The 72,089-nt window shown below is 38.9% G+C and overlaps 2 protein-coding genes across 4 annotated transcripts in view; one reads left to right on the top strand and one right to left on the bottom strand.

Moving 5' to 3' along the window:
* The first annotated feature begins 24,099 nt into the window (after window positions 1–24,099).
* Window positions 24,100–55,788, top strand: TSPAN13 (tetraspanin 13). Its single transcript, XM_058724904.1, has 6 exons — window positions 24,100–24,359; window positions 46,551–46,718; window positions 47,426–47,506; window positions 48,141–48,254; window positions 49,477–49,590; window positions 54,710–55,788. Exons 1-6 carry the CDS (start codon window positions 24,297–24,299, stop codon window positions 54,782–54,784), a joined length of 615 nt encoding a protein of 204 aa, XP_058580887.1. The 5' UTR covers window positions 24,100–24,296; the 3' UTR covers window positions 54,785–55,788.
* Window positions 55,789–60,531: 4,743 nt separating this feature from the next.
* The window catches only part of AGR2 (anterior gradient 2, protein disulphide isomerase family member), an 11,594-nt gene continuing 36 nt past the window's right edge, over window positions 60,532–72,089 (bottom strand). The window contains exons 1-9 of one of the 3 annotated variants that reach the window (XM_058724905.1): window positions 72,019–72,067; window positions 71,391–71,553; window positions 69,066–69,211; window positions 68,766–68,829; window positions 68,595–68,647; window positions 68,063–68,136; window positions 65,751–65,814; window positions 63,281–63,364; window positions 60,532–62,092 (exon numbers count right to left, since the gene is read on the bottom strand). In XM_058724905.1, coding sequence (XP_058580888.1) covers window positions 62,043–62,092; window positions 63,281–63,364; window positions 65,751–65,814; window positions 68,063–68,136; window positions 68,595–68,647; window positions 68,766–68,829; window positions 69,066–69,204 — 528 coding nt within the window. In that variant the 5' untranslated portion in view covers window positions 69,205–69,211; window positions 71,391–71,553; window positions 72,019–72,067 and the 3' untranslated portion in view covers window positions 60,532–62,042. Of the gene's footprint in view, window positions 62,093–63,280; window positions 63,365–65,750; window positions 65,815–68,062; window positions 68,137–68,594; window positions 68,648–68,765; window positions 68,830–69,065; window positions 69,212–71,390; window positions 71,554–71,802; window positions 71,902–72,018 lie in introns of those variants that run through there. The other 2 variants (XM_058724906.1, XM_058724907.1) reach the window with 2 other exon arrangements.

Here is a 72,089-nt window from a genome sequence, read left to right as displayed (position 1 = left end):
GAATTTTATTTCAATTGCCTATACTTCTCAAAGAAGAGAAGACATCAAATGAGAAAACAGAGACCACATAATATATTAAATAATATTTTATCTTAATGTGAAAAACTAATATGGCCTACGAATACATGGGAACTAAATAAGGTTTCCTATCCTTGTCTAAGTTTTATACTTTTAGAGGTAACTAGGTGTTATGGATTGAATTGTAGCCCCCATTCGTATGTTGGTGTCCTAGCCCCTAATACCTTACAATGTGAATCTATGCAGAAGTAGGACCACCGCAGATGTATTTAGTTAAGATGAGGTTATTCTGGAGCAGGGTCGGCTCCTAACCCAATGACTGGTGTCCTTATGGCCTGGGGAGAATTGGACACAGGGACACGCAGGGAGAACATTGTGTGAAGATGAGGGCAGAGATCAGCAGAAGCCAGGGAATGCCAGAGCTTGCCAGCAAACTAGCAGCGGCCAAGAAAGTGGCATGGAAGAGGTTCTCCTGCATAACTCTGAGCAGGAACCAGCCCTACTGATATTGATTTTAGACTCTCAGCCTCCACACCTGGAAGACAATAAGTTTCTACTGTTTATACCACCCAGTTTGCCATACTTTGTCATGACAGCCCTAGAAATGTTATGGACTGAGTGTTTTCATCCTTCAAAATTCATACGGTGAAGTCCTAACTCCCCATGTGATGGTACTTGAAAGTAGGGTTTTTAGGGGTTAAATGAGGTTTAGATGAGATCGTGCTGGTAGGTTCTCCATAATTATATTAGTGTTCTTATAAAAAGAGACAATCGGAGAGCATGCACTGTGTATCTCTCTGCCCTGTGAAGACACAGTGAAAAGGTGGCCATCTGCAAGCCAAGAAGAGAGCTCTCACCAGAATCCAAGCATGCTAGCATGGTATTCTGATCTTGAACTTCCCAGCCTCAGAACTGTGAAAAATAAATGTGTGTCATGTCAGCCACCCGGTCTATGGTGGTTTGTTAGAGCAAGCAGCCTAAGCCGACCAAGACACCAACTAATACACGAGGTGATGTGTGCGGAACTCTGAGATGCAGCACCAGTAGGTCTGCTGGCTGTCCCAAATCAAGCTGACATAAAATTTCTTCTAAAGTATTAGATGTAATTATGATCAAAAGCCAAATTTTCAAGCATCCTAACATCGATCAGAAATTGCTTTTAGAAACAGACGAATATAACAAATATCATTAAATATGCAGTATAATACCATTTTCTAAAATTCTTCAACATTGGGAATTTTATCACCCAGAGCTAATTTAAACATTTGCTAAATTAAAACATATGGAAACCAAACACGGTTTCCATAAATGTGACTAAGGCAAATAAAATGTTCATTTCAGTGATTATACTTCATTTCCTAAGGCCAAATAATTATATTATCTTTTAATCTTCTAAGCAGCACTGTAGGATAAAGCTAGTATTAATCTGACTGTACAGTTGATGAACCAGCTTAGCAAAGCAAAGTTACTCATCCAAATGTTTACAGAAAACAAGTCATGGAAATCTGATTTTACTTTCTTTGACTTAGTTTTGCCTTCCCACACATGTTCCTCCAAGCCTCCCTTTATTAATGTTATTATAGTCCCTATGAAAAAGTTTATTAACTCCTCATAGGGTCACAGCTGAATGAGATGAAAGTTATTTCATAGTACAATATCTCATATATAAAGAGTATATATCTCATATATAAAGTTATTCAAGTTACTTAGCCTCTAATTGTAGTCACAATTAGGTGAAATAATACATATGATATGCTTAGCACGTTGTCAGGCCCCCAGTAGGCACTGACTACATATCACCTGTTAATAGCAACAAAATTCTTTTAATAATGGATAAAGAGGTTTATGTTACAATAATGGGTCATTATTATATTATATGTATACATATACACTGATAATAAAAGAATGGTGAAAAAGGGAAATAAATCTTTTGCCTATGCTCAATAAACTTAAAACTATGTAATTTTTTGTCTTTTCTTTATACCTGTACACCTTTGTACTTTTACCTGTTTATCTGTAGGGATGACCCAGAAAGTTGAACAAAGAGACCCAGATTGCTCATGGGGGCCTGGACTGCTGTTGTACTCGGTCTCTACAGGTGTTTTATGACTTGTCTCATTCATTCTCCAGGGCTCCCCTGAGACCAGAAAACAGGTCTCCAAGCCGTGGATGACTCTATTAGTTGACTGCCCTGAGACTGCTTCCCATTATTTGCTGTCAGGAGGTGCTCAATATATTGAAATTTGTAGCTCCTCATGAAGATGACTGAGCTCATGATATCAGATATCTGGAAGGATGAAGGTTATGCATGCTGCATTCTTCCGGTGGGTAATACTTTCAGGAGTTCCAGCAATTTCTTAGTTCCAGAACCTGGTTAACTCTGTCATTGTCAAGTAGCTGAAGCCAGATGTATAGGTAATTATGTCTGTGCTATCTTCTTACATAGTTCTAGGTACCAGAGTCTTTCTTTCTTTACACTTACTATTTGCCAAATGTATAAGTAATTATATCTTACAGAATTCTAGATACTACAATCTCACTTATTTTTTACACTTATTATTTTCTGTAAAAAAGTAGATTGTTTTTCCATTGGTGATTAAATTATTAGATGACTGACAAAAAAGAATAGATTACTCTTCGATTGTTTTAATGCCGCTGGGCCAGAACAAAATTTGCATAAGCATTTTATATTTCTGTGAGTAGCTTCTGAAATAGAAATGATTCAACCAATCTTATTGGATAGAAACTCTAGTTACATAGCTGATATAATAGTGGAGGAACTTTAGAAATGTCCATGTGGTAAAAGGTTAAGGATGATTCTAGACTGTATAGCTCCTCAAGAAGAGATACATTAATAATGTCGCTGGAGCAGGGGATGGAATCACTAAAGTATGTTAATGGTTGGAAATCTCTTGTTCCCCTGGTGTCCCCGGGTGATTCGAGTGGTATTCCTAGCTATCATACCTCCCCCACAGCTCATGTTTTATGAGCTACATCACATCTTGCCTGACAGATCTCTGCTTTAAAATAATACTCAACAGTAATCCACCAGGACCCTTTGGGCAAACAGGCACATGGTTTTATCCAGGAAGATAGTCTTTCAAGCCATAGACTGGCTTTAAAGAGCACAGATTACGAGGAAGCTTCAGTGTTAGGATCCAGTTAGGATCGTAAAGTCTCTTACAATCTTGATTTCCTCATCTTCAGCTCCTCCCTGTGAGAGCCAACCTAGGAATAATGAGTACTCCTCAATCTTCCAGTCAAGAGAATCCCATGGATATTGATACCACGAAAAGAGGAAGCTCCAATTTTAATCATTTGTTTAACAAATATTTAGTGTTTGAGGACTAGGAGACCCGTACGGTGATCCTTCGTGGGCACTTAGCACCAATGAGACAGAACTAGTCTATGACTTCGTGGAACACAAGTTTTCCTGGGAAAGGAAAATATATAAACACAAAAATAAATGCTTAATTGCGATTATTGGAAATGCTTTGAAGGAAGAATACAAGGTGTTAGTACATTTATTAAGTGGACCTGATTTAGAATGAGGGTAACATTTAACTTGAGAAACCCAAGGTGCCCAGAATTGGGTCAGGCCAGCATGACAGGGAAGTGGTATGGGGAACAGGGATGTGGGACTGGGGAGAAAAGATGTGAGGACGGGTGCTTCAGGCAAAATGAACAATGATCCCGTATGAAGGCCGCACAGGAGACCAGATTTGATGCGGCCTAGAAAGAAAAAAAGAAAAAAAAGTCGGTGAAGACATAGAAACAGGGTGAGTTAGGGGTGGGGGTTGAGAAATTAGCCTGTAAAAGTGGACTGGGCCAAGTAGGTCAAATTAAACAAGTTGAATTTTATTCTTAGAGCAAAATAAATATCTTTTTTATTCTGGGTTTATTGAGATATAATTGACATATAATGTTGTGTAGGTTTACAATGTATAACCTATTGACATGATGCATTTATATATCGCAAGAGAATTACCACTGTAGCATTAGTCAACACCTCCGTCCTATCACATGATTGCCATTTTGTTTTTGTGGCGAGGACATTTAAGTTCTACTCTCTTGGCAACTTTAAATATATAATACAGTAATGTTAGCTATAATCACAATGCTGCACAAAGAGCCCCAGAACTTGCTAATGTTATAACTGCAAATTTGTACCCTTAGACCAGTACCTCCCTACTTCCTCCATCTCAACCCTGGTAATCATCAGTCTGAGAAAGATCTTGAATGATCTTCAGCAAGAGTGAGTCATAACCAAATGTATGTGGAGGATGAATTGTAGGAAAACAAGAGTAGAAGAGAAGCTGGTTCAAAGATGATCCTAGTAACCCAGGTGCATGTGAGTGGGGACTGGAGCCCTCTGAACACAGGAGAGACACGGGGAAATAGGTAGATTTTCCAAAAGTAAAGTCAGCAGGACTTGATGACTGAATGTGGGGGGTGTGAGGTACAGCAAGATGTCAGGTGGTTTTTCCCACCAGTCAGGGGTGATGATGCTTGTTTGAAGTGATAAAGATACCTGGGAGGAGAGGGCAGACACAAGAAGAATGAAGTTGAATTTTGGGGAGATGTGTATAAAAATCAAGAGTTAAGTTTGGAGTAAAACAACACGTGTGGTTACAAGGGTAACTATGGTCACATGGATAGTAGTCATTATAGCAGGAGGCTAGCAGATCACCTAGGGCAGAGGTACTCAATTCTGGATTTTCATTAAGATCACCTGGAGGGGTGTGTGTGTGTGTGTGTGTGTGTGTGTGTGTGTTTAGTATGGATGTCCAAGACCCACTCTGAAGGAATTGGATCAAAATACATGGAACTGAAGCCAAGAAACCAGTATGTTTAAAAGCTTCCTCGGGCAATTCTTGTAGGTCACCAAAAAGAAGAATTACTGGCTAAGATGAGGGAAAAGCTAACATTAAGTTGCTTCTCACCTCATGTTCAAATTTTCTTATATTCTTGTGCATCTTAGGACTAACATCACCTAACTGATGATAACCTCATTTGCTCACACGTCAGTCATTTCTTTTGCGTCTACTATCACCCTGGACCTGGGTTCTTGCTCTTCCCTATTGCCTGGATTAAATCTCCTGGGTCTAACAAGAACAACACAATTTTACAGTGGACAAAATCAAAAGCGGAGACATCGTCCATGGGACAATTTGAAGGTTTAAGGATCTTCTGAATAATTAATATTTGGAGGTCTCCTTAGAGAGTGAATGCCTGTGGATGACATTGCCACACACAAAGAATCCAGAGGCAAACCACAATGCTCTTGCCAAGCTGTGTAACATCTCTTTTCAAATGCAAACATCTCAGAAGCTGGGGTATCTTTTACTCATTTTAAAGAAAAGGTGGATACCCTCAGACCTCGGCAGGACTTCACCCCATCAGCTCAGCTCTTCAGTCACTGTCAGTGCAACTAAAAGAATAATTTCCTGCCTGGTGAGCTGCTGTGGCTTGAAAATTTAAGTATAAATAACAAGTGTCAGAAAGTCTTTAATCAGTGAATTAGCATTTCAAAGATCAAAGATAATAGACCTTGAAGTCTCTGCCTGCTCTATAGAGCTGTCACTAGGCTAATAGTTTAGACACTCCTGTCTCCTTCCTTCCTGTCTCTTTATAGCCCTTCTGTGGCCTAGAGTGTGGCACCCCCCCTCCAGTTTCAAGAATGTGCTGGTCACTCCTTTTCCCTTTGTGGTTTTTCTATGAATGTCTTTTTCTATTTCCTGTGCTTGTCCAGCTCTTCTTCCGCCTGTATCTTTCATTACACAAATACTTACTGAGTTTTCAGTTAGTTTTATGCTCTGTGCTAAATTCTGGATAGTTAACTAAAAAATAAAACAAATATGATCCTTGCCCACATATGCATATTTCCTGTTTGCCTTTTCCTTTTCCTTCAGTTTGTCTACTTCGTTCTTTTTCTTTCTACTTTGTTAAGAAGAAAACCACAGACCCCAAATGGCATCATTTAGGTTAAAGGCCCCAAAATCAGTAAACCAAGACTTAATACCTAACCTAACTGCAGTTTCAACCCCCTAGAAATAGAACCTTTAACCGGAGGACATGGGAATTTCCTGGTCAGCACTAGGAAATTTATGATAGTCCCCTTCTTTTTTCCCCAGAAGGGTGACCTTGCCTAAAACAATGGATTCTTTGCTAATGATTTCCTTTTTTTCACTCCCTCTCTACCTTTAGAAACCTTTCCTTTTCTGTAGTCCTTTGGAGCTCCCCTCTGCTTACTAAGTGGGACGCTGCCTGCCTGATTCATGAATCAATTAATAAAGCCAGTTAGATATTTAAAATTTACTCCGTTGAACTTCTGTTATTTAACGTCTTACATCTCCATTAACTGGCTATAACGTGGAATTAAGTTTTTTAGAAATGCAATTTATGCGTATTGAATCTAATCCCCTTCTTTTCACTGTGTCATGTTTTAATGCTTTTTTCCTTCAAAAATTAAAGTAAAACAGTCACTAAAGCTAACTGAGCAGAGTCTGGGATATTATCTGGTATTCAAGCACATTAGTAATTCTCAGTAAAATGTATTAAAACTATTCACACCAAGTGGAATAAATAAAAGACTGTGCTTAGTCTCATGTCATTTTAGGTCAAGTTTTGCTAAAAAAAAAAAAAACAAAAAAAAACAAAAAAAGAATTTCTGTGCCAAACTTATAAAAACTTTATAATTTTCAGAGCCTTTTAGATTTTAGAATAAGGATGAAGATTTTGGACTTGATTAGCACATGCCTGCCCGCAGTAGGTGTCCTTAGAAATATGTGTTCAATTTGCATTGCATCCACGTTATTGTCTGGGACACTAAAATAAAATAAAAATACATGCATAATGCAAGGATAAATATAAATTAAAAATAAGAGAGACTTGATCTCTCTGTTGAAAATAAAAGATTTTCCTCCCTTTGTTTTTTCAGAAAAGTTGTAATTGGAAGTACTTTCTCCTCCCTTTGAAATGTATATAAATCCTTTTGAGGACTAGATTGGCAGTTGGTCAGTGATAGGACAGAGAATGTGCTTCTCAAGGACCTGATAACCGTCTCTTTGAACCATCTCTTTGAACGTAAGGGAGATAGGACCCTTGTTTCCCAGTTTCTGGGGTGAGGGAGGGGGAGATAATGGCGGCCTAATTTGGTGGGCACCTTGCTCCAAGTTGCAAAACTACTTTCTGTCATAAAGATATGAGAAGTTTGTTTTTCATCATGATAAAGCCAGTTAGCTAACATAGGTGGTCACCCAATTGCCAGGTAAAGTTAGGATGAACTATGTGTGACAAATGGTGTTGTCACATCTTCTTACTTGAGGAGTAGTTATCATTTATCTTGCAAGCATGTATATTACGGGTTGTATCTTCTTGGCTATCTAAAGGGGTGTGAGTCCTTTCTGTTTTTGCAGTCACTTAGAGTGTTGCCTGTGATACGTATGACATCTTGGTTTAATGCTTAATTAGTTAAAAATTTTTTTTTTCTAGGGGAGCCTGGATGGGTTAGTTGGTTGGGCGTACGACTTTGACTCAGGTCATGATCTTCCCGTCCTTGGGTTGGAGCCCTGCCTCAGGCTCTGTGCTGACAGTTTGGAGCTCAGAGGCTGGAGCCTGCTTCAGACTCTGTCTCCCTCTGTCTCTGCACCTGCCCGCTCGCACTCTGTCTCTCTCAGAAATAAATAAACATTAAAACAATTTTTTTTAAGTGTTTCTCAACTACCTTTGTGGAGAGGATTTCTGGGTTGGAAGAAGATCTTGTTTTTAATTTTACTTCCCTAACAATTTATACCATGATATAGTAGCCACATTTTAAAGATCGTGTTCAGCTAATTTTAATTCCTTCCTACCAAAACTTTTGCTTGCTAATTAATGATAAATATCAGTTAATGTTAAATTAACTCCTTGCATAAAGTATGGGCAGTTGGCAGGTACCACTTGTAAAAGTAATATGTGTACCTCTTAAATATTGCTGCATAAGTCAGACTGTTGGGACAGTGGGAAAGGGATGATATTTGAGTGAAATGAAAGAAAAGATAAGGAAATTTTCTAAAGTCTGTCACAAAAGGTAAAGAGAGGAGAGAAAAGGATCAGGGCTGAGCTAGTCTGAGAGATTATTTTATTCAATGAGTGTGAGGGTTAATTTTATGTGTCAACTTGACTGAGTTATGGGATGCCCAGAGATATGGTAAAACACCATTTCCTGGTGTGTCCCTGAGGGGGTTTTCAGAAGAGATTAGCATACCCTCACCCATGCCAGTGGGTGTCATCCAATTGTTTGAGGCCCTGAATAGAACAAAAAGACAGAGGAAGCTCAAATTTACTCCTTTTGCTTGAGGTCAGACATCCAGCTTCTCATGGCCTTGAACAGCAGCACTTTGGATTCTCCAGTTTTCAGACTCAGACCTAGACTTATACCATTGTCCCCTTTCCGATATTGGGGCCTTAGTACTCAGACTTACACCATTGGCTCCCTTGGTTCTCAGGCCTTCAGACTGAAACTGAATTACACAAGTGCTTTTTCTGCTTTTCCAGCCTTTAGACAGTAAATCATGGGACTTCTCGGCCTCCACAGTTGGATAAGCCAATTCCTATAAATCAATCTCCTTCTCTCTCCCTCTCTCTCTCCTATTGGTTCTGTTTATTTCTGGACAACTGTGACAAATACAATGAGGCTCATTACAGTGTTCCTGTAGAGTTACCAATTTTTAACTCAATTAGGATCCCAAACACATGCGCTGTCATGTAAACTTAGTTTATTGGTCAGCTCACTGCATGTATTTGGACTTACTGTAAATATTGTAGACATGCAGATATTTTCAGAATTTAGGTGTTAAATCTGTTATAATATCTTTGGCTGCACAGAGAATACCTGACTCAACGGCCTTTGAAGATTTACGCTAACTCCTTTGACTGCAAGTTTAGAGGAAGGGCAGGACTTCATCATCGACTAAATCCAGGGCTTCAGACTCCATTTCTTTTTTGTTCTACTGGTTGTGATTTTCCGTTAGCATGATCTTCAGACTTTATCATGGTATGTTCCATGCTTTACATCTGCCTACCATGTAAGGAAACTGTTGACCAACTATTTCAAGCAAGACTACTGAGATTCTCCTTAATCACACCACTTAATTGACATCTCTACATCTGGATGAGAGCTTCTGGACAAAGGAAGGCCATTCATCAAACCATGTAAGATCCATCCTTTAGATAGAGTGAAATTACCTTCCTCTGTTACATGTACTGCTTGGGAAATTAGTGTGTACTTTCATCAAGGAAGAAGGTAGTTGGAATAAATGGACACTGGGGAGATACCCAAGTGTCCCAATACATCAAGTATTGTATAGGCCAACACGTGTCTGTTACATCGAATTGTACAATGTACCATCTACCAAGGAACATATGAGTTTGCTTTACTAGGTTCTAGAGGAGACTCAGGGTGTATCTGCTTTGTGTATCTTTTCATGCCAGTAATATACTAGCAATAAGTCATTACCATGTGACATGCCTGTGGGTAAGATGAACAGTGCTGACTACATTTGGCTTTCTGAACAACACCATAGTCTTTTGCAGTAGTTATTTTAGAAAATGAGCTCTACGGAGTATCTGGGCCATAAGTTCCTTATGCCAGTTTAAGCCTGCCGTGCTCCCTCTTCCTGCGCTATGACAACCTTAGAAGCCTCATGTTGAGATATTCACATCACTAGGTGATAGAGCCTCCATTAACCCAAACTGGGTGATAATATAGAGCAAAAGGCTCTGCTATCTCTGATGAGACAGGATAGGCCAGAAATAAACCTTACTTCTGTTAATCCATGAGATTTCCAGGTCATATGACCACAACATAACCTAGTCTATCTTGATTAGATATTATGTCATTATTATATCATATATGGGATTATCTGAGCATTATTATAACTTTCAAGTGTTTTTATCTCATATTTATAAGGTAATATTTATATTAGCAGGTATTGACTGTGGGCTTATTGAAACATTTTCTCCTTATGGTCCATCTTTGTCTCTTTTAGGACTATACATTAGTATATAAAACATGTTTTCCTTACCCAACCTTCTCATTGCACCTATAGTTTAACAACAAAAGTATGTCACTTTTAGGAGTAAAAATTTTAAGCTTTGAAGTATGAATTTCATGGTTAAGGATTCAAGTAACTACTATACAAGAGTCCACTTAAGAGCACAATTGAGCTACATTGAAAATGCTGCTTTGTTGCCACTAAGTTGAGAATATACAATAATGTTTACATTATAATGCTTTCATGTTTTCAAACATTTTTTTTAGTATGGTTTCTCTCTTTTTCTCTTCACTGTGATTCAATGAGGTATTACAAGAAGAGTATAATTACAGGTTATAGATGAGTACACTGAAGGTCAGATTTAACCAAGGTCTAATCCATGGCTAAAACAAGATTTATAGACTCTCAAATCAGTGGTATTTATATGATGCCACATGTCAAAACCGCTTCTCTAAATAAATGTAATAGTCATATTTCCTATGATTTTCTGAAAAGATGAGGCAATAATTAGTCTTACTTTTAGCAGTATAAACTAATTTACTGCATTTTGCCTTAAGCTAATTGGTTAGAACTGGAAGTTTACTTTATGCTTGCCAACTAACACAACAATGATTGAAAATTCTCTTATTTAATGCTATTTAGTAAGTAAGCTCCAAGTGTAAAACTATGTATCTCTGAAAATTAGCATTGGCACGTTTTATTATACAAGAGTTAATTATAAAAAGCACTTATTTTCCAACTGGGATCCTAGCCACTAGAAGGAGTCAGAAAGGCTGTTATATGCATGTTGGAGTTTATTATTTATCCAGTGAGAGGATACAGATTAAAATCAGCAAAGGAAAAAGGTGCATGGGGAGAGGCCCAGGAGTCATCAGGTTCAAGTTTTCAGGCGTTCCCTCCAAGTGGGGTCTCAAGGGGACACGCTTATTCTCCCAGCAATGATGCATGACAACACGTACAAAGTGTCGTGAACTATGGAAGCTCACTTAAGCCTTGACATCCAGGGTTTTTGTTGGGGGTCTGTCATGTAGATGTGCAGCCCAGTGACTGACCACAACTCAGACTCCTGTCCTTCCCCTGCTCCCATCCCCTGCTGGAACAAAACAGACATTCACTATAAAAACAGCATACCCCAAGGCCTCGGGCATACAAACACACTTAGGTAAGCTATTCCAAGGGCTCTGGCCTTCTCTCAGGAACTGGTCCAGGGCAGTCCTAAAGACTGGCTTTTCTTTGGAATGCTCAGGATTTGAGCAACGCAGGCCTGCACGAAATAGTGAATGTTTTTTTTTTCCCTAGATATAGAATGGGACTTGAAATTAGAACAAAGGAAGTCTGCCATATGACCAATAATGAATCCTTTGTGATCCCTAAACCTCAACTTTGTGATCTCTAAAATGGAGTAAGTAACATAAAAAATCATAATGATCTCACTGGAGTATAATAAAAGCCAAGTAAAGGAATAGACGTAAGTAAGTTTTATAACATACTTTATTCAGGTGATTATGGGGCTAGACATCTTGTAAATACATGATAGCATCAATATTTTGTGCATTTATTTATTCATTCAGTAAACACAAATTGAATGCCTAGAATTTGCTGAGACTAGGAGAGAAAAAAAATATTAAACCATACTAACATGTTTGTTCTCTCACAAAATGTATCATATACTAATAAAAGGTAGAGAGAGAAGTGAAAAGACCTGGGAACATTGTGATAAAGATGGTGATGGGTCTGGTAGGAGCTATGATGGGGGTAGCTTAGATGAATAATGTGACTAAGTTAGTGGTGTTCACCAATTACTACAGTAATTTGATACATTCTAGTCAAGCAGAAAGTGTATGGAGGCCTTAATAGCAGGTCTCTGTTCTCCAGGCTCTCGGGTCACTGCATGGAGGACAGCCCTTCTGATTTCGACTTCTTCATGTGGGAGGAATAAATGTCTGTATTGCTAGGATTATGAAATTTAATGGTCAAACTGTTATTGCAGCTCAGTCTACCTTAGTTGGCTGATAGGGTACCCAACCCAGACCTAGGAGTGAAGAAGACCCAGAGTGAAAGAATACCAGGGAATTAAAATAATTTAATGTGATTGAATTAAAGAGTGCTTGAAGGGCAGTAAGGAGTACTAAGATGAAATGTAGTTATGGTCCAAGCTTTGAAAAGGCTTGTAAGCCATGTTAAGGAATTGGACAAATGGCAAAGAACCACTGAAAATTTTAAGCTAGGGGCACCTGTGTGGCTTAGTCATTTTGACAGCCCTGATTTCTTGATTTAGGCTCAGGTCTTGATCTCACAGTCATGAGATTGAATCCCATGTTGGGCTCCATGCTGAGCATGGAGCCTGCTTTGGATTCATTCGCTCGCTCTCCTTCTCTCTCTCTGCCCCTCTCCCCCCTCAAAATAAAGAAACAAACATCTAAAAAGAAAAGTTTAGGCTATCATGACAATCAGGTCACATTTATGTTTTAGAATGATTACTCTTGTTGCAGGATAGAGAATAGATTTAAGTAGGCCAAAATCTGAGGTAAGGAGGCTCATTATAGAGGCTAGCGAAGAAAGCCCCAGGAAAGGTATCCTGAATTGATGACGAGACCAGGGTGAAGGGTGGGGTGGGGTGGAGAAGAATATAAATAAATCTTTCACAGGCTTTGGGAGGGATTCTAGCAATGTGTTCAAATAATTCAATGTTTTTGTAAAATTTGCAAACATAAGATATTTTAACGCTAATCAGGTGACTCTCTCTACTCCAACTTGCCCTCTGTTAATCTTCTCCGTCTAGTTGAATGGCTTTGTAGAGACTGTGAACATACTTGGGTTCAGTGAGGGGAAGTTGAGTTGGGAACACATTTAGTTTGGGTTTAGTGTGATATAATTATGTAGCCTGCAGCCACTTCCATATGTAGTTAGTTATTCCATATGTATATTGCATTCCATATGTATAGTTTAGCTAGTCCCGTATAGGAATGGCTTCCAGGAAAATTCATATTGACACTGTGTCAATTCACCCTATGAAACAAGGTGCAGTGCCAGAAGTCATAATGTGTTATGGATTTATCCTATGGAACCCAGCACAAAAAGAATATGAAAAAGAAAGTTTTGTGATTTATAGGGCCAGAAGGAAGTCTGTAGAATTTTTTTTTCAATCATTAGATATGTAAAATTGTAAATGGAAGATTCCATTTCAATCACACCTCATCAAAATGGAAGTTTTCTCATAGCAGATAGAATTACATCAAACTCATAATATTTCACTGCACATGGACATTCATGCAAACTTACTGGGTGTTGTCAATTCAAGAGTATTTAGGATTATGAAATGCCTTGAATTGGAAGAAATTTGTTAAGTGGTGGCAGCTAGCACCAAAGATAGCCCCAAATGCCTCCTGGCGGCTATGCCCTTGTATATAGTCTCCTCCCCTTAAATCTGGGTTGACCATATCAGGCTTTGACAAATAAAATATGGTAGAAGTAGTATAGGGGAGTTCTGAAGCTAAGTTCCAAGAAGTCTTTCGGCTTCTGCCTGGATCTCTTGGAACACGTACTCCAGGAGCAGCAATACATTGTGTAAGAAGTCCAGTTACCCTGAAATTGCCATGTGAGGAAGCTCATGCTACTCTTGCGAAAAGCCTGCATCCTCCACCTGCTTCAGCCATCCCAGCTGAGGCTCCAGACGTGTGGTGAGGAAGCCATCTTGAATATCTGGCCATTTTGAGCCTTCCGATCACTTTAACAGTCTCCAACTGATAGCAACAGAATGAGAAATCTGAAGTGAGAAATGCCGAGCTGAATACACAAAAGACACAGAATCATAAGAGTTGATGACAAATTGTTGTTTAAAAAATTTTTTTTAATGTTTATTTATTTTTGATACAGAGAGAGTGAGAGCGAGCAGGGGAGGGGCAGAGAGAAAGGGAGACACAGAATCCAAAGCAGGCTCCAGGCTCTGAGCTGTCAGCACAGAGCCTGACCCGGGCTGAAACTCATGAACTGTGAGATCATCACCTGAGCCGAAGTTGGATGCTTAACGGAATGAGCCATCCAGGTGCCCCACAAGTTATTGTTTTAAGCTTTGGTATTTGAGGGTGGTTTGTTGTATAGCTGATAGGTAACTGAAATAGAATCACTGTGGTATAATTAAAGCCACAAAATCTTTGCCACACTCCCATCAAGAGGGTGGGTCTATTTTCCTTTCCCCTTGAATGTGGCCTGGCCTGTGACGGCTTTGCCCAACAAGTTCTGTGGAGATGATACTGTGCCAGTTCTGAGTCCCATCTTTGAGAAGATTATTAGTGCCTTCCTTGCTTTTAGAGCACTGAGCCACGTATGTAGTCAATTCACAGACACTGCATGAAGAGGCCTTGAGATGACATGGAGAAGGGGTGTCTCAGGTGAACTCCAGGATGTGAGGATGGACCCTCCAGACCAACTTGGCTGCTACCTGAATATCACCAAACCACCCTGTCAATTCTGTACGGAACAGAAGAATTGGCCAGTCAAGCCCTGCTCAAATTCTTGACCTATAAAATGGTGAGATATAATAAAATGGTTATTGTTTTAAGCTATTAAATTTAGGGGTAATGTGTTATGTAGAAATAGATAATGATTAGGGGTTTCCCCCAAATTTATATAGCATTACCAATAATGCATTGTGATTGTAAGTTGTAAAGCAGAAAATGTTAAACTAAATTATTGATAATAAAAAATAGATTTCAAACAACCATGCTAGAGGAAACACTGAATTATGTTTCCATCCTTTTTGTGGAAAATACTACAAAATGGTTGTCATGTAAAGAAGAAATCAGAGTGAGAAGACAAAAGAATAGGGAAAATGTATTATAGAGTTAGATAAGTGGTTAGTAAAAACAATATGAGTTTTGTGAGGTTTGTAGAATTTATCGTTTATTTTAAAAATTTATAATTTGCTGTGTTTTCTTTTTCCATTTTAGACAATTACTTTTTGCACCTAAGTTTTTTTTTTTTTTAATTTTTATTTTTGTACTCTAGTATCCTTTTTCTTAAAGAGCTCCTCCAAGTTTTCAGAACACTGCAGTCAAAGGGAAGGTCTTACAAGCTTCCAAAGAGAGAACAAAAAATATAAATTGTCATAAGCAAAGTATCAGGAATCAGAAAGACTGGATTTTTCAAAAGCACTGCATGATAAAATTTATTAGAGAAAGACCTTCAAACTTATAAAGAGAAACAAATTCCAACCTAGAATTCAATACATTAGGAGCCATTAATAAAATGAGAAGGCAGGATGAAAATATTTTCTGACTAGTGTATGGTCTCAAAAAATTTACCATGCTTCCTATTTCAGGAAAGTTTTAATCATGTGCCAGTATACTGAAACTTGTGTAAATAGGATATGACTTAACTCTGGCACACATTTATTTCCAAAAACTAGGTCTCTTTGCCCTAAATTGTACCTGCTAGACTTTGCCAAAAATATCTTGGAGACACAATTGGCACTTTATGGTAGCAACAGTTAATATACAAAACCCTCTGATGTGAAATGACAAAGGTCACCTTATCAGCTACATTCCCTAAAAAAACAGTTACTGTTCAAAAGAAAAACTTGTGCAAGAAACTAAGTTTGAAAATACACTGATGATTTTTTTGTATTTTTTTCTAGAATAACAATAATATCGTTTATATGATATAAAATCTCAGATTACTCGTACTTCAGGCTGTAAGTTTTTTTCCCCTCCTCCACTCTTCATCAGAGTAATCATCAGAAAGGGATCCTCGAGGAACATGAGGACACTCCAGGAGACCCCCTTTACCCTTTTCCAATCACTGTTTCCACACATACCTCCCCAAACGCATGACTATCCTGACGTTTTTTTTTAAATTTTTTTTTTTCAACGTTTTTTATTTATTTTTGGGACAGAGAGAGAGATAGCATGAACGGGGGAGGGGCAGAGAGAGAGGGAGACACAGAACCGGAAACAGGCTCCAGGCTCCGAGCCATCAGCCCAGAGCCTGACGCGGGGCTCGAACTCACGGACCGCGAGATCGTGACCTGGCTGAAGTCGGACGCTTAACCGACTGCGCCACCCAGGCGCCCTATCCTGACGTTTATGGCTACCCATTCCTTGCTTTTATTTAGTTTGCCTCTTTAGTGTTCATCTCTGAATACTGCATTAGAATTGATGTTTTTGAGTTTTATATAAATGGAAGGATGCACTATACATTCTTGTATTTCTGGTTTCTTTTAACCCAGTGTCTGTAAGACACATCCATATTATGGAGGTAGCTGTATTTTGTTCAGTTTCAGTTTGTGATACATTTCCACTATGTGAGTTTACCATGATTTCATTATCTATTTCCAGTACTGATGGATATCTGAGTTGTTTCCAGCTTGAATGATTTCCAGTGTGCCAGGACCTGCATTATACTATATCAATCTTATTTTAGAACTCATAAACTGTTTATAGGTAAGAGTCAGAAAGATACTTTAAAAAAAAATTAAGTACATTTGGTCACCCTTATAAATGTCAGGCTTCCTTTCATTTTCTCAAACATAATGACAGCTTATTTTAATAAATTCAGTTGACCCCTATAATTGTACCTTTTCCTATTCATTTTTTACCTATTTTTTCTCTGATATATGTGTCTTAACGAAGGCAGTATTATTATTAGCTTTCAGATATAAAAATTATGTATTTACTGAAGTAGCCACTGGACTAAATAAATGCAATACACAGTGATCTACAGTACTCAAAATGGAAAGCCTTAGATTTCCAGAAATTTCTTTCATGTGATGGAACCTTAAAAATATCATCAATTTACTTCCAATTGTACTCTCATTGGTACATCATTAATATAGCACATGAAAAAAAAAATGGAAGGGAAGATGTGGAGAAAACAGAGGCAAAGGGTAAGCAGATTATCTCATGCTGAAAGCTGATTGTCCCCCCTCATTACAGGCAGCTGATCAGTGGTCTGGTTGGTTTGTCTGGCCATCAAGCTGGATTTGCCTGTTAGGCCCTGGAATTCTCTGCAATGCTGTAAAAGCTGAATTTGCTACTACAAATGGTCACAGAAATTTAGAATTGAGATTTTAGTGCCATAGCATATGACAAGATAGTCATATATATGCATATATTTTAGTCCCATTGACATTACATAGAAGGAAATAAGTCGGTAAAAGCAAGAAAAACTTCAAGTTTAATTTGTGGTTGAAAGAAAAACTTTCTCTGAAAATGAATTATCATTTGAAGTCCTTTGGCATTAATGTTGAAACATTCTGCATAGCAAAAGGGAGACAATATTATTGTAGGATGGAGGAATATGTCACATACAATTGCTAAAACCTGGCAAAACATCAAAAAGGATAACAGGGAAAATAGCGGAAGAGAGAGATTTGGAAGGAGAGAAATAACAATTGATCAGCTGCTTTGTCTTATTCTTGGCCAAGAAATTCCCTTCTTATGCTTCACTGGATCCAAAAGATTACAAATCATCTCAAATGGAAGATTCTACAGTCCTTTCTTTCATTTGTCCAGGAGACAGAAGAATATCAGAGAATAATGGACCAAAAAAAATGTGGAATAAAAAATGTATTTGTCATTAGAAATCATTTAGCTGGATCAATTTTAGTTAAAACCATTGACAGACATTTTAGGAATTGGCATTTAATTTATTTAATAGTATTTTATTGGTTAAAGCAATATACTGGGGTTTAGCTATAGCAAGGTGTACTGTAGTTGTAGTGTTTTAAAATTGCTATATTATTTATGTGGCCATAAAATGTGCATGAACAATTTCATATTCATATTTCTGAGAAGTCTAAAAAGTTTTTTGGTAGAGTAGTTAACAATGTTGTACAAAAGCTTAGGAGTCATTTTGTTTAAGATTTATTGAAAACAATGAAATCCTTGTATTGAATTATTAAGAGGAAAATGTGGAGGTGTGCTTGGGTGGCTCAGTCTGTTGGGCGTATGGCTTCAGCTCAGGTCATGATCTCACAGTTTGTGAGTTCAAGCCCCACGTCAGGCTGTTGTGCTGACAGCTCAGAGCCTGAAGCCTGCTTTCGATTCTGTGTCTCCCTCTCTCTCTGCCCCTTCCCTGCTCACACTCTGTCTCTCTCTGTCTCAAAAATAAATAAATACTAAAAAAAAAAAAAAAAAAAAAAAAAAAAAATTAAAGAAAAATTAAAAAAATATATACATTGACCTTAAACTTGAATGCCAAAAAATAATAAAAAATTAAGGGGCACCTGGGTGGCTCAGTCAATTGAGTGGCTGACTTGATTTCGGCTCAGGTCATGATTTTGGAATCATGGGATGGAGCCCCATGTCAGCCTCTGTGCTGAGCATGGAACTTGCTTAAGATTCTCTGTTGATCTCTTCCTCTGCCCCTCTGCCCTGCTTGTGTGCACACACTCTCTCTCTTTCTCTCTTAAAAAAAAAAAAATAAAAGATTAAAATAAAAAAGTTAAGATAATATCAAGCTAAATCTAAACCATGAAGAATTTAAATTTATTTTTTATTAAATTTTTTTTTTAAAACAAATTATTCTCGTTAATTTTTTTTTAAATCTGTCTTTTAAATGTTTCTTTTTTTGAGAGAGAGAGAGACAGAGCATGAGCAGGGAAGGGGCAGAGAGAGAGGGAGACACACGATCAGAAGCAGGCTCTGGGCTCCAAGCTATCAGCACAGAGCCTAATGTGCCGCTCGAACTCATGAACCATGAGATCGTGATCTGAGCCAAAGTCCGACACTGAATCGACTGAGCCATCCAGGCACGCCCCTGTTTAAAATTTTTTAAACAGACTCTTTTTTATTTTTAAGTGAACTCTACACTCAACATGGGGCTCAAATTCACAACCCCAAGATCAAGAGTCACATGCTTTCCCAACTGAGCCAGCCAGGCACCCCCATGAAGAGTTTTTAAATGTTCGTTAAAGCCTGAAGTGGATTACCCAGATGAAGTTAGAGAATTTCCTGCCCTGATAAAATGATGAGGACTGAAAAATTCAAAGATGGTTTGAAATGTGAGTAGGGAAATATTTTTAGGGGAAAATATAGTTAGACTTATTTTTCAAGAAAATGGACCTCTCAGATCTATTGTGGAGAGCATAATTGAAGCCAGTCCCAATGTCCATCACCGCATTTGTGCTGATGTTTCTAGCCAGTGACTGAGTGTGGCAGGGATACTGAGGCAGCTGCATTGCAGGAGAGTGTGCTAGATTCTTTGCACATCTGACTCAAAGACTCTTTGCTGGCCTTGCCAAATCTTCTTAAAACCGCCCTGAAGTCTAACACCTTCCTCTCTCCCTCCTTCTCTCCCTTCTTTCCTTCCCTCTTTACTTTCACGGAAGTCAGACCTCTGTTGCATTCTTTTAGTGCTCACAGCCTTCAGTAGCACCTGGGAAACCTCACAGATGTGTCTTCCAATAAATCTCTTGCATATCTAGTACAGTCTTGGTGTCTGCTTCTCAGAGGATCCGGACTAACGCACAAGAATGCTGTTTCCCTGGCTAAAAAAAAAAAAGAGGAAGAAAGCAAGCAAGTAAGAAAAAAAAAAAAATAAAACAAAGGAGAGAGGAGTATAGCAATCTCCTAAATTGTTAAAAATTCATTTCACATTCAAGGACCAAGAAATTATATTGTAAAGCTAATTAATTTAGTTTATCTTTGTTATTTCCATCTAAAACTATTAAAAACAATATGCTTAGGAGACCCAATTTTAATTAATTAACTAATTAATTATTTTAAATATTTATTTTTGAGAGAGAGAGAGAGAGAGAGACAGAGTGAAAGTGGAGGAGGGGCAGAGAGAGACGGAGACAATTCAGAGCAGGCTCCAGGCTCTGAGCTGTCAACACAGAGCCTGACATGGGGCTGAAACTCAGACCACGAGATCATGACCTGAACCGAAGTCGGATGTTTAACCAACTGAGCCACCCAGGTGCCCCAGAAGACCCAGCTTTTAAACAAAGTAAGTTTCACTTGTCCATTTTATTGATTTTATGGCCAAAGACAATTTTATTGTACAAATACAAAACTTCCTCTTCCACTTAATAAAATAGTCTCTGAGCTTAGTCTCCATTGAAACTCTCTGAGAACTATAGTCCAATGTTCTATTCTTTTTCTCACATTAAAAAAAAAAAAAACAAAAACACAGTTTGTTAACAAAGGGGCAATATGGAGGCATTATATGGAAAAAGGACATTACCTATGGCAGATTTTATTTTCCAAAGACACACTGCAGCATTTCCCATATATGTGCTCCTCTGCAATGTGACCTTGCAACCCTCCCATAATAGGTCTGTGTTCCCTCACCTTAATATGGGCAGGCTCATACTGCTGTGGGCATACCAGTAGGTAGAAGTGACCATTCATGGATCTGTGAGTTGATATCTCTTACTACCTTTGGAAAATTCCCGACCGTTATTCTCTTTATATATGTCTTTTGTCCCATTTTTTTTTTTTTTTTTTTTCTCCTTCTGGAACTGCACACACACTATTTGATTTTGTCCTAAAGGTATCAGAGGCTCTGAACTATTTTTTTCACTTTTTTTTTTATTTTGTGTTTTAGTCTGAGTAATTTCTATTTATCTCTCTTTCAACTGAATTTTTTCTTCTGTTTTATCCAGTTTTCTTAAATCACATTAAATTTTTTTTCTGATTGTATTTCTCATTTCATTTACATTTTTTCCAATAATCTTGATCTTTCTGCTGAAATTCTCCGTATGTTCCTGCATGTTTTCCACTGAATATTTAACACATTTATCATGTTTAGTTTTCAGGACCTGTCTGAAAATTTGAACATCAGGATCATCTCTGGGCCTGATTCTATGGATCATTTTTTTCTTTTGACCATAAGCCAAATTTTTTTGATTATCCACACCTTTCATAATTTTTGATTGTGTGTCACAGAGTGTATATAAAAGAACTGTTGAGAATGTATTAAATGATACAGGCCTTATTCTATCAGGCTGCTATGCTGGGTGCCTACCTCGATAGAAGAAAAAATACAGGTTTAATTAGATTCAGTCAGCATTGGCTTCAAATATTTTGATCAAGACCTTTTTTCTACAGGAAGGAGGTCTGTATGGAGAACGCTTTGTACTTTGTGCTCAGTCACCAGCTTTTTGAACCTTGGAAGTTCTCTGTTTTATAACCTGGCTGCTGCCATTTTGTCTGCCGTGGAGTGGTCTTTGTTCTCCAGTCATGTTCTCTGCTTTCAGTCATGTCTTTGTAAGATCTCTCCTTATCCTGCTGTTCTATTTCAGGCATGGAGGATTCTTACAATATATCATAGGGGGATTTCTCTCTTCTACCCCCTTAGCCTTGAGTAGCCAATGCCTTGGATTAGGTCAAGAATCAGATTGCTCCATAGGGGTCTTTCTCGTCTTGCCCATCCTGATCCAGCTGTTAACCACTTTCTTGTATTTGGGGAAGATCTGTGAACCTTGAGATAGTTGGGGAAGGAGTACTCTTCTCTGACCACAGACTTTGAAACTTGTAACCCCTGTACTAAGTGAAGGTTCATGGGTTAAATCTGGCAAGCAATCATAGACTCACTCTGTAGCTGGAGCCCCCTGGATTATACACTGTCACACCAGTTCACACATGGGCAATAAAACATGGTTAAAAGATCACCTCATTTCTCTTTGTCCCTCTCTATGCAGTCTTCTTTCTACAGCCGACCCACACAAGATAATGGCAACTGTGAACTTTTCTTCCTAAGACTGTCTTATTACTTCCCGGATTTTCGTTCTTTTAGATGTCTTTAGGTCTTCAATTCTCTGACAGTTTTTGTTGTTGTTGTTGTTTTGTTTTGTTTTAAACTGTGAATTTGTAACATATCTGGCTTATTCTTATTGCGATGGAAATAAGTGGTCTTTTATAAATCCTAAGGAGAAATTCATCATGTTCACTACCTCCCACCCTCCTCCCAATTTGCAGTAGTTCCTCGGTTTTCCCTATCAAAGCCCATAAATCCTATGAGGCAATGCTTCTACCACTACAACTCTTGCCCGGCTTTTGTAATTGTTCCCTAAATTCCCCTTTAGACTTCAGGAAAATCATAACTACCCATTCTTGCTAGAGCTGAACCGCTCCATTATTTTTTCTTAGCTTCCTTTAACTTTGTCCGCACTTTAAAAAATAGTCTCTTTATTAAACTCTTTTCAATTATGCTATTTGAATGAACTATATCCTTCCTGCTGGACCCCTAACCAGTAGGTGGCCTTTCGTTGAGATAAAGAAAGAGAGTCAGCCCACAGGGAGATAGTAGAAGATATTATGAAGGAGGCAAAAAAAGAGTTGCCATGACTAGGGGGAGCAATGAAGTGGTACAATATTGGTGGCCTCCAGGAATGAGAAGTGGATGAACCGATCTCCTTGCTCGGACTTCTTTAGTAAGGTTTTGGCTTTTACAGTGGAAGGCTGAGCAGCATTGTATTGTTTGGGTTGGATGGTCATTTTCTAGAGTGATTTTTGGAATACTTCGGGGTGTACAGAAAAGATTAACGTGGAATACAAAAGCAAAAGAATCAATGGAACCTTCTTGGTGTGGTGGGATTTGGGGAAGTAAGGAGAGCTTAGAAGACAGAGCAGGAAATTCCAAGAACACTAACTATTTCAACCAATTGCAGTGTTCTACTTAACATATGTTTTAGGGCCACCTGGGTGGTTCAGTGGGTTAAGCGTGGGGCTCTTGATTTTGGCTCAGGTCACGATCCCAGCATTCCATTTGTGAGTGCTGACAGCATGGGGCATGCTTTGGATCCTCTCCCTCTCCCTCTGCTCCCCTCTAATAAATAAATAAACTTAAAAAAAATCCATATATTTAGCATTTGCTATCACATAATTTACTCAGTATGAACCTTTAGGTTCCATATAAATATCTGAACATTTCTTTATAAGAACCTGTTTTGGTAGATGGTACTATGAAACAACCAAGCCTTTACTGGCTTAGCTTAGGTGCCTGGAACACAGCAGGCATTAGAAAACTATTAGTCTTGGGGTGGCTGGGTGGCTCAGTCAGTTAAGTATCTGACTTCAGATCAGGTCGTCTGTGGCTTCCAGCCCTGCCTCAGGCTCTGTGCTGACAGCTCAGAGCCTGGAACCTGTTTCAGATTCTGTGTCTCCTTCTCTCTGCACCTCCCCTGCTTGTGCTCTCTCTCTTTCAAAAATAAATAAACATTAAAAGAAAAAAGCCTATTAGATCTACTAATACTGGCCTACACTTATTGAGCAGTTTGTGCCAGGCACTGTGCAAAAAAGTGCTTAACATAATATCTCAATTTATAGGTGAGAAATCTGAGGATACAAGATGCATTTCCGCAGTAGACAGTCAATAAAGTGATAATGGACTGACTTGAGGTGAAGACTGTATCATTTAAATATTTTTCACAATTCTTATTTGGGAAAAAAAGAAAAATTTATTGATATTTAGTATTGAAAGACAAAAATAACCTCTCCTGATTTTCTCTGGCATGCACGTATTCATAGTTTATCAGTATTTGCAAATTCCTGTAGGGTAAATTTGACGTGACAGGAGTCACATTTATGGGCCATGTACTGTACCCATTTTCCTAGAGAAGCCGAGAATTCGCTCTCTCCTTTTATTCCTTCCCTTATTTCCTTCCTTTTATTTCCCCCCACTTCATTCTCTCTTTTAAATCATTCACATTCGTTTATTTATTTCTCCATTTATTCCTGCCTTCCTTCAAACAAGGCCAGGTGCTTAATTTTAAAATCTCATTCAAAATGGTGCCACGTCATCCACCAGGGCCAAGAACCGAGAGGTGCTGTCATATTTCTCCCTGCCAGCGTGGATCTCCGTCGAGCCCCGCCCTCTTCTCCTCACCTGCTCCCCAGGAAACGACGGGGAGGCCGCTGTCACACGGTCTGGCCTCGAGCTAGGTCCCCTACGGCCTCCACCCCCTCCCCCTCGGCCCCGGGCCGTCTAGCCTCTCCCGGCTGCCGGCAGGCGGAGCGCATTTATTTGCATATTTCTACCTTTGTTCCCTGCCGGCGGCCAATCAGCGCGCGGGGCGAGGCGGGGGTGCTGGGCGGGGCTCGGGCTCAGGCTCCAGCTGCTGCGGCCGCAGGTTCCAGAGCGGGTTCGAGCCGCGGCGGGCGCGCAGCGCACTGCAGCCGCAGCCCAGGCCTCCCACCCCGGCCTCGACCAGGCCTCAAAGGCAAGGACAAAGAGGCTGTTCCGGAGGCTCCGCCCGAGCCTCGTTTACCTGCGATTTCGGCAACCACAGGCTCCAAGATGGTTTGCGGGGGCTTCGCGTGTTCCAAGAACTGCCTGTGCGCTCTCAACCTGCTGTACACAGTGAGTACCCTGAACCGGTTCCTCCCCGCCTGCGGGCTTTGCACCTGCTCGGTTGCTCCTTGGTTCCCCTGCCTGACCAGCGACTCTGACTTCATTCCGCACCCCTTCCCGTCTTCCCACGCTCTGCGCGCCCCTGACCTCACCATCACTCCCCGCCGGAGACCAGGAGCCGGCTCTTGTCGCAGTCTCTTCCTTTCCCTCATTGTGAAACCGCCGTCTTTCTGGCTCACTGGCCGCGTCTCTGCCACATTGCTCTACCCCGCCCCCTCACCCACCGCCTTGTTTTTCTGTCTTTTGACCAGACCTTTCCACTTTCCCATCCCTATCCCTTCTGATACTCGCTCCTGGCTTCCAACCCCGTCTGGGGCGGGTTTGGAGGCGGGAGAGCAGCCTCAGGTTTGAGGACAGTTTTGCAAAAATAGCGTGATCTGAAACTGACAAGGCGGCATATGGATGGTGTGCATCTTGGTTAGCTCTCCGTGCTCTTGTGATTTAAATTGAGGTCACCGAGTAGGTTCACAGGATATCCGCAGCTTCCGAAGTTTGTTTCGTGCTTACATAAAGGGATGCCTTTTTTTTTTTTTTTTTTGTCAGTTTGTTCATACTGGATGCTTTTTCCATGTGGTCTCCTGATTTATTAATATCCTAACTCCATTTTAAGCAAAATCCTCCAGTAAATAAGCAAGCCTCCACTCAAGTCTTTCCTTTCTCTGCTAATAAGCTTGGGCCTTTTAGTTTTAATGGTGCAGTCTACCTCTGTGATTTTTGAGGTGCAATTCTGGACGAATGGAGAATGGGAGAGCAGTTGCCGTTTATTGATTGCCTATCACAGCCCAGGTCTTCATTCATGATTTCATTCCTCATTCTGACAGCCATCTGAGGCAAGGGACATTGTGTAAATCTTAAACATAAGATAACAGACCAAAAAGGGTTTTAATAAGTTGGCAAGTCAGGAATAGAACCTAGGCTGTGAGATCCAGATCTTTCCAAAGGCTTCTCTCCCAGGTGGAAGAAACTTCCTCTTCTGTCATCATCCCTCCATCATAGTCTATCTCCCTTCTATAAATACACCTGCTGGTTTGCAGCACCCACCCTGAAAACAAACCCAGTTCTCCTGTATTAGCAGCGAGCTAGGCCATCTGTGCAAGCTTAGGTTACATCCTAGGAATGGAGAGGCTGCCTTGTGGTCACCAACAGGAGAGAGAGGCTGGATTGGTTTACCATTAATGTTCCTTTGTACATGAACATGCTTGCAAAGCTTTGAAGGCAAGACAGTGGAATCAAGTATGCTTTTCTGGTTAGTTAGTAGGAATCTAATCAACATGGTCACAGATAGTAGACTTGGGAGAAAAATTGTAAAACACCTGGTGATTCAGCTCCTTGTAATTGGAGACCCATGTCAAGTTTCAAACCAAAATTCACCTTTGTCTTGCTTAAAGCATGCTTATCTTATTGACTGTATATTAAGTAAGTGCTGACCAATTCTCCAGGTATTTTCTTTTCTTGGCATGAATGGCCTGCTATTCAAATTCATCATTTTGTGCCCTGACTTTCGCCCTCTCCCCATGATTTGGTCACCTGTTCCCCAGACACTTAGTCTTATAATATCTGCTTACACACAGTAGAAAGTGTACTTTGCATGCTTACTTGGCTGTGGGGCCTATATAAATTAATGTGCAATCTATGTATGTATATCTATATCTATATACACATATATATGTGTAATATATATTATATATACATGTTAAAAGACAAGTTATTTTTAAGTCTAGTTGTTTTCAAGATATGTCATTTTTGGTTGTATTTAGTGTGTATCAGGAAAGCAAGGAGAAAGGTGATCTAAAGGAACATTTTAAGATTTTTATATCTATTCCAACTTATTGGCCTTCAGAATGCATTCTATTGATTTTTAATAGTTATGTAGTAAACCTTAATTAGAAGTCACAAGGCTATATAATAGTTAGCACCCTATTAAATCCTAGACTTTTTAGATAAAACGGGCATTTCTTAAGATGAATTAGTGTCTACTCTTTATGCATTGTGAACAAGCTTAAGTGAGTTCAGCAGTTTAAATTGGAGGTGAATGAGACTTACAAGTTGGACCAGGTCTTAAATAGATGCTGACAATAGCCACTACTATTATTTAGATTCCACATCTTCGTTGGAACATTTTAAGATGAGAAATGTGAAGTAGTTAGGATTGAGGATTGAGGTTGAGGGTGGATTGAGGGTGAAGGATTGAGGGTGAAGACTGAGGAGACATTTCCTTCTAAGGTGGAACTAGGTGGACCTTTCATAGGTTCCAATCCCACCAGGGTAACTACCTCTAAAATAGGCGCAAAGTTGCAGGATGAGTCTGAGATCATTCCTGAAAGTGTTAGTAAGATCAGGATTGCATACGGGAGTGGCAGGTGTAAAGGCCATGGCCTGCTTTTGTGTTGAAGCATTTTCTTGAGGAACTTAAGACTCTACAAGCCCAACTGTCCACATGCTCAAGTGGCCTGCTGGTGAGCCTAAATTGAGAGCAGAATTCATGATCAGACCAGAATGCATGTCACTGAAATAGCTTGGAAGGAACTTCCCCTGAACCTGTCTTGGACTTCTGATCACTAGCCAACGGAACAACAGTTGATTTTTGTTGTTATTTATGGTTGGGTCATTTTAAATCAATAGGATCCCTAGCTTTGAATAAGTTTAAGTTAGTGTAGTGAATATAAACTGTTTATAGATATGGTAGGAAGAGGAGAAGCCGAGTTCTCTTCCCTGCATTTTCATGGTGTTATGAGAAAAAGAAAGGCTTGCTTCAGAACTTCGTATTAAAGTAACTGAACATTTCTTCATTCAGTAAATATTTATTTATTTATAACAGGCACTGTTCTCAGCCTGGGAAGACAGCAGTGAACCAGACTGGGCTTTAAAATTAATGTGCTTTGTGAAGCCTCGTTTTTTAAAATGTACTTTTTTTCCGTATGACCTCAGGAGCTTTGTTCAGTGAATAAATTTGCCTCGTGTATATCCCGCTGAGAACATTGAGAGGTAATAAACACATACAAAGGCAAATACCAATTCTGTGAAAACAGGATCTAATTGGGATTCGTGAAGTGGGAAAACTAAATGTGATATAAGGGAGGGACTGACGTTAGCTGACGTAAAATTTAGGACTAGGAGACATCTTTGTGGATTAGAGAAGTGGGAAGGGAAGAAGCTGTAATAGAGTCAGGGAAACATAGAAAGAGTGTGAAACTTTTTCATAGTGCTTAGGATATAAATGCAAATGAGAGCTACTTTGGGAAAATGGTCTATTTTATTTTTCATGGTTTATTAGAAAATAATTTTGGTTGGAAATGTTCTGACAAATCATGAAAAACAACTTTTTTAAATTATAAGGGGTGCCTGGGTGGCTTGGGCAGTTGAGCGTCTAACTCGGCTCAAGTCATGATCTCGGGGTTCTTGAGTTTGAGGCCCACATCCGGCTGGGCTTGCTGCTGACAGTGCAGATCTCGCTTCTGTTCCTCTTTCCCCCTGTCTCTACCCCTCCCCGGCTTGTGCACTCAAAAATAAATTAAAAAATATATAAAATTATACTTCTGATTTATGGAGAATTTTCAGAATATGAAATAAATGTTATACTAAAATATGTTAACATTTAGAAGATTTATAATTTATCTCCTTGTACTTCCTAAACAGAGAAGAAGAGGCTTGAAGGAGTTGTGCTAATTTTCAATATATATATAATATATTATATATAAAATACACATGCACATGTATGAATAGTTTTAATTGAGAATGTAAAGAACATAAATAACTAATCTTAAAATGAGAAATGTCATTTCAGGAGTTTGTTTCTTTTTCCATATTCATTCTTTAAATTCTTTCCAAGTTTGTTTTATTGATTTCTTTTATTTTTTGCAATTTTTTTCCCCTATACCTTTGGTTGCTTTGGGAAAAATCTCCATACAGCATCAAAAATTATACTGATTTACATCCATTCTAAGACCCTGAATTACAATGATTTACCTCTTTCTCTCTCGGAAATTGTATTGTCTTAAAATAGATAAAACATACCATATTTATAGATAAAAAATATATCTATACAGTCTATAGGGAGAAAAAGGGATTCAGGAAGAAAACGTAAGTCTAAATACCAACTCTACAACTTGCTTGGAATTTATCGTTGGGCAAACAGCTCACTTTATTTGAGCTTCAGTTTTTCCATTTATAAACTGGTGATGATATTTTTCACTCTTCCCAATGAGTTTTTAGGATAAAATGGAAAAATGTGGGCAAACGCTTTGGATGTACTACAGAAAGCAAAGAAAAAAAAAAAAAAAAAAAAAAAAAAAGTTGTTCCAGCCTCAAGTGGAAAAAGTTTATTTTAAATTTCTGAATTACAAACCTGCATGCGATGATGAAAATATTTTTAGGCTATTGGGGTTTCTAACACTTAAGGGTAGTTAGTGTTGACTCAAGCAGACTCTATGGAGGCATGAGTTCATGGCCTGAAAATAGTAATGTTAATCTTTCAGTTGTAAGGAAAAAATGATGGAAGCACAGTAGGTGTAAATATGGAATGATTAACCTGTGTATGGTTTTTTTTTTTTTTTTTTAGTCACTCTGGTCATCAGGGTGCTGGAAAACTATAATTTTGTTCAGTCTTAACTCTAAAATAAATGCCACCATCACTGCAGCCAAAGAAAAACCTATGTATTGCTGTTACTTTCAAATGATGACACTTGTCATTTTTCAAAATTCGGAGCGTCAGTTTTCAAATTATTCCTGTTTCATATTTTAATGTGTGGTTAGGTGTATGTGATTTCTCCCTGTGTTCCTGTTCACTCTGCTGAATGAATTTAAAATGGTTACATGGTTGCTGAATATTTTCTTGTGTTTTGAATTTAAAAATGATTCACTGTTGACAAAACCTGAGATTTTTCACATGATGCTGTTGTGCTGATATTTATAGTCTGCCTTTGTGCCAAATGCGTTTGTAAAATTTCCCAACTTTCGATTTAAAAATGGTAACCCAAATGTGCTATTTATGCCATTTCTCACTTGAAGTGAGGTTATTGACTTTCGTAAAGTTTAACAACATGAGTCAAGAGGCATTGCAAAAAAAGAAACAATTCATTTTGGGAAAAATTGCATTTCAGCCCAAATCCGAAAAGTGAGATTTGAGTATGTCAGTGGCTTGATTTACACACAGTTTTAAGTGGTTTAAAAATGGGCTATTATCACTTCGAACACATTTGGATTACTGGTGAAGGCAGGTTAGGTTTAGATACTCTTCCTTCACCTGAATTTATCCTCCCAATTATTTTATGGCTGTGAAATGAATGACCCAAACCCATTTGTGATAATAGAGGAAAACTCTTAGTGAAATCAACCCAAATTCTTTAACACGCCATTCAAGATCTTTCCCCACCCACCCCTCCTGTCTGCATCCCTTTACATATTTCAGCCACACAGAATTCCCCACACAAAATGCCCTTTGTTGCCTTTCCATCTTTGCTGATCCCCTGCCCTCAACCTATAGTACCTTGTCCTGTCTTTGTAAAGTTACTCGAATAAAGCCTCATTTCTTTTCAAAGGCGTTGTTTCCTTAAATTTTTCCTTGGGTATCTTAATACTCAAGTGCCACTCCAGACTAATTCAGTCAGATCCAGGAGAGAGGGAAGGCATGTGATTATTTTTTTAAACCTTTTTAAAACTTCCTACCTAATTCTAAATTACACTGAAGGCTGAGAGTCAGTAATGTAAGATTTTGTTTTACTCTGTCTTTGCCCTTGACCATACCTACTCTCCATATTGTAGATTGCTTTGTGTTTGCTATTTACCCCAGCTAACCATTAACCGTTTGTTGTTGTTGTTGTTGGCAGAGATCATCGCTTTCCCTTTGTTGGATCCTTCAGTGTGTAGCATTTTCTTTTTTTTTAAACACAGAGGCTATACTCTTCAAATACTTCTTGAATCGAATTGAGAGAATTGGCTGCCCCCTTTTCACCAGGAGTAAGACATACCTAATGAAAACTTCATAAAAATGATAATTTGATCAAAATTAAATCTAGAAGACAGCCAAATATTTTAAAATGTGGAAGTTAGCATTGGGTTACAAAATAATATTAAGTAGGCATTACATTTATATATCCAACGTAGAATCTAATGTGTTTCTTGAAATACTCTTTTTTCCTCTACTGTTGGCCAACCTTTCATATACTACTACTCAGGTTTTCCTGTAACGTTTCCCATGAACAAATCCACTTCCTCTAAAATTGGACTGTAAATCATAGTTGGCTAGGGATTTCACATTACTAGTCTAATATACTGTTAGTCTAATATAAATACAAGATGAAACCAAATAATTTTCTTTCCTTTATTCATTCCAATAATAAATACCGACTGAGCATCAAGAGCAGTGAACAAAACAAACCGAAATGTGCTGCCTTTATTGGTCTTTTATTTATGGGACAAAGTTAGATGATAAATAAGTAAATACATTATATATCTTATGAGAAGGTAGGCAAGTGCTGTGGAGAAAAATGGAGTAAGAGGAATGAAGAGTGGTGAGGCAGTGGATAGGTAGTGGGGGATAAGTACATATTTAATATATGGCCAGGATTAGTCTGCTTGGGAAGACAGCACTGGAGTAAAGATTTGAAAGTGATGAAACACAAATAGGAAATAGGAAGTGATGAAAGTGATGAAAGACAAAGAGGAAAAGTGTTTCAGATGGATGGAACTTTGAAAAAGATCCACTAAGAGGAGCATTCCTGGTTTATGTAAGGGACAGAGACGAGGGACAGAATGAGCCAGGTGTGGAGTGGTACAGGATGTGAGTCAGAGAAGGTCTGAGGTGAAGATTGTGAAGGGCCTTGAGAACCCTGGAAGGATGAGAGCTTTTATGCAGATTGAAATGGGCAGCCATTGGTAGCTTTGGGCCTGATTTTCATTTAAAAGATTGTCTGGCTACTGAATTGGGAATAGATGATAGAGGGCAACAATGGAAGCAGTGAGATCATATGTAAGGTTACTGCAGTAATTCAGGCGAGAGGTGTACCAGTATAATCTCAATGGAACAACATTATTTTCTGATGGTTTGGAATGAGGTGTGAGAGAAAGAGAGGAGTCGTGGATTACTCATGATTTATGGCTTAAGCCACTGTCAAGATGGATCTTCTATTAATAGGAATGGAAAGACTGTGGGAGGAGAAAGCTTTGGGAGGAAAATAAGGGGTTCAGTATTAGATATGATTGGCCAATCAGATACCCAAATGGAGATGTCAGGTAGCAGTTAGACTACCAACAGTGCAATTCAGGGGAGAAAAGTAGCTGGAAGTTTACATCCTGGGAGCCATCAACATAGAGAATGGTAGTTAGAGATTATATTGGATGACATCCACAAGTTAGTGGTTAGAGGGAGAATAGCACTTATCTGTGGATTGATCCAGGGGCACTCCTAGTAAGAGTTTCAGGAGCCAGGAAAGAAGCCAGAAAAGGTAAGAGGAAAACCTGGTAGAGGTTGGTGTCCTAGAAACCAAGTACAAATCTTTTTAAGGAGATAGAATTGAACATCTGTGTCAAATGTTGTTAAGTAAGATGAGGACTAAGACTTGATTCTAGAATTGATCAGTGGAATCATTGGAAAGAGCAATTGCCCTCCTCCTTTTCATATGATCAACTCTGTACCTCTCAGCAGTATGGGCAAGGTCCTAATCACTTTTCCTTTCCTGGGTGCCCAACACAGCCTTGACATATAGTTGACATTTAGTTAATTGAATGAAGGAGTCAGTGCAGGGCTCTTGCTTCCATAACTCTATTTCTTGTCTCCCAGAACTGCTCCAGAGAAGGAAGGGGTAGGATACAGTTGGAACTTGGTTGGCAGCTGTGAGCGCCGCCTCAAACTGTGATCCTTGGAACATGATAAGTCAGGATCCCTTACTTTTGATAACTTCTATATCATTTCTTAGCAGATATTATATAATAACTATATGTTATTTTGTGACTGGTAAGTATAAAATCTGCTTGGCACCAGGGAGAACATAAGGAAGAAAAATATGTGACAAATGCCCTTCAGGCTTCTTTGTGTCATTTGAAGAATGAAAATGACACAGAGAACTGAGGTCTTGGCTTCAACACTAAATGTCTGGATATTTAGCAATATCTAGATTATTTATAGAATCTTCAGATTTCTATCCAGATGTTTGGCATGGTAGAAACACATCCATAGCTGAGTTGTTCTTCAGTTTTCCGTATTAGGCAGAAGTTCAGAGGGAGAATTGAGCATTCAAGTGTAATTGCTCATTGTGAATGTTGAAGCATGAACAGGGAAGACAGTCTGGGGCCTTTGCTTTCTTTATATGTCTGGGTGGTGGGTACATTTTGGTGGTATAGTCCCTCTGAACCTTATTACTGTTTTGAATTTCTCATCCTCTGCTACCATCACAACCTCTCTCCTGTTTTAGAGCTGACAAACCATTTTTGAATAATTTAACTACAGAATCGAATCCAGTTCTTTTCAAATGTTCTATCTTCCTTTTTCATCCTTAAAGCAGTTCACTTACATAGAATTCAGATGCTAAAAAAATGCGGAAGTGACTAGAAATATTTTGGAAACAATTCACATTTTTCTTTGCATCTCATTTTGAAATGTGGATATTTGATGAAACAATGAAAATCTTTTTTATAGCTTATATAGAGAAAGGATAATCTGGAACATCATTAAGCTAAATTTCTTTCTCCCAAATACTGTATTGGTTAGGGACTAAGCATTTGCCTGTCCTTAAAACATAATGAGCGCTATCATGAGCTCTTTCTCATTCAGCAGTGTATTTTAAGTACCTCTTCTGTACCAGGCATTTAGCCAGGTGCTAGGAATATCAGAAAAAACATGTGCCTTGCTTGTGTGGCACTTAAAGTATAGAAGGCTCATTGGAAGAATTGGAAGTATGGCTGGAGGTGGGGAATAGTGGCCAATGAATTACCTCCAGTGGTAATTCAGGCTCTGCACATCCTTGGATTTGTTAGCCTGGGATTTGGACTTTATTCTAAGATTAGAGACAAAAGATAGCTGGCCTGAGAATGGCCTGATATTGCTGGCTTTAAAAAAGGACCAAAGACCACTGTATTAGCAATAGGTAATAGAAACCCAGCTACTGCTGCTTAAAATAGTAAGCTTTATTATTTTCATGTAGTAAGATGTCCAGAAGCAGGTAGTGTAGTCCAGAGCAGGGGCACAATTCAAGGATCTTATCAGGCATCACTCTTCATTGTTTTCCTGCCCTGCCATCCTTGGCATGTAACTTTCTTCCTTTTCACCAACTTTACATCAGCAACTCCAGGCATTATGATTTGTTCCATTCCAGAACAAGAATGATACTGTAAAATGCTTTTCCTTGGAAAGGTGTATCTTTTTTTGAGACAATTTTATTGAGGTATTATTTACATATCATGAGCTGCCCATATTTACAGTATAGAGTTGATAAGTTTTGAAATATACCTGTGAACCCATTGCTACATTCAAGACCTTGAACATATCTATTACCCCTCACAGTTTGCTTATCCTCCTTTGTAATCCCTCTCTCCTGCTGCACAACCCCTGCTCCCCATGTGCAAGCAACCACTCACCTGCTCAGTAGTAAAATTTAGGCTGGAGTTAAATTTGGTAATTCTCGAGAGCGTGTTTGCACAAAGAAGATGCTGTGGACATTTTTCTGGATCATTGATTTACCTTCTTGTTTTGTCCTTAAAGAGTTTTTGGGAGGGAGGTGTTTTCAGCTAAAAAGGAAGGGCTCGTTTTTTTAAAAGCCTACATTCAAGGTGAATGATTTAGTCTAGGTAGGGAAAGTGGTCTCAATTGTGAAGGCAAAGTTTCTACAAGTATAGAGGTATGAAAAAACTTACGATAAACATTTGCAAGATGAAGCTTGTGTTAACCAGAATTCTTGATGTGTTATAGATGAGCTTTAAAGACTACGTTGATGAGAGAGCACAAATTCTTGAAATAATACATAGAATTGGGACATCCAGGAGTTGGATTGTCAAGTATGGCTTGACCAAAGGGATCAGAAAAGGTCAGAACTCTCTTGCTCCTTTTATCTACTTCTCAGCTCAGCTTGCTTACATTCTTTTTGAAGATCTTACCATGTGCCAAGATGGCCACTGGCAGAATCAGTTTTAATTGTACTTGTAACTTACTGTGCCGGAGAAACTCATTTTTTTTTTTTTTCTTTCAATATCCCTATTGGTTTATGGACCCATCCCATGGACCAGTAACTGTGGACAGGAGGATGAACAACCATGGTTGATAGGCCTATGTTGTCTGTCTCTGCCACCGGTACTGGTCAGATGGAGCCAGTGAAATACTATGATTAAGAGGTCTACAAGGGGTGGGGCACCTGAGTGTCTCAGTCAGTTAAGTGGCCAACTTCGGCTCAGGTCATGATCTCACTGGTTCATGAGTTAAAGCTCCATGTTGGGATCTTTGCTGCCAGCTTGGAGCCTGGAGCCTCTTTCAGATTCTGTGTCTCCCTCTCTCTGCTCCTCCCCCACTCACACTCTGTCTCTCTCAAAAATAAACAAACATTAAAAAACATTAAAAAAAAAAAAAGGTTTACAAGGGATGAATGTGCTGGCTTATAAAGGCAACATGTGTCCATTACACAGGTCATTCCTCTTCTGAGCAGTAATTTGGTTCTTCTATTCCTAATTCTAGAATATTCTGGCAACTCCCTCATTTGAAAATCTTAGTGTTTTGTTTTAGTACTTCAACACAAACCTAAGCTAGATTATAAAGAACATTATACACAATGTATTTTTTTTTCCTTGTTCTGTAATGGCATTGCATGTATCCAGAAGTGTACAAGTACATGTTTATTAGTTTTAAACAATTTTACCTGCTGCAGTGATGTTGAAGATAGACTTTTTACTCTTGCCCCTCTACTCTGGGAGATGCACTGTGTGCTTTTTGTGAAAGTAGGCCTATGTGACAACATTTCTAGGTTGGGTAAAAGGAAAATAGAAAGCACAAAATGAACAAGCTCCCATTTGGTGGTTAACTAATAGAAAAATCCTGTGAGTAGAAGACTTCCCTGTTCTTTTATACATGGCTGTGCAGTCAGGTCTCATAAGGAGTAAGCTAAAGAGATACTGTGCAAACCCGTAACGATCTGGCCACAAAGCAAGAAGTACATCTTATGCAGTATAATACTGTCTTCAGTATTATATTTCAGTGTTAGTAATTACCTAAATATAATGCTAGGCACTATGATATGGAGAAAAAAATGCACCAAGCAGAAAGCTCTGCTGTGTGTCGTTGGGCGTGTGACTTAGCCATTCTGATTTATCACCTCTGAGGAAGGGGATATGTCAGTGGCCAGGTAGCTTTGTGCCTCACTGTTCTGTGAGTTTGTGCTGTCCTGTGAGCCCTGGTTGAGAATTGCTTTCCCTTCCGCTAGCACCCTCCTGTTGCTTCCTTCCTCACAATCCATCCCTGTGTGGGCTACTGGTTCTCCCACCACCTCCTCCTTTTAGGACTTGGTTGGGGAAGTCATGCCAGTTGTAGATACTTTTATAATCTTGCTTTGGTGTGGCTTTTCCATTATAGCTCATCTAATCTCTCTTCTAGAAGCTCTTTTTATGTGATGTACTTTTCTTTGTTTTAAAGAGAAAACAGGAAGGGTTGGTGCTTCCTGCTCATAAAAACATTGCTATTGCGGAGTTAACGGATCCATAATCTGTTTTTATCAGTACTCTGTCTCCCATGCGAAGGAAACTATTTGTTATAGATCTAAATTTACTTTCTATTACAATTGGTCTCATAAGGAAACTTGTTATTATTGAACAAAGGATTCTTGCAGTTTCTTTGTCTACCAAGTTCTGGTGACAAACTTAGGCTTTTTAATTATACAGTTAGAATTAATTTTATTGGAATCAATAATTTTTAGATCACTAGTTTGGAAGACTTCATCCAGTCCTATTCTCTTCAAAATTACAAACCAACCATAACATATAATTACCACAAGTCAGAAATAAATTGTTGCATTACTATCTTTAAAGGGCTTCTTTTCAGTAAGTCAAAGAAACGCTTATAAGCAAATCTAATTAAAGCCATATCATAAATCTTTGGGTGCTATTTCTACGTAAAAAAATTGTGTATATTGAGGGCTTTGTGTTACAATGTGTTAGAAACACCAGCCACACAGAACAAAACATTTACATTGTTTTCAATTATTTTATTAAAAAAAAAAAAAACAAAAACGGGCGCCTGGGTGGCTCAGTCCGTTGAGTGTCCGACTTTGGCTCAGGTCATGATCTCACGGTCCGTGAGTTGGAGCCCTGCATCGGGCTCTGTGCTGTCAGCTCGGAGCCTGCTTCGGATTCTGTGTTTCCTTCTCTCTCTGCCCCTCCCCTGCTTGTGCTCTGTCTCTCAAAAATAAATAAATGTAAAAAAAAAAAAAAAATTAAAACAAACAAACATATTTTGGGGGTTATCAGAAAATTGACTAGCCCAATTAAGTTTATGTTTGGCCAAAGTATAGTCATAACTGCAAAGTTTGTTTTGGATTGGACAGTTAAATCTATGGTCTCTTCCATCTTACAGATGAGGATGTATGTGTGTGTGTCAACATGCCTGTGCTTGAGAGCTGGATACAGGAAGGGGAGATAGTGTGGTGTCATTTTCACACATGAGATCATCCAAGTGTGACAGATCTAGAGTGTTGCTTTCTGTTATAAACAAGGGAAGATTCAACAAATTATTGGCTACTGCTTTCAAGTATATACCGCTGTTGTTTTAAAGCCTTCCTTTTTCCTAAACAAAAGCAAATTACAGGATAGAATGTGGACAGTACTTGAAGGTGCACAGATGAAAATTAATGTGAAATATTTGAGAAATGAATGAGAATATCTTGATTTATGTGGCTGTGTTTGAGGAATAGTGGGAACAAAGGCTTGATGAGGCAAGTTAGAACAATTTACAAAGGAAGGCACAGCGGGAGAATTGAGAATTGGTGCCCTGGTAAGAAAGGGGATGTTAGATTTTCAAGGCTCATTTAATTAGGAAATATTTCATGTGCACAGAAAATATGGTAGACTCTTGTGAACCCACCAAGCTACAGATGCCAGTGTTTTGCCACATCTCCCTCTTTTTTAGAAGTACAGAGGTGCCTGGGTGGCTCAGTTGGTTAAGCGTCTGACTTTGCCTCAAGTCATGATCTCTCGGTTTGTGGGTTCGAGCCCTCCTTTGGGCTCTGTGCTGACAGCTCAGAGCCTGGAGGCTGCTTAGGATTGTGTGTCTCCTTTCTCTGCCCCTCCCCCACTCTCACTCTGTGTCTCTCTCAAAAAATAAACATCAAAAAAATAAAAAATAAATAAAGAAGTTCGGTGTTACAATACAGGTAAAGGATCACTCCATTCCCTTTTCCATTTTTCCCCTCTTGAAAGTAGTCACTATTTTAAAATCAACATCTGTCATTTCCATCCATGTTTATATACTTATGACAATTTTAACTATTAACCACAAAGAACATGCGGTGGCTTTTTTTTTTTTTTTAATTTTTTTTTCAACGTTTTTTATTTATTTTTGGGACAGAGAGATACAGAGCATGAACGGGGGAGGGGCAGAGAGAGAGGGAGACACAGAATCGGAAACAGGCTCCAGGCTCCGAGCCATCAGCCCAGAGCCTGATGCGGGGCTCGAACTTACTGACCGCGAGATCGTGACCTGGCTGAAGTCGGACGCTTAACCGACTGCGCCACCCAGGCGCCCCCATGCGGTGGCTTTTTTATGTGTTTGAAAATTGATGAAGTGGTATGTCTTATCAGTATTTATGTAATGTGTTTCATTTCTTTTCTGTTTGAAACTTACTGATTTAATAGAAATAGATTAAAATCATTTGTATTCTACTGTGTGATCACATTAGAGTTTATGAATGTCATATTCATGGTCTCTGAGGTTGTTTTCAATTTTTTACTGTGACAAACAAGACTGCAGGAAAATCCTGATGTATGATGTCTAGTTGGGGACATGGGTATTTCTCTTGGGTATTAATCTAGAAGCAGAATTGCTGGTTTAGTAAGGGATACATTTCTTTAATTTTCCTAGGTGCTGCTTTACATTGTTGTGTAAAGTGACTACAAAAATTTACACTTTGACTTAAATGAGTTCTAGACTCTCCACATCATTAGTGTCATCAGGCCTAATTTTTGCATGTGAGATGGTATCCTGTTGTTCTAATTTTTGTTTTCCTGATATATAATGTGATTTAACGTCTTCCGCGTGTTAATTGCCTTTTGGATTCTTCTTCGGTGGATTGCCTATCATTGCCTTTGGCTACTTTACAGTGTGCTTTTTGTCCTTTTAAATTGTTTTGCAGGTATTCTTTAATATTTATGTGCTGGAAATATCCTCTAGTCCTAGGCTTATTCCGCAGTTGTCTGGTGTTTTTTTTTTTTATCATGTAGAAGTTTTAAATTTTCACATCAGGTGTAGTGTGATAGGTAAGAACACAGAATCCACAGCCATACAGCCTCTGGCTTCAGATCCCCTCTTATCCCCAGTTCTGTCCCCTCTTTGCTGTGTAACCTTGGGCAAGTTACTTCACATCTCTGTGCATGACTTTCCCCATCTGGAAAATGGAGGCAACAGTATTACCTACCTCTTAGAGTACTAAGTGCTTTATGTAAAGCACTTAGAATACTTCCTTGCACATAGTAAACATTACATTAGTATAATATTTGATTTTGGGGGCGTTGTGTTTAAGAAGTTTTTCTTTAACCACAAAGTCAAAACAGTTTTCTCTATTTTTTCCTAAAACTTTAAGTTTTGCCTTTTATATTTAGGGTTTAAATCTATGGTATTAGGTAGGGACTACTGCTATTTTTTGTTTGTTTGTTTTAATGGGCAGGGAATTGTCATAGGGCTATTAATTAAAGACTACTCTTTCCCTACTTATTTGGAATTCTATCTCCTTTCAAGCCCAGACTATTGGCTTATTTAGTTTTGTGTCAACGACTTGATTTTAATTACCAAACTGTTACAGTAACTTGTGATACTTGTTTGGATTTGTAACTTATTTGGTTTTTTTAGTTTTATTTATATGTTTAATTTTACTAATTAAAAAAAATAATAAAACATGCCCAAAAGATGTAGAGTCAGGCTCAGGTTTTGCAGAGTGTGGTGAAAGCAACAAAAAAGAGTCTGGGACAGTTCCTTGTAAGCACTGACAAAGTCAGTTCCATTTGCCACTAAGAGCATTTCTTATGCATAGTGCTGGTGACAGTGCAGCCGGGCTGAGAAAGAGTACAACAGCTATAGCCTTTCTACTTAAGCTTAAAAATGTTCCTAGCCCTTTGGTGACATTTATTCTTCCATGTAAATTAATGGATCATTGTATAAAGTTCTATCCAAAACAAACCTTATTGAGCTTTGACTAGAAATACATTGAATTTGTAGGCTAAATTGGAGGTGAATTGATACTTTATTATAATCAGCGTTCCCACCCGTGAACATGTTATATTTCATTTTAGTTTTTTATGTTCTTCAATTAATTTTATAATTTCCTCCATGAAGGTCTTTAATACTTTTGGTAGATTTATTTCTGTGTACCTGATATTTGCAGGGCTATTACAGATCACCTCCAAAAAAATACATTAAAAATTTGGGGGAATGCATGAGCACACTGTTGATGTTTGTATATTGGTCCTATTTATAGCAACTTTTCTCATCTTACCAATTTTAATATTTGCAGTCTCTTGGATTTCCCATGTGGATACTCCTATTAATATGGATAACGAGAGCTGTGTTCACTTCTCATCTGTGTTCAGTGCTCAGGCTTACTCAGTTGTCTAAGATCTCCATTACAATGCTGAATAGAAGGGGTGATAGCACCTCGGTTTTATTCCTGAATTTTGAAGGAAAGTTTCTCAGGTTTTATAATGGAGTATGATTTTTGCCTTGGGTTTTTGATGGCTATTCTTTATCAGTTAAGGAAATTTGGGAGAATTTACTCTTGTTCTCATTCTTAGAAAATAATTTTGCTGAATGCCTGTCACCTTTTTTTTTTTTCCTTTTTTAATAAAGCTTTATTTATCCTTCTTATAATATGCTTTTCTTCTTCCTACTTTCTTTGACTTTGCTCTGTTTGGCTCTTTTTCCAGTCTCTCTTTTTAAATATGGTTTTGTTTTGTTCATATTGTTTTCATTTCTTCTTTTATCTTTTTAGTCAGTTTAAACATAATAATTTTAGGGGCACCTGGGTGGCTCAGTCAGTTAAGCCCCAACTTCGGCTCAGGTCATGATCTCACTGCTTGTGAGTTCGAGCCCTGCGTCGGGCTCTGTGCTGAGAGCTCAGCCTGGAGCCTGCTTCCAATTGTGTGTCTCCCTCTCTCTCTGTCCCTCTCCTGTTCACTCTCTGTCTCTTTCTCTCAAAAATAAATAAACGTTAAAATATTTAAAAAATAATAATAATAATTTTAGTCTCATTTGGTTAGTTCTAGTACCTCAACTTCTTGGGGACTCTAATTCTTCTTTTGCTGTGTCTGTTGTATCTCTCTAGTGGTAGATTTTTTTTTTTTTTTCTTACGTGTTTTGTGATTTTTGACAACAAAGTTTTTACTTTTTTCCCTGGGAATGGTGTGAGGGCTAGGACTTGCAGATGTTCCCCCTGAATCATTTTGAATTTGCTTCTGTGAGTTTTCTTTCCCTAAATACCATGACTGCCTGTGATGAGCTTTTATCTGGATTGCTTGGCGTGAAGCTTCCTGCACGTCTGGGTAGTGACATTGAGACTCCATACATTTAGACTACAGACTCTAAGCTTGGAGTTTCTCTTTTTTACAAAAAGCTTTTTAAAGGGACTCAAAATTGTTTGCTGTCTTCCTGGATGTGGTGGTACAGTTTCTATAACTGCTTGCCCTGAAAATATAGCTTTCTGGAAGACCTCATTATGTTAGCGTCTTTAGTTTCACTTCCCAGTCCTGCCTGGTTTGAAACCCAAGTCCCTCCTCTTTAGGGACTCTTCTGATCTAGGAACTCGTTTCTATCCTTCCCATCCAGGAACACCTGCCCACCCCCTACCAGTTGTATGCTTACAGTCTGAGTTTGCATTTTCCCTTCCTTTCTGGCCTGTAGGACTTTCCCATAGTTTTTTAGTGCTCAGCTACATATTTAAACAAAATATTATAATCTTTTTCAATAATTTTTATTGAATTTCAGTCTTTTTAAAGTATTTGTAGTAGGAAAGATTCTATGGTAGCTCGGTTGCCCATTATCCCAGAACCCTCTAAGGTAGGCTGAATATTATCCCTCTGCCCCCAAAGGTGTACATCCTAATCTTTGGATATGCGTTGCTATGTTACCTTACACAGCAAAGGGAACTTTGAAATGTGATTACATTAAACATGTTGAGATGGGGAGATTATTCTGGATTATCTGGGAAAGCCCTGTGTAATCACAAAGGCCCTTATAAGAGGGATGCAGGAGGGCTATCCTCCAAGAAAGAGACACGCTGAAAAAAATAGGTTGTAGTCTGAGAGGTTTGAATATGCTGCACTGCTGGCTTTGAAGGTGGTGGAAGGAGTTACAGGCAATGGAATGCATGTGTCTTCTAGAAGGTGGAAGGGGCAAAGAAGTGAATTCGCCCCAAGAGCTTCCAGAAGGAATGCAGCCCTACTGACACTGTAATTTAGCTTAGTAAGAGCCATATTGGACTTCTGAGCTCCAGTATTGCAGCAGAATAAATTTGTGTTGTTTTAAGTGACTAGACTGGTAGTAATTTGTTAAAGTGACAATAGGGAACTGATATACTTTCTTCAATGTTCTTAAAGGAGGAGTGCTTTGTATTGTTATAGGGATAGACTGACAACTATGTTAGAGACACAGAGAGTAAACTTGGTGAGGAATACTCTTGACAGAGAGCTATATAGAAGGGAGTAGGCTGTTTCTTCCCCTATTAAAAAAAAAAAAATCAGAGCAGAGATACCCACTAGAATGTTCTAGATAATGTTTCCAATAATAGCATAATGCCTAGCCTGAGACCTGGAATATTTTGTAGATGTGATAAAGTATCCTTCTCTTTTAGTTGTGGACATTACTTTTCAAAAGGCAAAAGATTCTTATTAATGAGCCTGTAAGTTGGTAGCTGAGAGAGCAGAAGACAGTTTTCTCATTTTGCTGAGATGTTGCTGCTGTACATAAAGGTTTTGGTCTGCTAGGAGGGTGCTGACAAGGATACTTGAACACTTTTCTCCAGCTGCATGGTAGGATTTCATTAGTGGCAAAATATTAGGCAGGTTTCTGTAATTGTTAAGCGAGTTGTTCCTGCCTTGTCCAGTGCCAGGCGTGTGAATTGTTCCATATTAGTTTCCTAGGGCTTCTTTGATGAATTACCTACCACAGACATGGTGGCTTAAAAACATTAGACATTTATTCCCACAGTTCAGGAGATGGACGCCCAAAGTCAAGGCATCATCAGGGTTGCACTCTCTCTGAGAGCCCTGGGGGAGCATCTCTTCCTTGCCTCTTTCACCTTCAGGTGGCTGGCAGCATTCCTTGACTTGGAGCCACACCACTCTCTGCCTCTCTCATTACGTGGCCAACTCTTCTCTGTGTCTCCCTCTGCGTCTGTCTTATAAGGATATTTGTGATGACATTTAGGGTCAACCTGATCATCCTGAATAAGCTCCTCCTTTTAAGATTTTTAATTTAGTCACATCTTTCGCCACATAAAATAATATTCATTCTTTTGTTCTACAAAATAATATTCACAGTATGGTCATTTTTGGGGCTTACTACCTACTCCTTTACTATTTCTTTGCAGTGTTTAGCCTCCTCTATTTATCTGGGTTTTTTGGATTATTGTTATGCCCTCTGACCCATCCTATAAAAATGTCTGATAAAGAGATTGTCCCATTGTAATTTTTTTTATTCTCTCCTACACTGACTTCTAGAGCAAGGGCCCGCAAACCACGGCTCATGGGCCACATCCATTCCACTGCCTGTTATTGTAGACTGTCAGCTAAGAATGGGTTTATATTTTCAAATGATTGAAAAAAATTAAAGGAAGAGTAATATTTTAGTGCATACAAAAATTACATGAATTTAAATTTCAGTACCTGTAAATGAAGTGTTATTGGAACACAGACCTGCTCATTCATTTGCTGATGCTTTTGTGTTACAGTAGCAGAGGTGAATAGTTGTGGCAGAGACTGTGTGATCCACAAGGCCAGATGGTCGCTATCTGGCCCTTTACAGAGAAAATTGGCCCACCTTTGTTCTAGTAGGGCCTGTCCCTGGCCTTTAGCGTATAGTGAGCACTAGTCATTTGTTACTGAGTATTTGACTTGTAAGAATTTCATCAACATAGTAAGGATTTGATATGATTCCCAAAAGGATTTTTTAAAACTAGGAGGTTAGTGGGGCACCTGGGTGGCTCAGTCGGTTAAGCGTCTGACTTCGGCTCAGGTCGTGATCTCACGGTCTGTGAGTTCAAGCCCCGCGTTGGGCTCTGTGCTGACAGCTCAGAGCCTGGAGCCTGCTTCGGATTCTGTGTCTCCCTCTCTCTGACCCTCCCCCGTTCATGCTCTGTCTCTCTCTGTCTCAAAAATAAATACACATTAAAAAAAAAAATTAAAAAAACAAACAAACTAGGGGGTTAAAAGAAGTGTAATTATTCTATTATTCATGCTTCTGATCTTTTTGGCTCTAAGACTCAAAGAATTAAGAGTGATAAACCCGCTTCCAAATTTAATTGAATTAGGAAATAGGCATCATACCTAGGAACTGAAGTTGGGAAGTGTGATGGTTATTTTATGTGTCACGTCCAGGCTATGGTGCCCAAATATTTGATTGAATGCTAGTGTATCTATTGATTTGAAGGCACTTTTTAGATTTAACATTTACACTGAATTGACTTTAAGTAAAGCAGATTACCCCCATTGTGGTGTGCCTCATCCAATCAGTTGAAAACCTTAAGAACAAAACCCAAGATTTCTTTCTTTTCTTTTTCTTCTTCTTCTTTTTTTTTTTTTTTAATGTTTATTTATTTGAGAGAGACAGAGACAGCGTGAGTGGGGTATAGGGCAGAGAGACAGGGAGAGAGAGAGAGAATCCCAAACAAGCTTCATACTGCCAGCATGAGTCTGACGCGGGCTCGAACTTACAAACCCCGCGAGATTATAACTTGAGCCAAAACCAAGACTCAGACACTTAACTGACTGGGCCACCCAGGCACCCCAAGACTGAGGTTTCTTAAAGAAGACAGATTTCTGCCTCAAGACTGTATCATAAAAAGCCTGCCTGAATTATCAACCTGCTGTCCTTGTCCTACAAATTATGGACATGCTGTCCCCACAACTGCATGAGCCAATTCCTTAAAATACATCTCTATTTCTAAATATATATCCTATTGGTTCTCTTGCTCTGGCTAACCCTGACTGATACAGCAGGTTACTGTGATGTGTTGCAAATGTGGAGCATCTGAAGTGTTGGGTCCCACGATGCAGTGAGGATGCTGAGTGTAGGCAAGGCAAAGGGCTGTCCCTTCATCAACTCCCCTCGTTCCATACCTCGTGCAAGGAAACGTGTTATATTTGGATACCATAGAGTCAGAAATAAGCTCACTGGTGATGGAGTAGAAGACTTTTTCTCAGTCCAAGGTAGCCTGAGGTCCTGAGAAGATGGTAAGTGAGGTGATAAAAACAAGACAGAAGCAAACGGGCTTGCTGATAGGAGAACTGGAGAAAACGAGAGAGGGACCAAGCAACTTCCGGATGGCAAAGTTTTCGAGAATTTCTTCCCTCTTCTTCAACCTCTGAAGACGAAAGCTTTTTGTGTATAATAACTGCAGTGGAGAACACCGAGTCCATGTATCTCCCTAACTTGGTTCTGTCACACTGCACACCGTTTCTTTCCTTCTCAAGTTCTGCTTTATGATAAATGGATAAAAATACAAATAGGTGTCCTATTTGTCAATGTTTGGCAGCTTTGCTTGTGTCTCGACACGTGTAAGAATTTTTAGATACCAGGATATTTAAAATTTGTGTTAATAAACTGTAATTACATATGGAAAATAAAATATTTGAATAAAAATCCATTTGAATGACTGTTGATTTATATTTCAAAACAAATTTTATTGGGTCTTGAAATGGTGCTAGGAGTATATTTTATGATTTTATGTATTTTGATTCCTCTCAATTGTATTACACTGTCACCTGCTCCAAGAAATGGTTGGCTCTCAATTGAATTGAAGATACTGTCTCCTTCCTGCCCCACAACACCGACCCCACCCCTCCCACATACCTGTTTGAGCTTTATCTTCTATCAGTTCATCATAATCTTTCTAAGGCATGCTCTTTATTTGCTCTTTTAAAGAAGTAATTGTAACTTTGAGTTTTACAGGTAAGTTTCACTTACCTCTTCACTTGATTTTATTTTATGAGTAAATGATTAGAATGTAAAATAATTTCTTCTTGCTCACAATGCCATTTTACTCAAAATAGTGCAAGTCTCTTACACTGTTTTTGTCCTAAGAGTTTTAATGATCTTTCACTGTCTGAATTCAAATAGAATACGTAATGACATCTAAAGAAGTTATTTTCAACAGTTCCTTGAGAAATTTTGGACTGTTCATAAGGCCTGGGTTCTGAGATAAGTTTCAGGGATATAGACAGGTAAGAAGATGGGGGCCCATTCTCAAGGTGCTCTGAGTCTCCCAGGAGAGACAGGTTTGGCGACAGAATGTGAGTGTGTTCAAGGGAACAGTAGAACCATATTTAAAGAACAGAGTTTATTAGGGATGGGGAAGGTTACAGTGCAACTGGGGTTTGAAGGAAACATAAGTGATTACCATGTGAAGAAATCAACATGTTGGACTGAGATGTATTGGCATTGATAAGTTCTTCATATGCCATTATTTCAAAAGCATAGGGAGAAATCATATAGAGTTTAGTAAACCAGATGACCTCTGACTCTCCGTAATAATTTCATAGATTATTATTAGTTTTTTTAAAGCATGACTGATTTGTTAAAACAACATTATCTACTAAGATTTGGGTGTATTCTAGTATTGAGTATGAGCAGTCATTTGCAAGATACTGAAAAATGTTCTTGATATTATTCTATAAATTGATGTTTTTCTCCCCTGTTTCTCTTTCCTTTTTCCCCTACCCCATCCCTGGCCCTTTTGGTTGTTTTTGCAGTTGGTTAGTCTGTTGCTAATTGGAATCGCCGCATGGGGCATTGGTTTCGGGCTGATTTCCAGCCTCCGGGTGGTCGGCGTCGTCATTGCAGTGGGCATTTTCCTGTTCCTGATTGCCTTGGTGGGGCTGATTGGAGCTGTAAAACACCATCAGGTGTTGCTTTTTTTTGTATCCTTTTTTAAAAGCCGAATTTTTACCCCAATTGAATTTGTTCTTACCTTTATTGATTATTCTTTCGATAACTTACAACGAATTTGGAATTATCATTAGGAAATTAATTGCTCGACAGCAATTCCTAGCATGCCCTATGTGTATTTGTTGTGTAATCACAACAATTTGTTGTGTAATCAACATTAGGAATGTTTCTTAACAGTGAAATTACTGTATGTTCATATGTTTCCATTTTCTCCTTTTCACATCGTGAAGAGTGTATTCTGAGAGTTCAGTATAGTCCTCTTTATGTGTTGCAAATTCAAAGTTCCGTTGAACTGATTCAGTGACCTATAGACCCTTTCTAGAAGGTTAATATTTGGTTGAGAATTTCAGTGATTGTTTTTTTAGATTTAATAGTAAGAAATCTTACGTATGTTTATCTATACTTATTTCTTGTTTTATACATGTAAAAATGTTTATTATAATCTAAATGAAGTTCTGGTAGATCAGCTGTTAGTTAAATATTAGTATTTTTTATTATGAACTTATACCTACAGTGTATTAATGAAAATAACAATCGTGTGTCTTCTTTTTGAACTTTCTCTAGGTGCCATTTGTTCTGTTTTCTGATTGAATCCCTTCTAGTACATTCTGATGTTGTCAGTACCTCTATTTAGTATTATTTTAAGAGTATCAAGAAATGCCTTAACTTCAGTTCTCAGTACATGATTATTCTCTTACTCGTATTCGTTGTTCAGTTTTCTGTATCATGTGCTTGCTTAGCCCTGAATGAGGAGCAACAGGTAAGCAAAGGCATTTATCTCCAGCTTTGTTAGGCCACATAGGGTGTGCAAGAAAAAAGGGGGAGAAATGATTGGAATATAAAGTAACTTCTTGCTCAGAATGGCATTTCACTCCCCATACCTAACATCTTTTGTTCCCGATTGCCTTCGTGGGGCTGACTGGCGCCCTGAGACACCATCAGGTGTTGCTATTTTTTGCATCCTTGAAGTAGAATTTTGCCTTCCCTGGGTAAAAAGTGCTACTACTAAAAGATGTTCACCCAGTCTTTCCCCACCATTATGCAGTGAAACATTTGTGATTCCATTCTCACAACTACACTTTCCAAACTCTAGTTGGTAAAAGACTAAGGATCTCTGGGGCAATGGAAAATTTGTCTTGTTTCAGTCTAAGAATTTTTTGAACTCAGTGCTTTTTTAAAAAAATGCATGTAAAAATTGAGACTTTTCATTCTTGGGATAGACACAGTGCTTTAATTTTTGTTGCAGATGCAGTTCTTGCTCTTTGAAAACTTCTAATGGTCTTCCAAAGAGTATTTATTTTAGATACTCTCAGTATTAAAAGTTGCAGTCTCTAGCTTTATACATTTTGTCCAGGGATAACACATTTTAATGCATATACTAATGCATTTTCTAGGGTCAGCTTCTCGAAGTTGGTTGGAACAATACAGCAAGTGCTCGAAATGACATCCAGAGAAATTTAAATTGCTGTGGGTTTCGAACTTATAACCCAAATGACACCTGTCTGGCTGTAAGTACAAAGCATAATGTATTTTTTGGAGATGTATTGCATACAGATGAATAATGATTACTATGAAATAAATGGATTTTCTGATGCTCAGTTGTATTTTTAAAATGCTTTACATATACCATGGACATTATTGTATCATTTGTCCTCAAGTATCTACTGCTAAGAGTGCTAAATAGCCCATGGCCCTGCCAGACACAGATGTTTCTGGTTCTGCCCCTAATTCATTCCCATTCTACTCTTCCTAAAACAAGTTGTGAAAGAAAAGTAAGAGCCCATCAGCCTTCAAGATGCAGAGGAGCTGTACAAATATCTTGGTTTTGAAGCATATCAGGGTAGTGGGAGGAGACCTGTCTCTCTTAAATTGTGCTTTTTAACCATTTAAATGTTGTGGGGGAAGGATATTGTGGATCCTATTTCCTCCCTCCCTCCTTCCCCATTACAACTTCATGCTCCTTCTGTGTGGGAGCTGAGCTAGCAATGGACAAATTAGAGCCATACTGTTGTCCCAGGCCAGACCCCTGTATGAGGTCAGAGTTGGAGCTTAGCTCTCCTAGGAAGTTCACATGTGTTAAAATTTTGGGGAAACTCCTATAACATCTCTCTGAGCCCTGAACTGGCTTGTCCCTCAAAGAGGCCTCTTTCATGGGATTATCAACTTTCTACTGCTGTGGAACACACGAACAACACCCGTGTATTATCTCAGTTTCCATGGGTCAGAAGCGTGAGTGTGGCTTAGTTGGGTCTTCCACTTAGGATCTGCCCTGGGGGAAATCAAGTTGTTGGCCAAGGCTGCAGTCTCATCAGAGGCCTAGGGTCCTCTGGCAAGCTCAGTGGGTTCTTGGCAGAATTGGGTGTCTGTCTGGTGGTTGTAGGACTTAGGTCCCGTTTTCTTGCTCTCACAATATGGCAGCATCAAAGTCAGCTTGATAATTTCCATTCTGTTAAGATGATATCTTATGTAACACACCACAAACATGGGAGTGACTGTCTATCGTATTCACAAATCCCATCCACAGTCAAGGGGGGTGATTACTCAAGGTGTGTACACTGGGGGTGGGAATCGTGCGAGCCATCTAAGAATTTAGGACAGTACTAAATAGCCAAGGCCCAGAATGGATATAATACTCCAGCCACTCATTTTTATGTGGGTTCAATTTTTATCAGCTTTTTATAACTGTACTTTGAAATAAAAGTCCTCTTTTTTTTTTTTAAATTGATACAGAGCTGTGTCAAAAGCAGCCACCCATGTTCACTGTGTGCTCCAATAATAGGAAAATATGCTGGAGAGGTTTTGAGATTTGTTGGTGGCATTGGCCTCTTCTTCAGCTTCACAGAGGTATGTGCAAATAACTCGCTATCTTTCCACTTTTGTCGTAGGGATCCATTTTATATGGCAAGAGAGCATTACATTTTACCTTAGCATGGCCCTTAACTTTTGGAATGTATCGATGAATATTTTCACTGAGACTTAGTATTATATTTGTTTGAACCCTGGCTTGAAATCAGAAGACCTCACAGATCTAGCATGAACTTTAGACAGGGTGAGATGCTTCATCATTAAATCATTTAAAATTTAATGAACTAATAAAATGAATTTGGACTGGTTTATTTCTAGAGTCTCTTCTATTTATAGAGTTGTATGATAAGTTATAATTTTAAATTTTGGAATAGGTAAGACATTCATACTGTTTAATATATATAGTATATAACACACACACACATATACACATATAAAGATAAGCTTTGAAAAACTGCCTTCCAAACCCATCCTCCATTGTTCCTAGCCTTCCAAAACCTACAGGTAAACAGTATTATTAATTTCTTATTTATATAACTTGTATTAATATATTTTTCATATTAATACAGTTACAGATAATATATGTGTCTAAGCAAAACCACACTCATATTGTTTGATAATTGTAGAGGAATGCTAATTCCTTTTACATCGTCTTTATTAAATTCTCAGTCTCTGTGGACATTTCTTGATAAAGCTGAGTTGGCAATATGTATCAAATTTTTTTTTACTCATACATTATTTTGAGAGAGTGAGCGAGAGAGAGAATCCCCAACAGGCTCAGCACTGTCAATGCAAAGCCTGACATGGGGCTCAGACTCATGAGCCGTGAGATCATGACCTGAGCCAAAATCAAGAATCAGGCACTTAACTGACTGAGCCACCCAGGCACCCCTATAGCACATTATATATGTGCTATATATTATATATTGTATATATAATATAATTACATATATTATATATTTATATGTTATATACATGTATATATGTTATATATTTTATTGTTTTCAGTTTCCTTTTTTTTCTCCTCGTGAGAAGAAAAAATTCACACTTGGCTGTTATTTACAAAGTGGAGATAAAGACCAAGGTTAATATTCATTTTTTAAAAGAAGTCTCCCCTGACATCTCTTCCTATTCTAAGCATTTTTTCTGTTTCACTTTTTCTCAAGAAAGAGCTGTCTAGTGGGTTGGTTGTGACATCGGAAAAGAAAATTGATGTATTATTTAAAAACAATTCTGTGCATTATTTCTTCCTTTCCTTTAATCAGTATGATTTTTTTTTCCCCCATGAAACAACTTAAAAATACAGATAGAAAAAAATCGGAATGAGCCATCTCCATTACCCCATTAGCCAGATTCAACAATTATCAGGATTTTGCTACTTGGTTTCCTTTTTATTTTGGGATTTATTTTGAGAATTTAATTCTTTATTTATTTTTTATTTTTTAAAAATGTTTATTTAAAAACAAACCATGAGATCATGACCTGAGCTGAAATCAAGAGTTGGATGCTTAACCAACTGAGCCACATGGGTGCCCTGAATTTGATTCTTTTGAGCAGCTCCGTTTTCTTCTCATCAGGTTACACTACCTTCAATTATGCCTATTTTTTTAAAATTTTTTTTAACGTTTATTTATTTATTTTTTTTGAGACAGAGAGAGACAGAGTATGAATGGAGGAGGGTCAGAGAGAGAGGGAGACACAGAATCTGAAACAGGCTCTAGGCTCTGAGCTATCAGCACCGAGAGCCTGATGTGGGGCTTGAACTCACAGACTGCGAGATCATGACCTGAGCCGAAGTCGGACACTTAACTGACTGAGCCACCCAGGCGCTCCACCTATTTTTTTTTCTAAAAACAGACTTTATTTATTATTTTTTTGGAGCAGGTTTTGGTCCATAGCAAAACTGAGAGAAAGGTACAGAGATTCCCATATATCCCTGCCCTTAGATAGGCATGCATAGTCTCCTCCATTGTCACCATTACTCACCACAGTGGGACATTGTTACAATTGATGAACCCACAATGACACATCATAATCACTCAAAGTCCATAGTTTATGTTAAGGTTTACTTTTGTACATCATATGGTTTGGACAAATGTATAATGACATGTATTATAATTACATCATTATAATATCATACAGAATATTTTTTGCTGTCCTGCCCTGTAGGTCTTCTCTGTTCTACCTATTCATCCCTCCTCCTACTGTTTGTTTGTTTGTTTATCATTTCTGTTAAGAATATAAACTCTTGAGTCTTAGGTATCTAAGAGCTAAGAAGACATTGTTCTTTCATAGACTCTTGCTTTATATTTTATATACCATGTCCTTTGAAACCTGGTTAGAGATTTTAAAAATAATTTATCCCACATGATATTTTCTGGATAGTAAATATTTTATGGGTACTCTCACTTTTCAATTTTTTGTTGTATTCGGTATTTCACTGAATCATAGGGATGAGGCTAACTAACCGAACCAATGATTTCCTCTCATAGGTGAAACAGAATGATTTGATTTGAACTATTTATCATGCCTGAAAATAAACTTAAACCCTAAAAAAACCATTTAGAATCTGAGAACAAAGTTAAAAAGTTAGCACACGTTCTTTGTAGAAACTGTAGAAAATACAGAAAATTATTAAGATGAAAAATTACATGTATTTACTAACTAAAATTACAAATACCAATCTTTATATTTTGGCATATTACCTTTTGTCTTTCTATATTTAACAAATAAACATAAAGCATAATATATAGGCTTATGACACAATTTCTATGTTGGTGACCTCCATTCTAGACGTAGGTTCTAGGATCAGCTGAGTTCATGATCCCTTCTAGTCAAAGTTACCCTTGAAAATCTTCAAATCATTTTAAGCAGCTTTGTAAGTTTAAAATCCATTATCTAACTTTGATCTTTTTGCACTTTGGGTGTGGCCTCCCTTCCAAACTTCCTGGAAATGAGGGATGAGATAGTGGCTCAATAATAAGGCAAAAGAAGAGACTGTCTCATTTTGTCACAGCTGAATTGGAGGAATTAAGTTTTGGTAAAATGTGGCCTCCGATTATGAGGGTCTAATTTTACCCATTTGCTTTGTTTCCCCTAAGAACTGTAACATACACTATCGGCATATATCCAGGGCTGATAGTCAGAATATTTAAGGGGCGTCTGAGTGGCTCAGTCAGTTTAGCATCCAACTCTTGATTTCTGCTTAAGTCATGATCTCCTGATTTGCAGGATCCAGTCCTGTGTTGGGCTCTGCAATGACAGCAAGGAGCGTGCTTGGGAATCTCTTTTTCTGCCCTCCCGTCTCTCCCTCTCTCTCTCAAAATAAATAAGTAAACATTAAAAAAAAAATTAAAACCGCAAAAATTCTCACCAAAAGCTCTTTCCATGTGCAGCATTTCTGAGGCAGAGTGAAGGAAATGATGCTTGGGTGGGTTGGGGGGTGTCCACGGAGTTGCTCTTTGACAACGGGTGTGTAAATATTTCAGCATTGTAACAACCAGCCTGGTTGAAGTGGTAGGTGGAATGTAAGCCTGAGAATGGCCTTCAGCACATCAGATTTCACATACAACCACAAACACTGAGAGCATCACTCTGGGTTTGAACCACGGTTCTAGCACTCATGACCTGTGTGACCAGCACTCGGTTATTTAGCCTCTCTTGGCCTCAGTTCCTTTGCTGGTGGAATAAGGATAATGATTGTTCTCATCAAGTAGGGTGTTTGGGAAGTTGTTTGAATTTGTAAAGTGTGAAGAACAGAGCATGTCACAAAGTACTCTTGGTGTGTTAAGTAAATTCCTTTTCTCTCCCTGTCATATGTATTTCAACCCAAACTTTCCACTTCCTTAAAGTAGACTTATTTTTCCTTGATTCACCTCAGCGATCGTAGTTCCATCAGCTCTTACGTGTTGTAACTAATCAGTGCTGGTCGTCAATTTTATAACAACACCGGGGTTATTATTGTGGTAAGGGAGAAAATTGTGGAGTGATCATAATTCTCTAGAAGTAGTTTAGAGGGCTCATGAGTAGTAATGAAGTCAAATATACAAAATTTAGGTGAAAAGTTTTTACAGATCTAAAGTGGAAAATATAATTTGAAATTCATTTTGTTCCATTAAATTTTTATATCTTTTCAGTCTAGGAATTTTTGATTATTTTAAGTAAATCAACTTTGAGAGGGCAGAAACAGAATGAACACATTTCTTAATTAAAAAAAAAAATTATGTTGGTTAACGCTTTGGTAAACCTGGTGTAAGAAACAGCACAATAACAACTTAGTACTTTTCGAAAATTACGGATCTTTGTGCCCTTCGGGAGGTAGGAATTGTAACATTTTTTATTGATCTCCATTAGCAAAATTTGTTACTGTGGGGTTTTTGTTACTGCTGAATTTTCCCTCAACTCAGCTTGTTTCTGAATTATCAGAATATGTGATATTTTAGCTATCCAGAAAATTCAGTGTTTGTAATAGGTTCCTAGTGCTGCTCTAACAACCACGATTGGAGTTGCTTCAAGCAACACGGGTTTATGATTTTATGCTGCTAGAGGTCAGAAGTGTCAAATGCAGACTCCTTCTGGAGGCTTTCTGGGAGAGCCTGTTTCCTTGCCTTTGGCAGCCTCTAGAACTTCCTACGTGTGCAGCTTGTGGCCGTGGCCTCCATCTTTGAAGGCGGCACGTGGACTTCGCCTCCATTGTCGAAGGCAGCAGTGCAGCATCCTTTCTCTGACTGTCCCCTCTGCATCTGTCATCACATCACCCTTTCTCTGTGACTCTGATTTTGTTTGTCCTTCTTCCTTCTTATGATTACATCAGCCAGCCCACCCACATAATCTCCCTGTCTCAAGATTTTTAACCCAATCACATCTGCATAGTCCCTGTTACCATGTAAGGTAACCTATTCTGTCAGGTTCTGGGGATTATGTTGCAGACATCTGTGGAAGGCCATTATTTGGCCTACCACAGTAGTCATAGTAATTGTTCTTAGGGCCTCTAATTTGGGCTAGTCACTACACTTTAAAAGGAAAAAAGAAACCTCTTCCTCTTTGAACAAATAATGCAAAGCGCTTCAGAGGTCCAGAATTATGTATTGATGCACTGAAGAAATATATGCAACTGTTACTTTCTCTTTCTTTTTCTTTTTTTTTTTTTCCATTCCAGATCCTGGGTGTTTGGCTGACCTACAGATACAGGAACCAGAAAGATCCTCGTGCTAATCCTAGTGCATTCCTTTGATGCGAAAACAAGGAACATCTTTCATATTCTGATCTTGTTCACTTTCTCTAACTTAAAGTTCAGCTAATTTGCCTGTTTAAGGAAGCAGTATCTGAAAAGTTACATTATTGACAGTGGAATTATATATTTTTATTCTTACGTTTCTCTAAATGTTTTCCTTTTCCATTGCTGAAAAAAATTAGATACTCGTGGTCTCCTCTGAACCTCAGTGGTACCTGTAATCTACTGTATTCACAGTGTCTGGCACTGTCCACTGTGGCCTTTCTTAGCATTTTTACCTGCAGAAAAACTTTGTATGGCACGATTGTGTTGATCATATTGTAAATCTAAATATACATCTCACTGGAATAATTAATTGTATGTAGCACTGTGCTGTGTAGATAGTTCCTACTGGAAAGAAGAGTTGACATTTATTAAAGCCAGAAAGGGTGAAATTCTGTTAGGTTAAATTCAGTAAGGGAAATCCAAATTCCCCCATTTTTTTTTTTTTTGTTGTTGTCTTTTTAGGAACGCTGTATTGTGAAAATTGTTAACATAAAAGTGATAATTTAGTTCCAGTAGTCTTTTATGATTACACTAATGTAGCCTAGAAATAGCTATGTCTTTAGGAACGTGTGGTTTAGTTTTTGATTCTTATAGGTAAGTACAAAGGAGAAATGCTCTCATGAATGTTCTGATGTGTAACATTTGCTTCAGGTTTCGAGATGTAATGAGTTTGGGAAATTGAGAAAGTCTAGCTATGTAACCTTCTTATTCTTTTATAATAATTTGAAGTCCAAAAGACTGCGTTTTTAAACAAGTTACTATTAATGCATTGGCCCATGTAGCAAAAAGATATTTGATTATCTTACAAATTGTTAAATACCTTTTTCATGAATTTTCTCAGTATTGTGACAGCAACTCGTCAAATCCAAGCATATTTGAATGTGAGCTCCCATAATTTGAATTTGAAATAGTATTGTGGTTCTGTAGATTATGTTAAAAAATTAAAGAATGGAAACCTTTCTTTGTGTGTGAATGTTTCAATTAAATTAATGGAAGAATTGCTAAATGAATTCAGTGAAATGGAATTCTTTTCTTTATTGCTTTATTCGCTCTGACCGACAGTCCAGTCCTGCCATTGTAGTGTATAATCTAGCCATGGAAATGAACTCCCAGCATTGATGTCTACTGGTAGTCCTCCCCACATTCTTTCTTGAAATGTTTCAGTGTTTAATATTTTCTCCACAGTGAGAATTCTCCATAGCGTTTTTTTAAAAAAGAGAAGTCATTCGTATTTATTTGTGGAAAATATGTAAGTTCCTTCATGTTATTGACAGTTCATAAGTTCTTGCATTCTATGTGCTATATAGTCTTTTATTGGTAATTGTCACGGCGATGGGTTTTAGGCCAAGAAAGGGGGCAAATAGTCGATATATAGAATTTTAGAGCATTTGGTGGTGGTGTCACCTCTATGACTCTGGAAGACCGGGTGATCTTACAAGAAAACCAAATTGTGCAGTTCCCATGGTACTGTAAGGAAGGAAAAATAGTTTTCCCTTTGCTCTTCCGAGTTCTTGTCTTAGACCATGTGTAAGAAAAGTCAGATCAACAAGGGAAAAGCAGGTTTATTAACATGAATATCTTATGTATTCATAGGAAATACCCCCGAAAACTGAGAAACTCCCCATGATAGCCCAAGACATCATCTTAAATACTGTCTTTAGCTAAAGACTAAAGAAAGGGGTGTGTGTTGGGAGGTGGAAATTGGAGGGAAGGATAGTTACAGGGGTTAACAGGAAAAGCACTGTAAACAAAGGCACGTCTTGTAAAATGGGTTTTGGTCAGTGACTTCTACATTGCTACCTTTCTTGCGATTTAGAGTCATTCTCTTCCTGGTGCAGAGAAGGAGACACCTTTACATATAGGTATTTCCTTTATACATGTAAATTTTCCTTAAAGAAGGATTAACCTCTACTCTCATTGCAGAACTGCTCCTATGTCCTCTTTTTTTCAAGAATAATCAGCTCAAGGGGTGCCTGGGTGGCTCAGTTGGTTGAGTGTCTGACTTCACCTCAGGTCATGATCTCATGGTTAGAGGCCTACATTGGGCTATCTGCTGTCTGCACAGATCCAAAGATCCTCTCTCTCTCTCTCTCTCTCTCTCTGCCCCTCTCCTGCTCCTGCTCTCTCTCAAAAATAAACATTAAAAAAATAATCAGCTCAAAATAATCTTTATGTCAAAGAGTGGCATAGTCTGCTCTCCTTCAATGCCACATTGAGCTCTGGGCAACCGTAACATTGTTCCTACTTATCCCATAAGATGAGATTGGAAGTGATGCATGAAGCAAGTGGGATTTTTGAACACTGTCTTTACTTTAAGACATTTTGTATTTTCCTCGTTTGCTTGGTTAAATTTGGAAGTTCCCTTGAGATTCTGGTATCTCTTGATGTAATACTTTTCTTGGTACAAAATGATTATATGTGGAAAGGGCTCTTCCATAGCCCTGTTTGCGCTCTAATTGCAGTGACCTTATTTGGGTCAACCCAATTACGAATCAGGGCCTGGGAAGCATGAATCTTTAGGGCTACTAAACTATAGCATTCTAAGAGTGGGTGGTAGCTAATGATTAACCATTCAAGAAATAATACATTCTCAAGTACCAAGAGCAGCCTTGTTAGATTAATCTGGGCCTCTGTTCCCTTGGGCAGATAGATCTGAAGGTGATGGATTGTCTAGCCTCTTCTGGGAGGTCTCCTGTGGATCTTTGTTTGTGTTCTGCAGGCAGAGATAAAGCTCCCATTGCATACTTTATTATAAACCCACTGGAAAGGCCTCTGAATGGGTCTATCCTGAATCCCAGATGGCCGCTAATGCGGCTACAGAAGTCAGGCTGATCCCAGCATTACAGGAGGGCCACTGCCTACGTGCACAGAGATGTTGCCACAAACACACGGCATCAGAGGAGGGTGAATTTCAGATCAGGGTCAGTCCTTGAGTTATGACAAACGGCTGTAATGCACACTCAAGACTCTAGAGCTCCTCTCTTCTAAAACTAACATTTATTTTAAAAAAGAAGCTACACCTGTTTTTTAAATTTCTTTTTTTCTATTTACATATTCCATTAAGAGGCATATTTATTTCTTAGAACATTTGCCCAGTCAACCTCGATATGAAGGATGGAATTTTAGTTAATGTAATGCTAATACAAGGGAAAAATGTGAGGCTATAATTCCTAAAATCAGAGTTCATGTAGCATACATTCATCTCAGATACTCTGTGATCTAAACAGTGACTTTGGTATGAAAACCAGTTCTGCACGTTCAGCCTAACTAATATGCTACTGAGTACAACCGTGTGGAGAAAAGAAAAGAATCCAGAAGAGTGGCTTAAAATCTTAGTTCCCTTAAGCCAAAAACCTCCTCCTACCTTTTTTTTTTTTTTTAAATATTTGTTTATCCCTGTTTTAGTTTATGCGTCCTTTTGAAAATGCACTGAGTAAATGTATGAGACGATTTCACCTCATAGCTGGTATTGCACAAATTACAATCACATTTTTACACCGTATTTTGTGAGAGAAAAACACTTTCAGACATTGTGACTGTACAAATAGGATCATTCACATGTCAATTTTATTATTAGAGTTGACAATAAAGTTAAGTACCACATTTTTCAGGTTTCTGGAAATTCCAGGGGATTTGTATGGAGTTGCTACGCACTTGTTATGCTTGGGGCTAGCAGTTAATTTTCCACCTGACAATGCCAAATGTAATTAGAGTGCGTGTTATTGGTCAATGCTTTCTGAACAATTTTAAGGGAGCAATCCAGTAATGCCCTTTACCCTACGCCTCCATTCAACCCCAGAGAGAGAGAGACAGAGAGAGAGAGAAGAGAACAGAGGTCTTCTTGTTTGTCGTGATCACAACCGGGCAATTGTAGTCACTGAAATACCTCTGGAGATAGTGGGCAAGGGGGAAAATCAGACTCCTGTACCATGTGCCAGGCTACTTCTCATCTGTCTCCTCAGGAAAATCAGCTTTTGGAATTCATTTTCAAATGAGGGCCGGAGGGCGTTGCTTGGAGTTAGAATATATGGTAAACAATGGACTGTGATATCACTCGGAGGGTGAAACCACCTTTGCTTACTTTCAAGTTCTTGCGTTTTACAGTTTAGGAGGTCACAACTTGACGAGTGGCTTTTTCAAAGGTTAGGCTCATTTTACTTGGACTTTGAACTCTGACTCACTGGTGAGTGACTGAAGAAAGTTCTGTTCTTGACACAGAGCATGTTTTAAATTCTCCGCCAGCTCCTGTGCTCACCAGTGATTGCTAAATATAAGGACCTTAGAAGCTACTTAGGATTACTGACTGCATGAAACACACAAAAAACCAAAACAGAGCTAAGCAGTCATAGATGATCATTTGAAGCCTGCAGCTCTTAAGCAGGTGAAAATGGTTTAACCAGGCATGTTGAACATCCGTGTAAATGACTCACAGGTGATTTATGTTACCAAATTTTTTTCTAAATTACTTTCTCTTTTTCCACGTAAGCCATGGGGCCACCAATAAAACTGAGAAAAAAAATTTTTTTTTAGTGCGGTAAAATACACATAGCATAAAATGTATCATTTTTAACCATTTGTAAGTGTATAATTAAGTGACAGTATGTACATTCACATTGTTCTACAACCATCACCATGAGCTTTTTCTCCCGCCCCCCCCCCCCCCCTTTTTAAGCTGGTCTAGTTAGTTAACATACAGTGCAATATTGGTTTCAGGAGTAGCATTTGGTGATTCGTCCCTTACATGCAACACCCAGTGCTCATCACAGCAAGTGCCCTCCTTAGTACCCATCACCCATCTAACCCATCCCCCACCTCCCTCAGCCCTCAGTCTCTTGTGGTTTCCATCTTTTCTCTTTCTCCCCCTCCCATACATTTATCTGTTTCTGAAATTCCACACCTGAGTGAAATCATATGGTATTTGTCTTTCTCTGATTGACTTATTTTGCTTAACATAATACATTCTAGTTCCATCCACATCATTGCAAATGGCAAGACTTCATTCTTTTTTGATGGCTGAGTAGTATTGCATTGTGTATATATATACTTCATCTTCTGTATACATTTACCAGTTGGTGGACATTTGGGTTCTCTCTATAGTTTGGCTGTTGCTGATAATGCTGCTATAAACATTGGGGTGCATGTACTCCTTCAAATCTGTTTTTTTTTGGTATCCTTTGGGTAAATACCTAATAGTGCAATTGCTGGACTGTAGGGTAGTTCTACTTTTAGTTTTTTGAGGAACCTCCATATTTTTCTCCAGAGTGGCTGCAAACTAGTTTGCATTCTCAACAACAGTGCGAGAGGGTTCTCATTTCTCTGCATCCTCACCAACGCCTGTTGTTTTTCTTCTGTTGTTAATTTTAGCCATTCTGACAGGTGTGAGGTTGAATCTCATCATGGTTTTGATTTGTATTTCCTTCAAGGTGGGCCATGTTGAGCATCTTTTCATGTGTCTCTTAGCCATCTGGACGTCTTCTTTGGAAAAGTGTCTATGCACCATGAGCTTTTTCATCTTCCCAAGTTCACAGTGCACACCTGGTAAACAATAACACCTGCCTCACCCATTCCCCTTAGCCTTCAGCCCCTGACGACTACCATGCTCCTTGCTGTGTTGGTGAATCTGACTATCCAGACACCTCATGTAAGTGGAAACAACGTATTTGTCCTTTTGTGACTGACTTATTTATTCACTTAGCATAGTGTTTTTAAGGCTGCATAGCATTCCATTGTATGTGTTTATCGCATTTTGTTTATCCATCCATCCACCGACGGACATTTGGGTGGCTTCTTCCTCCTGACTATGTGACAAATGCTGCTATGAACATCAGTACACAGATAGCTTTTCCCTGCTTTCAGGTGTTTGGGGGACATACTCAGAAGTGGATTTACTGGATTATATGGTAATTTTGGGTTTAATTTTGTAAGGAACAGCCATATATATATATATATATATATATATATATATATTTTATAGTGGCTGCGCCATTTTATGTTGACACTGTGCTACCAACCTTTTTATTCAGCTGTTTGAAATAATACTCCCTTGACCTACAGCATTCTTCTAATTCTGTGTAGTTAGGTTGTCAACATATGCTTTCGCTTAAATTTATTTGAACACAAAGGAAAGATAGGGAGATGGCAAGAAAGGGTTTGTTAGAACAGGCTTTGCTGATGTTTCCATATGCTTAAAGCAAAAGTTTATGTGTTTGCATCTTCTGTTTCTAACCTGTGTGTGCACACACTTCCTCCTTTTGCCATTACAGCACATATTCCTAAATTCTTTTTCACTTATCCTTTTGTTTCTTCATAGTGTTTATTTTTATAGATCACAACATAGTGCCGTGTGAGTTTATAAACTATGTAACCATTATATTTCCAGGTTGCCTTTTTTTAAAAGTATGTTTAAATAATGTTGCCATTGGCATCTTCACAGAACTCTGTTTTTCTTGAATGATTTTGAGAGATCAAATGTATCATAAGGCTAGTTCTTAGCATTTCTTGAGGGTATGTTCAAGGGTGCAGATGTTCTTTGAATGACCTTTTCACTGAATTAGTGCTCTGATGGAGAAAGCTGTCTGCTAGAGGCTTTCTCTGAGAGGGTTAAATTGTGCAATATCTAACTAAAATTGAATTCTTAAAGTGTGTATAAGGAGTTCCCCACCAGGGTGGGGAGGGGTTGTCTTCAGTTAGGTACCCAATCTTCTTGGGATGCCTTTGTACATATTCTTTTACACTAACACATATTCTGTGTTGATGCTTCTGTTGACTAAGCTCATGACTATTTTTAGGCACCCAGTGACAAACTACATAATGAGGTGAGGTGATAACTTTGACTGTCTTTGGTCTTCATTGCTCCAGTGAAGTTTGTCTTCTTGTCTCCTCTTTGAACATTTTGTGTGTCCAAAAGTCCTATTTGGTGAATGAATTAAATAGCTTTTCTCTGAAGGACTAAGTTGGGGGAAGAAATAACATTGAACACCCCCAAAAGGATTTATTTTTTTTTAAAAAAATCATGGCTGACTATGGTAGTATGCAAGATTGTTTTCATACATATATACTTCAAATTAAAAAAAAAGTAACTGTTGTAACAATAACCCTGATCTAATTAATCAGTGTGTCCATCTGTGTTCCTGCATTCTCCAAAGTCTTCTAGGATCTTCTTAAGTCTCAAGGCCTGACACAGAAGGAAAAGCTTGCAGATGTTGCTTTTTCTCTACAATTCAGTCTTCAGCAATTTGAGAGCTTTCTTCATGTTGTCAAGCACTAATGGGGGAAAAGGTTGCCACAGTCAAGATGCCACCAGCAATTGTGTTGATAGATCTAGTAAACCCCTAAACTTGGGTACTTTATTCATTGTCTAAATGGGGTTCTATTTCATGATAGGGTGAAGAGTTGGTAATCTTATTATGAAATTTTTTCCCAAAAGTATATGTGAATGGCTTTTATTTACATTCCAGTTCTCTTCCAATATTTATTTCATGCCTTTTCTACAAAGCACTGTGATATTACCTGTGCAGGATACCTGCCTTTAAGGAGTCCAAAGTCTTATTAAGATATATGCTCTTATCTCGAGAATGTCCAGTGCTTGGAATGTGCTTCCCTGGTCCTCCCGGCACCCACCAGAGGCATTGCCAATGGACCATGATAATCTTTGCTGCTTCCCAGATGCAGCTACACTGTCTTTCCCAGTGTAATATTTTAGGTCAATGCCGCTCAATAGACATTATGGTGATGATGAAAAGTATCCAGTGCCGGTGCACTGAGTACTTAAACTGTGGTTAGTGTGCCAGAGGAATTGAATTTTGAATTTTAATTAATTGAATGTTGAAGTGCTATGTGTAGCTCATGGCTCACATATTGGGCGATACAGTTCTACGCAGCCACTAGTCATTGAGCAGAATTGGTTCTTGGGATAAAGCCCAACTTTCTTCCCAGAAGGACTAATTAGATGTGACAACTAGGTACAGTCTCCCACTGAGGTGCTTTATCTGCACTGTCTTGTCTTTCCATTTTATGGCAAATCCAGGCAAAGTGAGAATCTTTCCAACTACTGGGAGCCGTCTTTCCTTCTGATCTTTAAAATTAAACTTAAACTCAATGTCAACAGACTGGACTATGTTATTTCATTTTCATCTTTTGGAAAAACTACATAAGGCATGCAGATTACCACTATTACTATTGTAATAAAACAATTACTACTGCATTTATTCTTTGGTAGGAGTTATGGGATAGACTGCCTAAGGGAAAGTTGAAAAGCAGGTAATGTGGTCACAGAATCCTCCAAGAGAAAAGGATACCTAATCTAAATAGTCTTTCATTGAGATTTAAAATAAATGACATCTAGGTGAGTATGATTTGCACAAGGCTAGTTAGGGTCAAACTGATTCTCCTCACCAGAGCTCTACTCCTAGAGCAACAGTAATAGATATGTTCACAGGAGGTAACACTTACAGAGAGCTACATCTGAAGGTTCGTAAGCGTAGAGACGATTTGAGTATCTTCCAGTGATGTCAGCTCTAACTGTCAGGGATGGGTCTACAAAGAAAAACCAAACAGGAATGAAGTCTCTGTTTTCAAGTAAGCTCTGCTGTGTGAGGAAGCCTATGTGTTTGTCCGTGGCCCACGCAAGGAACACAGCGTGTGATCTGTTTCACGGAGTTCCATGCCATCCACTCTGCATCCCGGCCAGTGGCTGCAGTCCTCCAACCAGGGCCCGGAGTATTTGACAGCTGTGGAATGCTATTTGTGGGAAAGGTTATGAACCCTGCTGTCCTATCTATAGCAACTCGAAAACAGAATAATTCATACTTTCGGGGTGGTGTTTGGTGCTTTGGTGGAAACATTGGCATTCCCTACTAAAGAATTATTTTAAACTTTTGAAATGCTTATGTGGTAATTGCAGTGTGTTACCAAGAGCAACCTAGATAATTAGAAACCCACATCCAATGCTAGTTTTCAGAACCCAGGGTTGTTTTTAATCAAGTAAAGAATGCCAACCCGTAAGAGAAGTGAAGTTCAAATAAGCATGTAGTTCCCCTGTTTTTTTTTTTTACTTTATTGTTATCTGGATACATTTGAAAAATAAAGACTTAAGAGTCTTCCCTCATGCATACATATGTCCCTATAGGTTTAAGTCCATTTTTTTCATGTTTTGTATTTAACTTGAAGCTTTCAAGTTAACTTTTCACTTAATGAGAAAAAAAGGTATTTTAACAATAAGGTGTATCGAAAAGGGTGATACTAGGGTCTACACACGTCTAGGCACCTTGTCTTGCAAGAGAAGATTGAAAGAGCTTAAGGTACATGTCCTGAAAATCAGATGAAGAGGTCCTGTGAGAACCAGACGCTTGTATGCAGAGTCTGTTGCTGGTACTTAAGTGGGCAATCTTTCATTTCAGAATGTTGGAATGGTACCAACTGACATTAATTACAGAAAGCAGACATCTATTTGTTCAACAAAGACTTAAAACCTATTATACTTCTGCTACGTGCACAGGATACAAACACATGGTCTACTCTTTGTAATAAATTAACATAAGAAAAGCTTTTTAACAACCATTGGCTCACAAGCCATGGCCTGCACCCTGGAACCACTAAGAGAGCTTTAAGAAATACCTCCAGCCTCCCCCCCCAACCCCCCCCACCCCCACCCCCGTGCCTTCCCCTGCGCAAGATTCTGATTTAACGGGTTTGAGATGTGGCTGGGTAGCTTGAGTTTTAAAATCTTCTAGGTGATTCTAATATGCAGGCAGTGTGGAAACTCCGGAGCTGGAAGAGCAAGCAAGCTGCCTGAGGTGGGTTTTTTGGAAGGCATTGAATGTGGGTTAAAATGCCCTTAGACAGGGATACTATGAAAAGAACTCCTGCACAGAATGTAACTGGGTGACCTATAAAGTCCCGGTTTAAGGGCTCTCAGTTTTCTAAATCCTAACAAAATGGAATCTGTACTATTAGCTCCAGTTCAGCTTTTTTCCTTTATATCCCTCACTTGTTCCTCTCCCCTGTTAATGTGTCTTTAGTGAATTAGATGGCCCAATAGTGAGTTAGAGCTCAGTGAGCGTGGGCTCTGCCATGGGGTGGATTTATTTATACAGTGTCCTTAAATCACTCTGACTTGGTTCAAAGCACTCCCAATTCATTTGTTCAGTCGTTTAACAAATATTTATTGCCAGCCTACCAGAGGGTCATTCTGCAAATAGGAGGGTGAGAAGAAACAGACACAGTACCTGCCCCCAAGAGCTGTGGTACTGTGGGGGAAAATATATACTAAACAATCACCCACTAAATGCAAACTTATCACTGAGATAAGTGTGACTCTTGAGAGGAACATGATGTCACAAGAGCACATAGTGGGGATTGTGCCAGGTCAGTGAACGACAGGGATGACCGAGGAGGTGATAGGGGAAGTGCATGGGGGAAGCAGGAAGACCTTTCCAGCAGAGAGAACAGCACCTGAAAAGTACCAGTGGCTGGAAGGAGCATGACTCCTCTGATTTCTTTTATTCCAGTGCATCTTCCTCACTTTCCCCAAAATGATTATCAAAAATGTCAGAATGAAAAATCCAACATACGAATTGGAAGTTTGCCAGATGAAAAATAAGTATTTACAGGCCTGATGTATTCGGGAAAATGGGCAATGCATTTAAAGAGTTAATGGGAATGCTTCCTTTTCAGATGTATTTGTGACAGGACATGATAAGTTAATGTTAGCAGATGAGAAACAGATGAGGAAATAGGCAGAAGCTTGAATTTTCTAATGAAAATAGGTTGAGAAGTGTAAAGGAATGTCATACCCCTTGTTAGGGCATGACAATGGCAATGGCCATGACTGAATAGGAGATGGGGAGGGGGAGTCGAGAAGAGATACCGCAGCACGTGGGAAATGACAGGTGTGCTTAATCTCACTGTCACTTTTACTTACCAACAAACATGATTCTGGGGACATACTGGCCATCAGGAGAAAGGTGTTTATCAGTTGTTTCATACTAAGATTAAAAGAAAAGACAGCTTTTAGTTGGTCTGTTCTTTAGTTGTTTTCATACTTGTTAATCCAGAAATGTGTCCGTTACAGGGCTAGGCATCTTGAGATACTCTAAGGCACATCTCTTCCACAGAGAGTTTATAATACACATGGGGAGGCAGGTTATACACATGAAATAATAAATAAGATAGAACAGACTGTAATTCAAAACCTGATGTAGAGGACTGAATGATAGGATCAAGAGGAAAAACATTCAAGAAGTGAGAATATGGAGGGAGTTATAATGTTTGGGAAGACATGTTGGGTGAGATAGGAAATAGAATAATGAAAGAAACAGAAGTCACATTTAGAGAAATTACAGAAACAAACAGGCTTGTCTTATAGCACTTACCTTTAAGGAATGCACTGTCAATTGAGAGATACAGGTAGGAAAATGAATATCGAGGATCCAGTTGGTGAAGTGTTATGATGGAGGGTGTTCAGGTGCAGTGGGTGACCAGAGCAGGACATTTAGCCCCGTGTGCAAGTTTTACTAAGACTTTCTGAAGTGAGTAGGGAGGAGTCTTAAAAAATGAACAGGAGTCGGTTACGTGGAAAATGAGTAGTGGGGAATGACTGCACAAAGGTAGAAGAAAGGCACAGCACTTTCTGGTCTGACTATGTGTTTTGGGAGGATTGAAATATAGGGGATGCATGAGGTATTGGTGAGAGAAGATGCTAGAGAGCTGCTTCTGGGGCTGGCTCTTGAGCAGTCTTTCACACTATGCCAGTGTTTGCATTTGTTCATGAGTAGACAAGAACAACTGGAGAGATTTAGAAGAAGTACCATAACCCCAGTTTGGTTTTTGGAATCGTTACCCTGATGGCCATGTGGGACTAGCTGGGACTTATTTTGTAGGCACAGAGCCATTTAGTAATGCTGTAGTCAACTAGGCGGAGAAAAATTGTGAGACTAAATAGTAGTCCTCACTCTACAGGGAAATGACCAATAGCAAGAACATGTAGCAGTTAGACCACAGGGTTTCTTGACTGCTGAAGGTGAGTAGGAGATTGCCATCTAGAGTAACACTTACAGTGAAACAGGGAAAAATGAAAGAACAGCTCTTTGAAAATCTTGAACCAAGCTGATAAACTCAGCATTGGACCTGTTGAATTTAAGCTTGACTAATGCAATATCTGGACCACGATTGCACACACAAGTTGGAAATTGTCGCGTGTTTGGATGAGATGTGGGGATTACCAGTGTGTGGGCATTGGTTAAAGACAGCTGTAGATGAAGTTGTCCATAGAGAATATAAAATATGAAGAAGACAAGTATGTCAAGTAGAGATTCACCAAGTCACTAATACTGAAAGTTAGAAAGAAGAAAGTGAACCCGTGGAAGAGCGCTGAGGAAGATGAGAATGCTCTTTGTTTTTGTTTTTGTTTTTTTTAATGTTTATTTATTTTTGAGATGGGAGGAGAGAGAGAGAGAGAGAGAGAGAGAGAGAGAGAGAGAGAGAGAATGAGCAGGGGAGGGGCAGAGAGAGACAGAGACACAGAATCTAAAGCAGGCTCCGGGCTCTGAGTTGTCAGCACAGAGCCTGACATGGGGCTCCAACCTGTGGACCATGAGATCATGGCCTGAGCTGAAGTCAAATGCTTAACCAACTGAGCCACCCAGGCGCCCCAAGAATGCTCTTTGAAGAAGCCAACCTATGTCAACTTGGAAAGAAGGGGGAGAGAGAGAGAGAGAGAACTTGCAGTAGAAAGAACTTGGAGACAGAAAGCCTGACCAACAGGAGGGGTGTTGATGGTGAAGGAAAGTGGGAATGAGGGGAAGCTATTTTGCATGTGCAGTGATTTCATTTAGACCACCAGGAAACTGTCTCTCCCAGGGACAGAGGAGACAAGGACTAAGAAGGACTGCAGGCAAAGGGGCACAAGAAGAGACTTGCGTAGGCAAAAACCTTCCAATTATTATAGCCACAGAGACAATCCTGACCACAAGAGCGCATTTTTCAGACAAGCTAAAATTACTAATCACTAAATAAAAGCATATGCATGCAAGATAGATTATTAATGAACTATGTTTCTCTCTCTCTCTCTCTCTCTCTCTCTCTCTCTCTCTCTCTGTCTCTAATCTGTGAGAGGAGACATTTGGAACAGACCCCAGTCCGTGCCGTGTGGCTAGAATGCATAGGAAAAGATGGATTGTCGATTTCAAATAATGAGTCATGGAGGAATGTCAGCAATGAAAAAAGTGAACTTACAACTAGATTGAGGAGGACGAACTGCTCTGCCAATTTCTGGATTTCTTTATTTTCAGCAAACACTTTCTTTAAAGCTAGAATACAAAGAAGATTCACTAAGTATCCATCTCATCAGTGGCTGAAAGCATTGCTTTCTATTGTATTTTAAGTTGAACTGTACTTCTATTTTTTTTTTCAATTTAAAACATGTGTATTTGAGACACACACACACACACACACACACACACACAGAAGGGGAGGTGCAGAGAGAGAGAATCCCAAGCAGGCTTCGTGCTGTCAGCGCTGAGCCTGATGGAGGGCTCAAACTCACAAAGTGTGAGATCATGACCTGAGCTGAAATCAAGAGTTAGATGCTTAACTGACTGAACCACTCAGGTGCCCCTGGAGTTACTTTAAAATAGGTTCTTACTACATAAGATGTTATGTTTTGTTCAACTATGCTAGGTGCTAAGGATATAAAGATGAAAGACCTGAACCTTGGCCCTAAAGCTAAAAGCCTATAAAGGAAATTATATTTAGAAGAACAAATTACCTTGACTGTGTGGGCATTCATCCAAGTGATGAATGATCATTAAGGGTTTGTTGCTGTAAGAGACAAAGAGCGATTGGGTAATTTTTAATGAGTAAGATTTCATGTACAGCTACATATCACTAGGTGGCGCACTTGCGAGCTTTAGGAGAACTCTGTAACCCTCCTCTTTACCTTGTCTTGGATTTGTATAAAGCTTCTTCGTATGTCTGAGTCCAGATGAGTTGGTCACCCCAACCTAGAACAAAATGAACCAGTATATTTAAAGCTATTATAATTTCAGACTAAAAATGTTGAAAAGCAATGGTGAAGACTGGGATAAATATACACTGGATACCAAACAAGTATAAAACCCTTTAGAGAAAGCAGAAACATTGATAAACTTTGATGAATTTAGAAGAAACATATGCAAAAATATGTTTGGCACACAAGTCTCAGCTTCTCAATTAAGTGGCATTGGAAGCTCTCTCCTACCTCTGGAGAGGGTCTGGGGCAGTTTGGGTGCCGAGTCCTTTGTGTCTTTCTTAGCTCCTGATTTGACTGTGATATCTTTGGCCAGAGTGTAAGAGAGGACGACAAGGAGCAAGAATGCTGACACTGAGATCTTCTCCATGGCAAATCTGATGTGGAAATAAGCAAAATATCAGTAAAACAAAAGGGAACGAGCAGCTTTAAATCTTCAGACTGCATCACGGCCATGGGATACAAAGGAATTGAGGCTTAGCTGGTATGAAAAACTACCTTCCACAGAATTTTCCTAAAAATACATAGTGTGAATATCTATTGACTTTTCTACTAACAGGCGTACAACCATGTGTGTGTTTGTGTGTGTGTGTGTGTGTGTGTATACTGATGTAGATCTCCATAGAAACCTACAGTATAGAAATAGGTTTATAGATATTTTTTAAGAAAGTAGATAGATATATATACTCTTATAGCTAAAGGAGTTTACATTTAAACTTTATATTTTGAAATTTTGAGTACTGGACGACACCTTAGGGGCTACTCCTCCATTCCCACTACCCATGCCTGATGTTATAGATGAAGAGTCTGAAATTCAGAGAGATGAAAGCTTAGGAGGTTGGTACAGAACCCAGTCTTATGGATCTTTCCGTCTTGCAGGGCTGGCTCCCATTTTCCCACCCTGAAACAAGGGCCCTAAACATACACACGTCTCCAGCCTTCTGGTAAAATGGGGACATTGCCGTAAAAGAGTAAGATCTAAGTAAAATGAATCCTTATTTAAATTAAAACCTGCCAACTTTGTCACTTCACTGAAAACTTGTACCCACATAACTCTCTCCCTAGTGTAACATTTACTCAAATTCCATTTTTAGTTCTGAATTGACTAAAATATGTCGATGCAAGTTCAGTCTACTGAGACAGTTCTTCGACTCTCTCCGTGGGCCTGTATCAGTAGGTGACTGTGGGCTTGTCTTTCAGTGCACAAAATATTCTATGGGAATCATAATACAGAGAACCAACCCATGGGTATCTCTTTGTTAATTTTTTTTTTCCCTTCCTGTATTTCACAGTTAATTCTTTGGGAAAGCTTCACTACTACAAAGCAGATGCCTATAAGTAGGAAAGTGAACGGTAAGATGAGATCCATGAGTGAGGGAGGGAGAGAGCTAGCTAATAAAGAGAGTTGCATTAGCAAGTTGCTGTAGTTATTGATCACATGCAGAATTGGGGATGGGGTTCCAGGAAGGACAAAGACTGAAATTGCTTAAACATATCTCACTCATATTGGTGTAGGTCTGAATAAATTCTGCAAAGGAAACAGGATGGATTACCAATGGTTAGTATTTTTAAGCTGGGGGTGGGGGAGACCTTTCTCATGTTCTGATAGCTTGAGTGGAAATTGTTGTTGAGCGTTAGCTGTTTTTGAAAAAAAAGCATTGCTAAGTTACCAAACCCAGATGATGGCTTGGATTAAACTGACCAGTTACTATCCAAACCATCACAGGTAGCCACAAATGTCTAACTCAAAAAAGACAAACAAAAAGCAAGGATACGCTTCCTTCATTTTCTACACAGATAGCCAACAATTCCCAGCCTTCTTAGTACAAAGACATCTTTTTAACACTAGAAAAGAAAAAAAACAAAACAAAACAGAACTTTGACATGAGAATAATTGTACTTTTTAGATGTTAGTTGGTTCATAACAAATAATTACTTTGTGGCAAATAATTACTTTGAATTTATCAACAAACATTTGATTTTGTATTTTACTTATAGCAACAGCACCTCTTTATGTTAGAAAAAATAATCACGAACTGGTGGTGAGACGTTTTATCTATTTTGCTCACCGGCCGTTCTTGTTGCCTGACTGTCAGGACCCCTTGTAATAGCTGCACAGCTTACCGGCTGGAACTGCTGACATAATACATGCATTTTATGGCAGGGTGATCCATTGAAGCCTAATGTCACTCCTGCTTTATAAATACACCGCTGTGGGCTCACTCCTGACATTCATTCTACTGAGGTTTCATACGAAGTGGACTCTGCCTGCAAATTTCCTGCATAAACCACCTCAAAACAGAACGCCAGGGCGCCTGGGTGGCTCAGTCAGTTAAGCCCCTGACTCTTGATTTCAGCTCAGGTCATGATCTTGGGGCCGTGATATCAAGCCCCTTATTGGGCTCTGTGCGGGGCATGGAACCTGCTTAACATTCTCTCTCTCTTCCTCTGCCACTGTTCATGCTCCCTCCCCCTCTCTCTCTAAAACAAAAGAAAACAAAAAAAAATCACAACGCTAACCATAGAACATGATGAGATTTGGATACAAACACACACTCTATGAAACGGCGGCTGTATGTCCGTCCTCTTATCTTTAGCAAGGAATGAACTTGCAGGAGGTTTCAGTGTCCCTGTTCTTTAGTGCTTCAGGAAAGCCAGCCCATCTCTTTTCTTGTAGCCCATCCCATGAATTTCAAGATTGAAGGTGCAACAAGAATATCTTTACAACAGAGAACAAGAACCATTTTTCTGATCTGCAGTAATATTCCCAAGTGTAGTTCCTAGCGGGCAGTCTGAGCTAAGATTTCGTAGTCCTGGGGAACTGTGCTTTAGCCAGTGGGAAAGAAGCAGAGCATTAGATGATGAGCAGTGCATAGTGACAGAAGACCGTAGGCCCTGTCCCAGGCTTGAAAGCTCTTAGAGCTCACCCACTCTCAAACCCCTTGTTTCTAAAAGGAGAAAGCATTACCTTGAAATAGCTCAGGAATGCAGCCCTCCACCAGCTCTGGCCAAGGAAAGGCCCTGGTAAGACTTTGATGGAAATTCCCTCCCCGCAGCTCATTTCATTGCCCTGGGAACTACCTTGCACTTCTCTCTCTATTGATTCCTGTAACTTGACACGGTAATCAGAGCCCCAAACTCACTCTAGCCAGTGCCCTGCCAACATTATTGTCAGGAGCCTTACCTGGATTCCCCCACCCACTTGTCTGTACGAGCCAGCTGGCCTCACTGCGGTCCAAACCTCCTAGTGAGCCA

The sequence above is a fragment of the Neofelis nebulosa genome, chromosome 4, assembly GCF_028018385.1.
Source record: "Neofelis nebulosa isolate mNeoNeb1 chromosome 4, mNeoNeb1.pri, whole genome shotgun sequence".
Lineage (NCBI taxonomy): Eukaryota > Metazoa > Chordata > Mammalia > Carnivora > Felidae > Neofelis > Neofelis nebulosa.
The sequence above is the reverse complement of the archived record's forward strand: the minus strand, read 5'-3'. Positions and strand labels throughout refer to the sequence as shown.

What these genes read in the sequence shown, in the direction of transcription:
- TSPAN13 (XM_058724904.1), top strand. Translation starts at nt 24,297, where the DNA reads ATGGTTTGCGGGGGCTTCGCGTGTTCCAAGAACTGCCTGTGCGCTCTC. An exon ending in CCCTGAATGAGGAGCAACAG is followed by an intron (nt 47,507 to 48,140) that starts GTAAGCAAAGGC and finishes TGCATTTTCTAG; the next exon opens with GGTCAGCTTCTCGAAGTTGG. An exon ending in TCTTCTTCAGCTTCACAGAG is followed by an intron (nt 49,591 to 54,709) that starts GTATGTGCAAAT and finishes TTTCCATTCCAG; the next exon opens with ATCCTGGGTGTTTGGCTGAC.